Source organism: Piliocolobus tephrosceles, chromosome 20 (genome assembly GCF_002776525.5).
Source record: "Piliocolobus tephrosceles isolate RC106 chromosome 20, ASM277652v3, whole genome shotgun sequence".
NCBI lineage: Eukaryota > Metazoa > Chordata > Mammalia > Primates > Cercopithecidae > Piliocolobus > Piliocolobus tephrosceles.
Genome location: NC_045453.1, coordinates 10,139,978 through 10,211,401, shown reverse-complemented (window position 1 = coordinate 10,211,401; position 71,424 = coordinate 10,139,978). Strand labels below are relative to the sequence as shown.

The following is a 71,424-nucleotide window of genomic DNA, read 5'->3' as shown; positions in this document are numbered from 1 at the left end:
AAGTGGGGGCTGGGGCAGGAGGGACAGGGTGGGGAGGAGCGACATTTATTTTAATAGTTGTGGGTTCATTTTAAGTGCGTAAGGAAAAAACATCCCTGGCAGCCCATTGGAAGTACCCTAGTTCTAGTTATTACTGCTTAGGAGGGGTTGACCAGGGCATCGGAGTGGCACTCACACTTCCAAGTAAGTAAAGAGGCTAAGTACCTCTGAACCAGGGCAGGAAGTGTAGCAGAAAAACAGGACATTGAGGAAATGCTGCTTTAGGCCACAAAGACTCTCCTATCACCCCCTGGCGCAGGCTCCAGGGCTATCCTTTTGGGGCTGGGCACCCCACCCTCAGCTCCCCACCTGTCCTGGAATCCTAGCACAGGGAAAGGTGGACCTGGGTCCTGCTTTAAATATCACACCTGCCTCCATGTTCTTTCTTTGAAAGTTCTCCCATTTCACAGATGGGAAATTAAGGCCCAGCCAGGTCAAAGACAAATAGAAGCCTTTGCCAGGCTTCTATTCCCTGGGCAAAGGTCCCCGCGGAGAGGAGCCGGGAGGAGCACCCTAGAATGTGGAAGGCAAAGGCCTCTGGGTACAAAACACCTTCCAGGAGACCAGGAATGAGCAAAGCCTTACTCTACACTGATCTAGGTTCGTATCTAGGCTAGCTGCCCCTCTGTTGTGGGGTAGACAAGTCCATCAGCTTCCCAACCCAGCCCCCTCACCTGTAAAACCGGAGTGAACATGGCCAGAGAAGATTCCTGGGAAGGCTGAAACTGACCAGTGTGAGGATGGTCGGGTGTGCTAGATGAATAGTAGCTCTTCCGGTGATAAACTGAGGCCAAAGGGGAAAGGGGGCTGCTTGAGGTGCCACAGCCAGTCAACAGCAGAAGCCAGGCGAAATGGCTGCCCTTGTTTGCAAGGCTGGCTTAAAGATTAACCGCAGCTTCCCAGGGCTAGGCGGGCCCCCGGCTGGAGGAGCAGGTTTCTCAGCCCTCTTCCATTCCTTAGACATGTCTAAAGGCCTTTACTGGCCATACTGGGCTCGGGGGGGAGGCAGGGATATTCACCCAGTGACACGCTGGAGCTGGCCCTTACCTACTTGCGAGAACCGACTGTGCTCATCTCTTCCCAAGTCCATATTCAAGAATGTCACACTGGTTAGCTCCATGTCAGCCACAGTGGGAGTATTTACCCCTTGGACATCAGAATACGCCACCAATCAAGCCTCTTTTTTCTTCCACAGAGCTGGTTGTTCAATATGTACCAGCACATCACTAAATTCATCCCCAGGAGTTCAACAGAAAATTCTGGGCTTTTCGAGAACTGGGATGACAGAGAGCTTAAAAGTACAGATTTTGGACCAGACCCAGGTTCAAGTCTCAACTCTGCCACTTTGCAGATAATGTAAGAAGACTCAGTATGCCAACCTGCACAGTGGGCTAAAGATATCACAGCCCCCAGAAGACGCATCTGAGGATGAAATGAGGTGATGCCCGCTCAGCACATGTGAAATCTCATTCTCATTCATACCCTACAGGCTCTTATCAGAGAGGAGGCAACTCAGACAAGTAAGGGTTCTGCAAGCAGATGCAGCTTCGCACCTGAAGCTACCGCCGGCTTCAAGGGCCTGGCTCAGCGGCTGAGGTTCTCAGGAGGATGTGGCCAGCACAATGGTTTCATTATTGAGCGTTTGAAGCGCTCTTTATTTTTAACCACCCCTCTGGGCTTTTGCTCAGGCTGTAACCCCTGCCAGGAATGCTCAGCCCCTGTCCCTGGCTACCTCGCCTTGTTCTTCAAAGTCCAGAGTAAATGCCACCTTCTCCACAACATGCTTCCTGACACACCCTGATGGAGGCACGTGCCAAGTCCATTCTGAGTGTGTCTGTCCCCACCCTGAGGGCAGTGACCAAGGCCTGGCCCATGCCCAGCACAGAGCAGGCACTGCCCAGTTGGCCAGGCAGCACACACTGACTTGGGACCTACAGACAAGAGTTCAAGTTCCAGCTCTTCCCTTTGGTGACCATGTGAACCTGCCTTCCCTGGGCCTCAGTGTACTTACTCATCAGTAAAACGAGGGTAACAACCCTGGCAGGCTCCGGGATTATGCAGTTGGGAGTTGGGGGTCTGGCCTGGTGGATAAGTGACTCTTTGTGCAAATTATTTTGCTTAAAACATTCTTTGTTGGTAAAGCAGCAACCCACTGCTTAATTCCTGCAAATCATCATTAATGGACAGCAAGCATTTATTGACTACCAACTGTATACATGGCCCCAGACCAGTCTTAGAACACCAACAGGAACCACTTCCCAACCCAAAAGCACCCAGCAGATGATAGATGCTACTGACGTCAACATTGCTGAGATGGTGAGTGCTGGTCGTATAGTCCTCTGTCTCCAGAAACCTCCTCTTCCCTCCTTCCCTTAACCTGGGTGGGTCAAAGCCACAACTGAGGGGAGGGTGGACAGGGTAGGGTGAGGCAGTGAACCCACCGGTCAGAGTTGTCCCATCACATGGGATTAGAGGTGCCGCCCACACCGCACCTAGTGCCCTGGTGACTCTGGCTCAATGGTGGCTGATCTGCCATGCCCAGCCCCAGCCCAGCTCACCCTTGCTGCAGCAGCCAGGAAACTGGACCCATCACAGGCCTCAGTAGAAAATTCCACACCAGCTCCGCCATTCTTCACATGGTGTGCTGTGAGTGGTCTAGTGGGCTCAGGGCTACAGGATAGGGTTGGGTGAGGGATGGGCTCTAGCCTGAGGCTGTGGAATGGGCTTGGCACCTCCCCTGGCACTGCACTTCAGAGTTTCCACTGAGATGTCCTGATGTGCAGGCCCTGGTCCCCTCCCCTCCTCTACCTGCCTCCTGCTGTCCCTCCACAAGCAGTCCCCATCCTGAGGCCTTTGCACGTGCTGATCCCTCTGCCTGGAAGGTTCCCACCCCCTGGCCCTTGGCTGGGCTGCACTCATGCTTCCTCCTGCAGTGGTCATTTATTGAGCATCTACTATGTGCTGGGGTCTGCGCTACATGCTGGGATACAGCAGTGAAAAAACCAAGGCTGGTCTCTGGTCTCTAACTTAGAGGAGTCAGGGATGGGCAAGTACAGGGGCTGCAGGGCCCAGAGTGAGGCCCCTAACCCAGCATGTGTGTTGAGGAGAGAGTTGTCTATGGAGAGTTTAGAAGCCTGGGGAGATGGTTGCCAGCTGAAAATGGGACAGGGAGGCAGGGCATGGTGGGTCACGCCTATAATCCCAACACTTTGGGAGGCTGAAGCAGGAGGATCACTTGAGCCCAGGAGTTTGAGACCAGCCTGGGCAACATAGTGAGGCCCTGTCTCTACAAAAACACCTAAAAATTAGCCAGATGTGATGGTGTGCACCTGTGGTCCCAGGTACTGGGAAGGCTGAACTGGGAAGATAACTTGAACCCAGGAGATTGAGGCTGCAGTGAGCCATGATCGTACTACTGCACTCTAGCCTGGGTGACAGAGCAAGACCCTGTCTCAAAAAAAATAATTATAATAACAAACAGGACAGGGCCAGTGTGCAGGTAGAGGGACAGCATGAGCAAAGACAGAGACGGGGAATGCCACTGTGTCTGGAACTCCATGCAGAAGCACGTGGTGTTTGCAAAGCACAGCATGGTGGTTGGGCTGGAGTCAGGAAAGTAAGGTGGGAAGGGTGGCAGGGGAACCTGAGGATCCCTGAGTGCCAGTCGTGGCTTCCATCCTGGAGGTGGTGGGAGCCATGGAGGGTGGTGAGCAGAGCAGGGCCTGGGGAGATGTGGAGTGGCGGCCACATTAGGGGACAGGGAGGGGGCAGTCAGGAGGCCTCTGTGCTGAGGAGCAGCAGGGACCCAGTTAAGGCAGAAGGCCCGGCTCACACAGGAGTGTGTGCATGGGCATATATCTGTGTTCCAGGAAGTGAGGCCAAACTGGCCGAAGGTGGGAAACCCAAGACACTAGAGACTCCCAGGCACATGGGAGTCAGGAGCCAGGAGCAGATGAGCTTGTTCTCCCGCAGTGGCCAGCGCCGGGAGGGGCGTCCGTAACATGGATGTCAGAGGCAGAAAAGAAAAATCTGAAAAACTATCAGAACAAAGAGGAGACATGATCCTGGGGCAGAAAAAAGACATTAGGGAAAGACTTAGGAAGTCTGACTAAAGCATGGACTTCAGTTATAATAATGTATCAGGCCAGGGGCAGGGGCTCACACCTGTGATCCCAGCATCGAGGCTGAGGCAGGAGGATCACTTGAGTCTAGGAGCTCAAGATTAGCCTGGGCACACAGTGAGACCCCTGTCTCCACAAAAAACAACAACAAAAAATTAGCTAGGCATGGTGGTGTGTACCTGTATCCCAGCTACTTGGGAGGTCGAGGCAGGAGGATCGCTTGAGCCCAGGAGGTCACGGCTGCGGTGAGCTGTGATCATGCCACTGCACTCTAGCCTAGCAAACAGAGTGAGACTCTGCCTCTGAAATTTTTTAAAATAATAATAATGTATCAATATTGTATTGATTCATTAATCATAACAAATGTGTCCCCGTCAGGGAAGAGATGGAGAGAGCAGCACCTGAGCAGGTGGTGCCCGAGTGGTGACCTACAAACGGCGTTAACCACTGAGCACAGCCCCACACACTCAAACCCCACAGCCGGACCTTCTGGGCTGTGTGGCCGGTTCACAGACGGGGAACCTCAGGCTCAAAAGTGTCTCTACCCAGCCCAGCATCTGGAGACAAAACACTGACGTCAAAGGCAGAAAAGACCTGTTCATGTGAAAATGGGGGAGATGCCTGGCCCTACTGGGCTCACGTGACGGCCAAGTGCCAAGAAACTCAGCCACTCGTCACCTCACTCACCTCAGGCTGCAGAAGAGGCCCAGAGAGGGACAGGCATTCTCCCAAGGTCACACAGAGAGTCGCTGGCAGGCAGAGCCACCACCCTACCCCAGCCCAGGCCTCCTTCCGCCACATCCCAGAATGTTTGTGAGAAAAGATGAAAGGAGGCTGGGCCCTTGATCTGCCTGGCCTGACGGGAGGGCAGAGGGCAGCCGGAAATCTGCAGCTAGAGCTGTGACCCCACAGTCCACAGGGGGCGAGAAACCTGCCGCACAGAGAGGAGACGGTCACGACGGGAGGGCTGAAAGAATCATTGTAAAAATAATCACCACGGCTCACAGTCCTGGTGCAAGGAGTTTCCTGAGCAGGGAATTGCTTCCAGGGACCCTGGAAGTAGTATCTAGTTCATTCTTCACAACGCAACAAGGTAGGAGCTATTGTTATCCCACCATACAGATGAGGAAACTGAGACTCAGTGAGGTGACATGACGTGGTGAGGAAGGGCAGGAACTTGAATTCGAACCCAGGCAAAATTGAAGCCTTCCTGGCTGGGTGCGATGGCTCAAGCCTGTAATCCCAGCACTTTGGGAGGCCGAGGCAGGTGGTTCACAAAGGTCAGGAGATTGAGACCAGCCTGACCAACATGGTGAAACTCCGTCTCTACTAAAAATACAAAAATTAACTGGGCATGGTGGTGGGTGCCTGTAGTCCCAGCTACTCAGGAGCCTGAAGCAGGAGAATTGCCTGAATCCAAGAGGCGGAGCTGAGATTACACCACTGCACTCCAGCCTGGGCGACAGAGCGAGACTCCCTCTCAAAAAAAAAAAAAAAAATTTAAGGCTTCCTGAATCTGGAACTCAGGCACTGCGGTTCTGTGCTACCCGGGTCTGTGAACCTCGAAGCTCACGTATTTCATATCCAAGAGCGAAAGGCCGGATCCACAGGGGCCGGGCAGGGAACCACTGCTGCCCCTCTGAGCATTGGCCTCCACTCAGTGGAATGCCTCCATCCTCCACATTTCTTAGGCATTGGGAAGATACAATGTAGCAATGCTTTGTGGGAGTACTTTGAAAAGTAGATAGAAGAAAAAATGTTCACACTATACTCCACCCTCAAGGAGGGGGAGCATGACTCCCCAGTCCCTAGGTGTGGGCTGTGCTTGGTGGCTCCCTTCCAAAGAATTCAGGGTGGAAAGAGGGGTGGGGGTGGTGCCTTTGCAGTGCAGGAACCTTACAAACGCTATCTCAGCCAGGTGATCAGGGCCAACAGGCCTGCTGATAACATTTGCCCTTGATATGATGTGATGAGAACGGCATTTTACCTCTGTGGTCTTTCTCCTCAGAACCCAGAACCCCAGTCTAGCCATGAGAAAAGCTTCAGACAGATTCCAATAGCGGGGCATTCTACAGAACACCAGACTAGGCCAGGCACTGTGGCTCACATCTATAATCCCAGCACTTTTGGGAGGCCAAGGGAGGAGGATCGCTTGAGGCCAGGACTTCAAGACCAACCTGGGTGATATGGCGAGACCCTATCTCTACCAAAAAACAAATTTAAAAAAAAAATTAGCTGGGCATGGGGGCACATGCCTGTAGTCCCAGCTACTCAGGAGGCTGAGGTGGGAGAATCGCTTGAGCCTGGGAGGTGCAGGCTCCAGTGAGCTATGATTGTGCCACGGTACTCCAGCCTAGGTGACAGAGTAAGACACTATCTCAAAAAATAAAAAACAAAAAAGGTCGGGTGCGGTGGCTCATGCCTGTAATCCCAGCACTTTGGGAGGCTGAGGCAGGCGGATCACAAGGTCAAAAGATCGAGACCATCCTGGCCAATATGGTGAAACGCCATCTCTACTAAAAATACAAAAATTAGCTGGGCCTGGTGGCGGGCGCACGTAGTCCCAGCTACTGGGGAGGCTGAGGCAGGAGAATCGCTTGAACCCAGGAGGTGGATGTTGCAGTGAGCTGAGATCACATCACTGTACTCTGGCCTGGCAACAGAGCGAAACTCCATCTCAAAAAACAAACAAACAAACACAAAAAACAAAAAACAGAACACCTAACTAGTACTCCTCAAAACCGTCAGGGTCATCAAAAAAAGAAAAGTCTGAGAAACTATCAAAGCCGAGAGGAGACATGATCCTGGAAGAGAAAAAGGACATAGGGGCCGGGTGCGGTGGCTCACACCTGGATTCCCAGCACTTTGGGAGGTCAAAGCGGGTGGAACACCTGAGATCAGGAGTTCGAGACCAGCCTGGCCAACATGGTGAAACCCCATCTCTGCTAAAAGTACAAAAATTAGCCAGGCATGGTGGTGTGTGCCTATAATCCCAGCTACCTAGGAGGCTAAGGCAAGAGAATATCTGGAACCCAGGAGGTGGAGGCTGCAGTGAGCCGAGATCGTGCCACTGCACTCCAGCCGGGGCAACAGATAGAGACACCATCTAAAAAAACAAAAAAAAGACACTAGGGAAAAACTAAGAAACTCCATATCAAATATGGACTTTAGTTAATAATAATGTATCAATATTGGTTCATTAATTGTAACAAATATACTATACTATCATGGATATTAATAATAAGGGATTCCCTAGAAAGTCCACTTGAGAAAAAAAAATTAATATAACAATATAAGGGAAATATAAGGGAAATTTAGTGTGGGGTATGTGCCATGTTCTAGAGCAAAGGACTGAATTTTCGGACAGGGAGGAAGCTAAGACACTTGTCTGTAAACATTTCCTTCTAAACCCCGGGAAACTTAGGACCAGAGAATAGAAGTGACTTGCCCAAGCTCAAACTGCACATTTATGATAAGTTTAAGATCAAGCTTTCTCAATGTCACAAGAATTCAGTAACAGCCTACTGTATACAAGGCACCAGCCTAGGTCCTCATCATGGTGAAGGCTGGTGGGGAGGTTCAAAGATTTGTCCATGGGCCAACACCTTCCCACGGCCAGGTCTCCAGGGACACGGACTCTGCCCTTTGAAGGCTCCAAGCCAGAGGAGGAAACAGACCCTGAAACACTATGAGCAGGAGGGCCAGAGAGCAACACACTTTGGTATCCAGGAGACCCAGCCCCACTGCCTGCAACCCTGCAACCTCCCTGAGCCCCACTGAGCTGCTCAGTAAAATGGAACTAAGGACGGTGCCAATTGTCAGTGATGCCGAGAGGTACAAGGAGGTGAAATGTGAGACCCTGTACATTGTGGACTCCCAAGAAACAGTGATTCTTTTTATTTTTAAGTGTGTTCTGAGTGCTACAGGAGTTCAGGGGTGGGGAGCATTTGTCAGTTTGCCTTGAAAGGGGATTCTCGGAGAGTTTACCAAATGAGTGACATTTAGATTGAGTCTTGGCTGGGTGCAGAGGCTCACACCTGTAATCCCAACATTTTAGGAGGCTGAGGCAAGAGAATTGCTTGAGCCCAGGAGTTTGAAATCAGCCTGGGCAACATAGCGAGGCCCTGTATCTACAAAAATGATTAAAAATTAGCCAGGTGTGGTGGGTGTGCCGGTACTCCCAGCTACTCAGGAGGTTGAGGCAGGAGGATTACTTGAGCCCAAGAGTTTGAGGCTGCAGTAAGCCATGAATGTGCCACTACACTCCAGCCTGGGCAGCAAAGCAAGATCCCATCTCCAAAGCAAAAAAATAAAATAAAATAGATTGGGTCCTGAAGGATGGAAAGGAGTGTGCCACACCGGAAGGATATGAAAGCTGCGGCCCCAGCTTTCAGTTCTCAGTCTGGTCTGAGAGAGAAGGGGACACGTCAAGCCACCCTCCCAGGGGATTCCCACGCAGCAGGACTTCCCCATTTCCTGGCCTGGATGGCTCCTTCCTGGCCTCCCTGGCCTCTGAGATTCACCAGTGCCTGAGCCAAGGGCACAGGCAGCAGGGGAGGGGTAGGGGTGGCGGCAGGCACCGGGGCTGAACAAACCCAGGGCTCATCTGGAAAGGAAACCAAACCCTGCCTCCCACTCACCAGCTGAGTGTCACTTGTAGAACTTCCTCCTTCTGTTCCTGTTCAGGAATTACCCAGGCAGGGCTCTGTGGTGGGACTCGGGGACAGGGGCTGCCCCAGAGACAGGGCCTGCAGCCTCCTCAGTCTGCTCTGGCCACTCCCAGACTCACCCCCATCTGGCTGGTCGGCCTGCTCCCAGACCCATTTCTGCCCTCGGCAGGCCAGGGCTCCTCCCTCCTCCACACACCTGCCCACGAGGTACCACAATCTCCTCTCTGTTGGTCCAAACCCCACTCCCCCTTGGCCCACCCCCGGCCCCTCCTGGAAGTCTTCCACAGAAATCCCTCCCAATCTTGGCTTCCTTATCGTCTTTATCCATTCAGGCCTGCATGTCAGCTCCTGTGCTGGAGCTAGGGACAGATGAGTGAGCAATGAATGACCAAGACTGGCACCGTCCCTGCCCTTTGGAGCTTGGGTCTCTAATCCCTATGTCCCGTGTGTCCCGCATGCTTCATCCACACCCGGGTGGGGAATCGGAAGCCCGGACCGCAGTCCTGTGCAGCCTCTGAACAGTGTGGCCTTGGGCAAGTCCCTTCCCTTCTCTGGCCAGCGTGGTTTCCATAGCTGCTAAGGGAAGCAGTGTGATGTCCAGGGGGCAGGCAGGAGGGATGGTGATGACTGCTCCCCCAACCCTGCCTGCCCCAATGTAATGTCCTGCAAATAAAGTTTCCCTCCAAGTGGAACTGGTAAAATGCACACACGGGGCTCTGACTCATCAGAATTTTTTGCAGAAACAAATATATAGGGGTCAGTGGGAGGGACCTGCCAGGTGGCTGAACATCACGGTTAAAGGCAGACCTGGGTTTGAATCCTGCCTTGGTAGCTGTGTGGCCTTGGAAGTCATTAACCCCGACTCTCATTTCTCTCACTGGTAAAACGGGGATACTTGTACACACAAATATCCCCGTTGGCTGTGTAATGATACACATGCTAGATACCCAGTAAATGCATATCATTATTATTTCTGGTACAGCTGGAGAAGTCCCTTAATAAAGTGGATAATTATGACAGCCTTAAAATTAATAATGTAGATCCATATAACCTTTATTTTCTTTTTTTAGTTCTTTTGAGAAAAGGTCTTGCTCTGTCGCCTAGGCTGGAGTGCAATGGCACAATCACAATCACGGCTCACTGCAGCCTCAGCCTCCGGGGCTCAGGAGATCCTCCCACCTCAGCCTCCAGAGTAGCTGGGACTAGAGATGAGCGCCATCACACCTGGCTTGCCTGCTTTCTTTCTTTCTTTCTTTCTTTCTTTTTCTTTCTCTCTTTTTCTCTTCCTTTCTTCCTTCATTCCTCCTTTCTTTCATTTCTTTCCTTCCTTCCTTCTTTCTTTTCTTTTTCTTTCTTTCTTTTTTTTTTTTTTTTTTTTAGAGATAGGGTGTCACCATTTTGCCCAGGCTGATCCTGAACTCCTGGGCTCAAGTGATCCTGCCACTTCAGCCTCCCAAGTAGCTGGGACCACAGGCAACTGCCACCATGCCTTGCTAATTTTTTTTTTGTAAAAGACGAGGGTCTCCCTATGTTGCCCAGGCTGATCTTGAATTCCTAGGCTCAAGTGATCCTCCTTCTTTGGCCTCCCAAAGTGCTAGGATTACAGACATGAGCCACTGCACCCAGTCTATGAGTTATTTTTTAAGTGCCATCTAGCGCCCTCTACTCACACAGATCTTTGCTTCCCAACTAGTTGGGAAGCCCAAGTATGAGGCCTAGTCCACGGCCCAAGGTTCCTGGGGGCCAAAGTCCTCAAGGCAGCTGGTCATGCACTTGGCCTTTCTGCACCCCCTCTGGGCTGGTCCCTCTGGGGGCACCTGCTGGGGATGCTCTGTGACGTCTGTTGTGCATTTTGTACCTGTCCTGGCACCATTGATGAGACAGTGCTACCCCCAGGAGGAAGTGCCCAGTTCTTCTCCATGACGTTCTGGGATGTCCCCTTCCCCTTCCCCTTGACCATGACTCACCCTTTCTACATCCACACACATTCCCAAGGTAGGGCAGAAGTGGGTAATGAGGAAGGTGGGCTCCTTTGCACTGGGCCTGGGCTGAGCACACAGCCAGTGTTAGCCTAAGAGGAGTCAGCCAACTGTCTGGTGGCTTCAGCCTCACTCTATCTTAGTTCAGGTTCTCCTGAAGCAGAGCCTGAGACTACTCTTTTGGGAAGTGACCCCAGGAAGCTGGAGCAAAGGAGCAGGAAGAGCAAGACTCCGTCTCAAAAAAATAAAATAATTAAAAAAAAAAAAAAACCGTCCTTGTGTTACTCTTTCCAAATCACAGCTCTGGTCCTTCAGTGGCTCTCCAGGGGCCTTAGGCCAAAGCTCACACTTAAGAGGCCACCAGGGCCCCGCCAGCCTCTCCAGTCCTATCTCATCTGCCTGCAGGGCTGAACGGCTGAACCTCCACCACCCTGCTTCCCTGCCCCTGCCACTGTCTCTCCAGCGGGCCCTGCTCCTGCTTGCTGTCTGCTGGGATGTCCTTCCTGTCTCTAATCCCCCGCTAACTCCTCTTCCATTCTTTGGTCCCTCGCCCGACCCCCCAGCTTCGTGGATCCCATCTGCAGTCCTCACAGTGGATGTTTCTCCAGCAGGGAGAGGGTGGGCTGGGTCATCATCATGTTCCAGCATTGCTCAGACCAGCACTTGACGCTGAACAGGCCCCAACACTTGTTGGGACAGGAATCTCAGGCCTGGATTCCCCAGATTGGCTGGCGCCATGCCAGGCCCATCTCAGCCCCTGTCTGAGGTGAGCACATTAGCTCTGGCTTCCAGCGCAGGAACTGAGCCAGCCACCCCGCCCCACGTCACACCCTTTGTCTGGCCTCACCTTCTCCCAGGGCCCTGCCAGCTCAGGGAGGACTCCAGAGGCAGGGATCCCCAAGGAGCCCGGAAGGAGCCCAACCCCAGTGCTGGCTCAGGCCTCAGCTGCCTGGGGCCACAGGCTATGGCTGTGACCTCTCCTATCCAGATGGTTGGATCTGGGGGAGGCTCCTTCCCACACCCCAAATTTGAACCAAGCCTCGGGCCGCTTGTGGTCTGTGCTTAACTTTGTACCACAGCTGCATCCCCGTCATTAAACATCTTTAATCATCTAATGGTGCAATTAGCTCCCTGGGCCTTGAGCTGGCTCCCCTGCAGCCTTCTCATTCCTGGAGGTGTTGGCATCGAGGTTTCCAGGTCCTTCCGTTCAACTCAGCAAACACTCGGGGAGCTCTGTCTGTGGAAGCTTGCCCTGAGGAGTACCCAGCACGTGAAGGGCCAGCCTGGGCAGCCTCCCCTCCCTGCCACAACGTGGGCCAGGGATAAGAGGAGGCGTACGTCACCAGCCAGGCCCCTCTACCTGCCAGACAGGCCCAGAGAGGGTGAGTAACTTCCCCAAGGCCACAGAGCCCAGGTCTGGAGATCTGATTGAGGCCTTGGGAGCGGGTGAAGCATTTGCTGAGTGTCTGGTGGTGGGGGCACATTGGTTAATAAAATGCACACGGCCCCTGCCTTTGTGGATTTCACAGGTTGGTGTGAGAGGCAGTCGGTAAAAAAAAATTGACCCAATTGTTGCAGAAATGCAGAATGTGCTACCTGCTAGGATGGGAGTCAGTGAGGGACAGGGTGAGGAGGAGGTGAGGAGCTCTGAGGACAGCAGGTCAGAAAGGCTTCCCAGAGGAAACTAGCTAAAGCTTGGTTTTTATTGTTCTTATTGCTTTTTAGAGGGTCTTGCTCTGTTGTCCAGGCTGGAGTGCAGTGGTACAATCCTGACTCAACTGCAACCTCAAACTCCTGGGCTCAAGTGATCTTCCCGCCTCAGCCTCCCAAGCAGCTGGGACTATAGTTGTGCAGCTAAACCTCGAAGGATGAAAAAGAGTGACCATATAAAGATTTGGGAGAGCTGGGCACGGTGTAATTCCAGCACTTTCGGAGGCTGAGGTGGGAGGACCGCTTGAGCCCAGGAGGTTGAGGCTGCAGTGAGCTACGATTGTGCCACTGCACTCCAGCCTGGGTGGTAAAGCAAGATCCCATCTCAAATAAAATAAAAAAGTAAAAGAAAATGATTTGAGGAAAAGAACATTCAGGGAAAGGCCCTTAAGGTGGGAACTGGGTATACTGGATCTGGATGGAGAATGGGTGGAGGAAGATTAATGGGAGATGGAACCAGAGCTTTTCACAGGGACTGGAGCCTCTTCCGGTATGAGAAGGGGCTTGAGCTTTACTTCCAGGGTCTGGGGGACCACAGTGGATGTTAAGGGAGGAGACAGGTGTTGGTGACAAGATGTAATGTTTTTTTTTTTTTTTTTTTTTTTTCTGTAAAGACAGGGTCTCCCTTTGTTGCCCAGGCTGGTCTCGAACTCCTGAGCTCAAGGCATCCACCCGCCTTGGCCTCCCAAAGTGCTGGGATTACAGGCATGAGCCACCAATGCATGTTTTTGCAAGGCCCTGCCGGCAGCTGCATAAAGCAGGATTAAGGGAGGTGGGTGGAGGCAGGGAGGTCAGCAAGGAGGCTGGGATGTCCTCCAGGAGGGGGTGAAAGTGCTGCAAGCTTGGCAGGGGAGGTGGTGAGAGTGGATGACTTGAGCACATTAGGAGGAAGCTCCAACAGTCCCTGCTGATGGATGAGGGGTGTGGGCACAGAGAGGGCAGCCCAAGACGGATTCTCAGGCTTTGGGTGGGTGAGTGGAGGTGAACTTACTGAGATGGGGAAGTCCGGGTAGGAGCCCACTGAGGCCAAAAAGTCACGAGTTTGGTTTTGGCCAAATTATTTTGGGCAAACCTGTTAGATATCCATGGAGATGTTGGAAAAAAAACGAATAATTTAACTAACACTTTTGAACACACTGCATCAGTTGCCAAGTGCCTTATATGCATTAACTCATTGCAACCCGTTGGAAAAGGTGCTACAGGTTGAGTCTCCCTCATCTGAAATGCTTGGGACCAGAGGTGTTTCAATTTTGAATTTTTTTGGATTTTGAAATATTTGCATTATATATTATATATATATATATCCCTAATCCAAAAAATAAAAAATGAAATCTGAAATGCTCCAGTGAACATTCCCATTGAATGTCATCTCAGTGCTCAAAAAGTTTCATATTTTAAAGCATTTTGGATGCAAATTTTTGTGTGGGTTTTTTTTTTTTTTTTTGAGACGGAGTCTCGCTCTGTCGCCCAGGCTGGAGTGCAGTGGCCAGATCTCAGCTCACTGCAATCTCTGCCTCCCGGGTTTATGCCATTCTCCTGCCTCAGCCTCCTGAGTAGCTGGGACTACAGGCGCCCGCCACCACGCCCGGCTAGTTTTTTGTATTTTTAGTAGGGACGGTGTTTCACCGTGTTAGCCAGGATGGTCTTGATCTCCTGACCTCATGATCCGCCTGTCTCGGCATCCCAAAGCGCTGGGATTACAGGCTTGAGCCACCGCGCCCGGCCGGATAGCAAATTTTTGAATTTGAGGTGCTCAATTTGAGGTGCTCAACCTGTATCATTATTCCCATTTCACTGATGGTGAAACTGAGGCTCAGAATATCATGTTTTATCAAGGATGAGAAAGCCACACAGAGCCCTGGGGAGTCCTCATGTCTAATAGGCTGCAGGAAGAGGCCTCCAATGAGGGTTCTAAGCTTTCTGGAAGGATGTTGTTCTTGGATTAGATGTTGCTGGGAGACCACGTGAGGTAAGACAGGGTCAATAAAGTGTCCAGGGCATTGAGCCACCAATCACAAAGCAGCTCCAGCTGACCTCAGAGAGTGAGGTTTCAGGGGAGTAGAGGTAGGAGCTGGACTGCTAGATGTTCTGGAGGGAGTGGGAGGAGAGAAGGTGGAGGGAGCTATGCCTGGCTGGGGAGGGCTTGAGACACAGACGCTGCTTACAGGGACAGAGGGTCCCAGGATGCTCCCCTGCCCATCTAGGGCCAGAGACTCCAGGGATTTGTCAAAGAGATGGACACTTTAGAATAAGAATTTCCTTTTTGAGTCTGGGCGTGGTGGCTCACGCCTGTAATACCAGCACTTTGGGAGGTCGAGGCGAGCAGATCACCTGAGGTCAGGAGTTCGAGAACAGCATGGGCAACATGGTAAAACTCCGTCTCTACTAAGAATACAAAAATGAGCCGGGTGTGGTGGTGTGCACCTGTAGTCCCAGCTACTCAGGAGGCTGAGGCAGGAGAATCACTTGAACCCGGGAAGCAGAGGTTGCAGTGAGCCGAGATCGCACCATTGCACTCCAGCCTGGGCAACAGAGCCAGACTCAGACTCGAAAAAAAAAAAAAAAAATTAGCCAGGCATGGTGGCGCACGCTTGCAGTCCCAGGCTACTTTAAGGCTGAGGCACAAGAATTGTTTGAACCTGGGAGGTGGAGGTTGCAGTGAGCTAAGATCATGCCATTGCACTCCAGCCTGGGTAACAGAGGGAGACTGTCTCAAAAAAAAAAAAAAAAAAAAAAGAATTTCATTTTTGGTATTGATCAGCAGCTGTGCACTTCCGAGTTAACCTGTGTATTGTCGAGGGCTATTTCTTGCCTGTGGCAATTCTCCAATGGACTGAGGACAAGGCAGAGGTCAGGAGAGGGCAGGGTGCCTCACTCTCCCCTCTCCCAGCTCGGGGTGTTCCCACACATACTGGGACTCGGTCAGAGCTGAGAGGGCTGCTGGGCAGCGCCCTTATTCTCCCAGAGGACTCTGGACCTACAGGAGAAGAAGAAGACCACAGCCTTGGGTGCCAGGATAGGATAGTCTCTCCTGGCCATGGACAGGCTCCCTCCAAGCTCACAACGAACATTAACACTTTCCCCACCCCAGAAGTCCAGAGGTAGGGAGACCTCCGCCAGCCCCTGCAAGTGCATTCTGGGGAGACCCAGGCCTAGACGAGAAGGGCCTTGCCCAAAGTCTCATCCCATTTGTCCATCACCTCCTCAGTGCTGCCAGATGCGAACCCTCCAGCATGGCTACCTGCCCCCAGAGGCCTTCCTTGGCTCTTCCCTAGGCTTGGTTAGGCCCTCGCCTGTGTTCCCAAAGCCCCTTAGGCCAATACCCCCAGGCTTGCCACAGCCTATGGTCATAGTCTTTCTGTGTGTCTGCCTAGCCCCACTGATTGGAGGCAGGAGCCAGATCTGATCCACCTGGCATCCCGGTACCCAGCACAGGGGTTGAACAGGGCCAGGGTATGGGCGCATTTGTTGAACCCACCTGAGCTGAACTGAATCACTTGGGCTCTTGCTAAGGGCCATAAACCTGGATCCTTCTCTGGCTTGAGAAGCAAAGTGCCACATTTCAGGTTTGGCATTTCTATCAGGTGACTACATAGGAGCAAAGACTCAGGGTCCCCGAATGATAGGAAACCACAGGGAACATCAGGCATCCTGCCCCCATCTTCCAGAGAAGGAGGCTGAAGCTTAGAGGGACACGGGTACGAACCACAGGCCCACCAGCAGTGGGGATGGGTCATACTCAGATGGCCTTGGCCCTGCTCCTGGCTCCCTTTCCATGAATGTGAAAGCCCAGGTTTCCTCATCTGCAAAACTGAGTTGGACTCAGCAGTCTCTGAAAGCTCGGCCACTGTCCAGTTCCATGAACTCACAGGCTCCCAGCCCCGCAGCGGGGGGAGAAGAGGCACTTTCAAGAGGCTGTTTATCATCTTGTTGTACCCCCTTGAGCTCTGGGAGCAAAACATTCCTAAGAAACAGGGTGATTCATTCACAGCACCACTTGCCAGTTCCAGAGAAAAGGCAGCCCGTGAAACACACTCTGTGACTTTTAAGGAGGAGGAAAAGATTTTTTTTTTGGAGACAGGGTCTCTCTCTATCACCTAGGCTGGAGGGCAGTGACACTATCACAGCTCACTGCAGCCTCCACCTCCCTGGGCTCAAGCGATCCTCCCTTCTCAGTCTCCTGGGACTACAGGCGTGCACAACCATGCCTGACTAATTTTGGGTGGTTTTTTTTTAGAGATGGGGTCTTGCCATGTTGCCCAGGATGATTTTGAACTCCTGGGCTCAAACAGTCTTTCCGCCTTGGCCTCCCAAAGTGCTGAGATTTCAGGCATTAGCTACCATGCCGGGCCAGCATTTTTTAATGAAATTTCTCTTTAGCAGAAGATGGCCAAAGAAGCTGGGACACATATTTTTTTCCTCCCAAATAACCAAGCTTTTTTGGGAAGAATCTATCATCATTCAAGCCTAATTCTCTCAAAACACAAGATGGTACCTTCTAGCAACACAAGATATGACATTGCTTTTTGAACAATGTGATGGGCTGAACCTGACAACGGCTGCTCTTATTGTTGGTTGATTGGATGTGGGTTAAAACTAAATTCGATTGGCTGTTTTTGTTGTTCTTGACATGAATCCATGTCAGAACTCCAAGTGTCAAGGAGAAGACGAGAAACTCATACTGGCTCCTCTTAAATTAAGTAGAGGGAAGCTTGTGGAATGGGTTGGATTAGAAATCTTGCCACCCAAAAAGCCATGAAGGGAGGGAATAGGTGAGTCTGGTTAGGGATCCTCGGTGTAAAATGGGATAATTGCAGCGGGGCGGATGGCAAGCCTCTATGATTCACAGAAAACCAGCCTGGAATGACTCCAATAATACAAAGACAGATGGAAAGCACAGTCTCTCATTTTGAAGTCACAGGATATCTATGCCCTGAATTTGGGCCTCCCATAACATGAATGTTATACTCAAGTCTTTAAAAATTATACTTTGAGCTCCCAACCTCCAGCTGGGTGGAGGTGGGAGTGAGCTTGACCTCTTTGCCCAAGTGAGATGCAGTAAGAAAGCTCTGGAAACCTGGGTTCTAATTCCATTCTGATTCCAAAGAGCTAAGTGGCATTGGGCATGTCGCCACCCTTCTCTGGGACTCAGTTTCCCCTTCTGTAAAATCTTAGGGAAAAGAATGGGTTAGAGAGAAGAGGTAACCCTTGAGGTATGGGCTTTGGGGTCATAGTGCTGGGTTTTAATCCCACCTTTCTTAATGAGGCAAGTTGTTTAACCCTTCTGAGGAAACCCTTCAGTTTTCTAAGGCAGAGACAATAATATCTACCATAAGGAATTTGCTTACAAGTTAAATGACATAATGTGTCTCAAACACATAGCTTACGCCTTGACCCACAGGAAACATTTTTTTTAAGTTTTTGTTTCTGTTTTTGTTTTTGTTTTTTTGAGATGGAGTCTCGCTCTGTCGCCTGGGCGGGAGTGCAGTGGCCGGATCTCGGCTCACTGCAAGCTCCGCCTCCCGGGTTTACGCCATTCTCCTGCCTCAGCCTCCCGAGTAGCTGGGACTACAGGCGCCTGCCACCTCGCCCGGCTAGATTTTTGTATTTTTTAGTAGAGACGGGGTTTCACCGTGTTAGCCAGGATGGTCTCGATCTCCTGACCTCGTGATCCGCCCGTCTCGGCCTCCCAAAGTGCTGGGATTACAGGCTTGAGCCATGGCGCCTGGCCTTGTTTTGTTTTTTAAATAGAGACAGGGCCTAACTATGTTGCCCAGCCTAGTCTCCTGGGCTTAAGTGATCCGCCCACCTCAGCCTAGGAAAATATTTTAGGAAAAAGCAATTTACACATAGTGAAATGCTCAGATCTGAAGCATTCAGTCAACTCTGATGACTGCATATCAAGGTATAAAACATTTCCAGCAGGTGATCCCAGCACTTTGGGAGGCCAAGGGGGTGGATCACTTGAGCCCAAGAGTTAATGACCAGCTTGGGTAATATGGCAAGACCCTGTCTCTACAAAAAATACAAAACGTTAGTTGGGTGTGGTAGCACATGCCTGTGGTCCTGGCTACGCGGGAGGCTGAGGTGTGAGGATCACTTGAGCCTGGGAGGGAGAGGCTGCAGTCGGCTGAGATCCCACCACTGCACTCCAGCCTGGGTGACAAAGCAAGACCCTGCCTCAAAAAAGAAAAGAAATAAAAATTCATCATCCCAGATAGTTTTCTCACGCCTTTTCCTAGTCAACCTTCTTCCCAGAAGCAGCCACAGATCTGATTTCTATCACCACAGGTTAGTTGTGTCTATTTTAGAATTTCCCTGGAATAGAACCAGACAGTATACAGATGCTCCTCAACTTGCAATGGTGTCACATCCTGATAAACCCATCCTAAATAGAAAATATCATTAAGTCAAAAATGCATTTGGCAGGGGAAGGGACAATGGTTAGGTAGAATGGTTAGAGTTAGGTAGAATGAATAAGATCTAGTATTTGATAGCACAACAAGGTGACTATAGTCAACAATAATTTGTTGTACATTTTAAAATAACTACAAGAGTATAACTGGACTGTTTGTAACACAAAGAAATGATAGATGCTTACCTCAATGTGATTATGACACATTGTGTGCTTGTATTAAAATATCTCAAGTACCCCATAAATCTATACACCTACTATACCGACAAAATAAAAATTTTTAGTGCATTTAGGCCAGGCACAATGGCTCACACCTATAATCTCAGTGCTTTGAATGCCATGAGTTCAAGACCAACCTGGACAACATAGTAAGACCCCACCTCTACCAAAAAAATATATTTTAAAAAAATTAGCCACACATGGTGGTTTAAGCCTCTAGTCCCAGCTACTCGGGAAGCTGAGGTGAAAGCATGGCTTGAGCCCAGGAGTTAGAGGCTACAGTGAGCTATGATCATACCACAGCACTCCAGCCTGGATGACGGAGTGAGACCCTGTCTTTACAAAAAAAAAAGTTAAAAAAAAATGCATTTAATATGCCTAACCTACCAAACATCTAGCATAGCCTAGCCTACCTTGAATGTGCTCCGAACACTTATAATAGCTTACAGCTGGGCAAAATCATCGAACACAAAGCCTATTCTATAGTGATGTGTTGAATATCTTAGGTAATTTATTGAATACTATACTGAAAGTGAAAAACAGAATAGTTGTATGGGTACTCAAAATACGGTTTCTACTGAACGTGTATCTCTTTCACAGGATCATAAAGTTGAAAAATTAAAGTAGAAAATCATTCGTATTCATATTGCGCATATCTGTAATCATTTCTTTTTTTTTTTTTTTTTAGAGATGGGATTTCATTCTGACACCCAGACTGGAATGCAGTGGTGCAATCATAGTTCCCTGCAGCCTTGAACTCCAGGGCTCAAGGGATCCTTCCACCTCAGCTTCCTGAGTAGCTGGGATTACGAACTTGAGCCACCATGCCTGACAGTAAATCATTTCTTGATGGTGTGTAGTATTTCATTGTATAAATATGCTGCATTTCACTCACTCTATTGTTGATATTTGTTGATGAACATCAGGACTATTTTTAGTTTTTGACTACTATGAATAAAGCTGCTATGAACAATCTAGCTTGAATTTAGCACAAAATTTTTGTGGACAAATATTTTCGCCTCTCTTGGGTAATATCTAGGAGTGGAATGCTGGCTCATAGCTTAGATGTATGTTAAATTTTTAAAAGAAACTCCAGTTTTCTTTAATTTTTTTAACTTTTAGGTTTGGGGGTGCATGTGAAGGTTTGTTACATATGCAAACACGTATTACGGGAGTTTGTTGTACCTATCATTCCATCACCCAGTTTATTAAGCCCAGTACCCAATAGTGATCTTTTTTGCTCCTCTCCTCCTCCCATTCTCCCACCTCAAGTAGACCACAGTGTCTATTGTTTCCTTTTTTCCGTTCATAAGTTCTCATCATTTAGCTCCCAGAAACCCCAGTTTTCTAAAGTGGCTCTACTGGTGGGGCATGGTGGCTTATGCCTGTAATCCCAAGGCTTTGGGAGGCCAAGGTGGGAGGATGAATTGAGGCCAGTAGTTCAAAATCAGCCTGGGCAACATAGTGAGATCCTGTCTCTACAAACAATTTAAAAATTAGTTGGGGGTGGTGGTATGCACCTGTAGCCCCAGCTACTCAGAAAGCTGAGGCAGGAGGATTGCTTGGAACCAGGACATCGAGCCTGCAGTGAGCTATGATGGTGTAACTGCACTCCAGCCTGGGTGAAAAAGCAAGACCCTGTCTCTAAAAAATATATAAATTTGGAAGAAGATAGAGGTGGTGGCTCTACAACACTGTGAAAGCACTAAAATGCTGCTGAATTGTATGCTTATTTAAAATGGTCAATTTTATGTCATGTGAATTTTACTCCAATACATTAAAAAATAAAAGCAAAACTCTTCTCTGGAGTCTCTTCCTCATTGATGAGCACAATTTTACCATTAGTGATTTAGTCCTTTAGATAGTGAAGTGGGCAAGGAGGAGTGGTGGGAAATGAAGTCAGAGAGGCGAAGGAGGTGAAGTGGTTCTTGTAGGCTCTGTGGGTCCCAGTGAGGACTTTGGCCTTTACCTGAGTGAGATGGGGACAGGTGATGGAGGTGATCTCACAAGTTTTTAAAGGATCCCTCTGGCTGCTGTTTTGAGAACAGACTACCCGTGAGGAGGGTGCTGCAATATCCAGGTGAGATAAGGGTAGTGAAGTGGTGAGATAGTGTCATTCTGGATTTTTAAGGTTGAGTGGCAAGGAGATACTTAAGGGTCAGAAGTGGAGTGTGACAGAGAGAGGGAAGTTAAGAATAACTTTAAGGTTTTTGGCCCAAGCAACTGGAAGAATTAAGATGTTCTTTAAGACACAAATAAGTGAAAGATATCCAGTGTTCATGGATTGGAAGAATTAATATTGCTAAAATGTCCATATTACCCAAAGCAACCCACAGATGAAATGTAATCCCTATCAAAATTCCAATGGCATTTTTCACAGAAATAAAAAAGAAAATCCTAAAATTCATATAACCCACAAAAGACCTCACATAGCCAGAGCAATCTTGAGAAAGAACAAAGCTGGAGGTATCACACTTCTTGATTTCAAATTATATCACAAAGCTACAGTAATCAAAACAATATGGTGCTGACATAAAAACAAATACATAATCCAATTGAAAAGAGCAAAGAGCCTGGAAATAGACCCAAGCATATATGGTCAACGAATTTTTGACAAGGGCACTAAGAATACACAAAAGGGGAAAGATAACCTCTTCAATAAATGGTGTTGGGCTGGGCACAGTGGCTCAAGCCTGTAATCTTAGACCTTTGGGAAGCTGAGGCAGGAGGATCACTTAAACCCAGGAGTTCAAGACCACCCTAGGCAACATACTGGGACTCCATCTCTACAAAAAATAAAAAAAAAAAATAGCTGGATGTGGTGGTGTGCACCTGTAGTCCCAGCTACTTGGGAGGCTGAGGCAGGAAAATAGCTTGAGTCTTTGGCTGCAATGAGCCATGATTGTGCCATTGCACTCCAGCCTGGGCAATAAAGAGATTGTCTCTAAATAAATAAACAAATAAATAGTGCTTGGAAAACTAGATAGCCACCTACAAAATAATGAAATTGAACCCTTATACTATATATAAAAATCATCTCAAAATAGATTAAACACTTAAATATAAAATCTGAAATTGTAAAACTCCTAGAAGAAAACAGGGAAAAAGCTTTTTAAAATCATATATATGTAATTTATTTATTTATTTATTTTTTGCAGAGATGCTGTCTCACTAAGTTCTCACTATGTTGTCCAGGCTGGTCTCAAACTCCTGGCCCCAAATGTCTTCCCAGGTAGGATTCCCAAAGTGCTGAGATTATAAGTGTGAGCCACCACACACAGTTGGGAAAAAGCATTCTGACATTGGCCTTGGCAACAATTTTTTGGATATGGCAACTAAAGCACAGGCAACAAACACAAAAATAAAAAAAAGAGGACTGCATCAAACTAAAAAGTTTCCACACAGCAAAGGGAACAATCAACAAAATGAAAAGGCAATCTACAGAATGGAAGGAAACGTTTGCAAATCATATGTTTGATAGGGCATTAATGTCCAAAATATATAAGAAACTCATACAGGGCCGGGCGCGGTGGCTCAAACCTGTAATCCCAGCACTTTGGGAGGCTGAGACGGGCAGATCATGAGGTCAGGAGATCGAGACCATCCTGGCTAACACAGTGAAACCCCGTCTCTACTAAAAAATACAAAAAACTAGCCAGGTGAGGTGGCGGGCGCCTGTAGTCCCAGCTACTCGGGAGGCTGAGGCAGGAGAATGGCGTAAACCCGGGAGGCAGAGCTTGCAGTGAGCTGAGATCGGGCCACTGCACTCCAGGCGACAGAGCGAGACTCCGTCTCAAAAGAAAAAAAAAAAAGAAACTCATACAACTCCATAGCAAAATAACAACCCAATGAACCCAATTTTTTAAATGGTCAAAGGACCTAAATAGACAGTTTTCCAAAGAAGACATACTAATGGCCAACAGGTTCTATGGAAAGGTTATCAACATCACTAAATAATGCAAATCAAAACCAAGAGATATCACCTCACACCTGTTAGAGGGGCTATTATTTTAAAGACGAAAGGTAACTGTTGGCAAAGATGTGAAGAAATTGGAACCCTGGTACTCTACTGATGGGAATGTAAATTGGTATAGCCATTATAGAAAACAGTATGGAGGCTCCTCAAAAGATTAAGAAAAAAAAAAAAAAAAGAACTACCAAATGATCCAACAATCTCACTTCTGGGTATTTATCCAAAGGAAATTAAATCAGTATCTCAAAAAAATGCTATATTCCTATGTTTATTGCAGCATTATTCATAATAGATAAGATACAGAAACAACCTAAATGTTCATCAATTGATGAATGAATAAAGGAAATGTGGTGTATACATACAATGGAATATTATTAAGCCTTAAAAAAAAAGAAAAAGGAGGCCGGGTATGGTTGCTCACGCCTGTAATCCTAGCACTTTGGGAGGCCGAGGGGGACGGATCTCAATTTAGGAGATCAAGACCATCTTGGCTAACAGGGTAAAACCCTGTCTCTACTAAAAATACAAAAAATTAGCCAGGCGTGGTGGTGAACGCCTGTAGTCCCAGCTAATCGGGAGGCTGAGGCAGGAGAATGGTGTGAACCTGGGAAGCTGAGCTTACAGTGAATCGAGATTGGACCACTGCACTCCAGCCTGGGTGACAGAGCAAGGCTCTATCTCAAAAAAAAAAAAGAAAAAAAAGGAAATCCAGGCCAGGCACAGTGGCTTACACCTATAACCCCAGAGGCCGAGGTGGGCAGGTCACGAGGTCAGGAGTTCGAGACCAGCCTGGCCAACATAATGAAACCCCGTCTCTACTAAAAATACAAAAAAGATAGCCGGGCATGGTAGCACATGCCTGTAGTCCCAGCTACTCAGGAGGCTGAGGCAGGAGAATCACTTGAACCCAGGAGGTGAAGGTTGCAGTGAGCCAAGATCACACCACTGCATTCCAGCCTGCGTGACAGAGTGAGACTCCGTCTCAAAATAAAAAAAAAAACAAAAAGGGAAATTCTGCCATTTGCAACAACACAAATGGACCTGCGAAATAAGCCAGACACACAGAGAGAAATATTGCATGATCTCATTTATATGTAGAATCTAAAATAGTCAAACCTATAGAATCAGAGAGTAGAATGGAGGTTGCTAAGGGCTAGGAGTAGTGGGTGATGGGGAGCTGTTTGTTAAGGAGCACAAAGTTTCAGTTATGCCACATGAAAGAGTGCTGGAGATCTAATGTATAGCATGGTGACTATAGACAATGATACTGTACTATAGTCATCCCTGGGTATCTGCCTGGGATTTGTTTCAGGACCCCCGCAGACATCAAAACCCACACATATTCAAGTCTCGAGGTGGGCCCTGTGAAACCCGCCTCTAGAAGTTAGCCCTCCATATACGTGAATTTCACATCCCACAAACACTATTTTTGATCTGCTTTTGGTTGTAGATGTGGATGTGGCTATGAAGGAATTTTATTTCCTGAAAAAAAGCTGCGTATAAGTGGACTGCACAGTGCAAACCCATGTTGCTCAAGGGTCAACTGTATATACTTGAAATTTTCTAAGATCGTGTTCTCACCCCACCCCCCACCGCCTGACACACACACACACATGCACATACACACATAACTATGTGAGGTAATGGGTATTTTAATTAGCTTGATTGTGGTGATTATTTCACAACATATACATATATCTAATCAGCAAGTTGTACACTTTAAATACATACTTTGTTTCTCTTAAGATGCTCTTTAAGATAGGAAAGACCACAAAAAGAGCAGGCCTGGGGCTGCTGGTGAGATCAGGAATGTGCTTTGAGATGCCTGCTGCGTATTCAAATGGAGATAATGAGTAGGAAGTCAGATTCGTGAGTCTGGAGCTCAGGAGTGGGGCTGGAGAGATCCATCGGGGAGAATTCAGCATGTGAGCGATGTGATGGTTAACTTTACATGTCAGCTTGACTAGGCCACAGGACATGCAGGTATCTGATTAAATAGTATTTCTGGGTGTGTCTGTGTTCCGGAAGAGATTAGCATTTGAATCCGTGGAGTGAGTAAAGCGGGTGGGCCTCATCCATTTAAGGGCCTGAACAAAACAAAAAGATGGAGGAAGGTTGGACTCGCCCTCCCACTGTCTGACTGCATGAGCTGGGACGTCTGTCTTCTGCTCACAGCACTCCAGGTTCTCAGCCTTCAGACTCAGACAGAATCTACACCATCAGCCCTTTACTGGCTTTCTTGGGTTTCCAGCTTGCAGGCCGCAGCTTGTGGGACTTCTCAGCCTCCATAATCACTGGAGACAATATCTTATAAGAAGTCTCGCTGGGTACGGTGGCTCACATCTGTAATCCCAGCACTTTGGGAGGCCGAGGCAGGTGGATCACTTGTGGCCAGGAGTTCGAGACCAGCCTGGCCAACATGGCCAAACCCCACCTCTACTAGAAATACAAAAACGAGCTGGGCGTAGTGGCATGTGCCTGTAATCCCAGCTACTCGGGAGGCTGAGGCAGGAGAATCGCTTGAACCTGGGAGACAGAGACTGCAGTGAGCTGAGATCGTGCCACTGCACTCCAACCTGGGTGACAGAGCAAGACTCCACCTCGAAAAACCAAACTTTTAAAGTCTCCTTCTATGTTTCTCTGGAAAAATCCTAACATGGGTGGTATTTAAAGCCTCGAGCCTAGATGAGATCTTCAAAGGAGTACGTGCAGAGAGGAAGTCTAGGGACTGGAGCTTCTGTATAACAGACGATAGAGGACTAAAGACTGAAGCCTGGGCCCCTCTCATGAGCAGGAACTAGTAATGCAGGAGGGAAATCCGGAAAGGATGGTCCTGAAAACCAAGAGAACCAAATGCTGCAAACTCTGCCCACAGTACATGTGGAAGAAGGGTTTGGTGGAGCAGAGGATGACAGCCCTTGCTTTCTGAGGGCTATTCTCTGGCCCAGCCTTTAAGGGAGAGGATCTATTGAGGTGGCACTGCTCCCCAGAGCCAGAAGCTGTCTCTCCCCCACAAGCTGAAACAGGTCTGCACTACAGCTCTGGCCCCTGCTCTCCCAGCCTCATTTCCCTGTGGTCTCAAGTCCTGCTGAGCCTTTAAGACTCAGCTCCATCACTTCCACTCTGCCAGATGGCTGCACCTACCCCTCAAGATTGAGCTGGGTGCCCCCGGGAACACTGTTGGAGAAACAGCTCCTCTATTGGAGAAACTCCCCACATCAAACCTGCTTACATGTCTGAGTCTCCCACTTGGCCAGGTGCACTCTGGGTTTCTGGAAGGTTCCTTATTTCTGCATCCTCAGTTCCTAGCATGGGGCCTGGCATTCAAACTCTCATTAAAGTGTTGCAAAACAGAAACACTCCGCAGAAGCTCCTCCTCAAGCCAGTATCTAGCCAAGACTGGCCCTTCATTATGCACAAGCTCCAGCCCCTGGACTTCCTCTCCTGAAACCTCAAGTGCTGGGAGATCTTGCCAAACCCCTCTGCAGCAGAGCAGGACCCTCATAGCACTCGCTAAATACCTGTTAAATACCAAGGAATGTGCCGTGGGCTGGGTCCAAATCCCGGCTTGGACATTCTCAAGTAGTCCGGACTTCAGTTTCCCATCTCCAAAAGGGAGATGATAGTCGCTCATCCCTTAAGATCCTCATCAGTCCTGACATTTGGGAAAGTTGTCCAGCGGGCTGTAAACGAGCTGGGCAAATCTGAGTTACCAAGGGGCCAGGGCTTTTCCTCAGCAGCTGATTCAGGGCAAGTGACTACACCCAGCCAATGCCACATAAGGCCTTTTACTGTATTGCACTTGGTTTTTCTCAAGCCACTTTGACGACAAGCAGCATCTTCCTCAGAAGGAACATGGGGAATGAGCAGGGCCTGGACCCAGTGGAAACTCTAACACACCCATGGCCATTCACAAGTGTTTCCAGTGACTAAAGGCCACACGAAGCACTTAGCCAGACCCTTCCTGAAAACTTCTTCCAGAACGGCTCAGCCTGCAGAGCTGCTCTTGCCAAAGCCACCCCATTATGGCCAGCTTCGCCCCCACTGTCCCACTTCTCTGGGGGGTAAGCCTTTCCCTCATGCCCAGGGCAGGGCCCTAGGCTTCCGCTCTCCCTCAGCAAAAGACAACACAGGCAGGTTCTGAAGCTTACATGTCAGTTTATTCACACTTCCCCCAGGAACTCTCAATGGTCAGGGAATGAAAGAATTGAAGGGACGGGAGATGTACAAGTAGAAGTAAAAGGCACACCTTCAACATGCTATGATGGGTTGAGAAGAGGTTGGTCTGAAATTGATGAGCCTCCCATTTCAGAGGCTCAGGAAGTTTGTGCCCAGGAAATATGCACACCTTCGGCCAAATACCCTGCACCTGATGGGGCAGAAGCAGGCACTGCCTACCCTGGCCTGGCCGTCTGCTGGCTCTCACGCCAGGCATTTTCTGGGCCTGGTTGTCGCAGCTAGTGGGATCACTAACGTTGCATGGCCATGGCGTCTTGGCCTAAACAAACAGGTGAGGCCTGGCTCTGTCTACACAGCACCAACAAAAGTGACTGATTAGCAGGAGGTTTGCAGTGCACAAATAATGGGAGAGGGTGTGCTTGTCAGCATTAGATAATGACTCCAAAATGTAGTGTAAACCCACAAGAAGGGGGCGACTCAAGGATGGACACATGACTAAATATGAAAATGTGACTCTGTGAGCTGAACTGGTTTCTGAACAAACCTAATACAGTCTATGCTCATAGCTTCAGTCCCCTTGACTCTAAACCGTCACAGAAGCAGAAAGAAGAGGAAGTGATGGATTGCCGAGCTGGAGCCTGGGGACTGTCATGACTGTCTAGATCTCTGTGGTCAGAGGGCGTCACAGCCTCCTCAGACCCTGAGCCTGGGATGGGGGGGAACAGGATGTAGATTCCCAGGAGGGCTGTCCCCAAGACCCTCTCCCTGCCTGCCTGGCTCCTCGGGCCTCCTCTTCTACCGCTTCTTCTTAGTCTCTTTCTTGGGCCTCTTGTTCACAGAAGGAACAGCAGCCTTGGGCTTCCTCGTCACCTCAGCACTTCTGGGCTCAGACGGTTCGGCCTCCTGTGAGGTGATAAAAAGGAGAGTCCTGCTTAGATGGATCAAGCCTGATGCCAGCAAAAGGAGATCACATCTGAAAGCAAAGAAGCATGCCACAGAAACACAAGAGATGGAAATCGTCATTCCCGGGACCTAGCACCCACATATATGTGGGACTGCTCCGGGAGTATCGTGGCTCTCAGTGAAGAATAAAGGAGGCCCCACGGGGAGGGGGCAGCTTGTGGGGTCTCAGATGCCCAGGCAGAACCTGGGATCCTTCCCTTTCCAGCCAACTGACCTTGTGGGAAACTCACTTCCCCTTTCTGTGTCTTAGTTTACTCACCTGTGAAATGGAAATAGCCATGCCCGCCTTACAGGACTGACGTGAGGAGGCAAAACTACGTGGAAAGCACCCAGGAAATGCCAGCTCCATCCAGTGGCTGGCCGATCATCTCGTGTCAGGGACTGGACAAAATGTGGGTGAGGAGCTGGCTGTGGGGCAGACTCGCTGTGGCTTGCCCTCCTCTGGCTGCCATTCTTGTCCTCCCATTCAACCCGCAGAATGCCAGGGCTGGGAGGGGTACAGAGAGCCTGCCAGCAGGTGCGCAGTCCCACACTGTGTTCTGCGGAGCCTGGCAGAGGTGCCTCTGTGGGGGAGGGCAGAGGCAGCCTTGGGGCAGAATTCCAGACTCCCCTGGCGACAGGAGCAGCTCTGATATTCAATCTATTTCATCCACTGTGATTTGTCCCTTATAAGATTTAAATGAAACAAAGTTCTGCTGCTAAGGAATAAAAGGTTCAAACCCACAGATCCAGCCCTGGCCTTTACTGTGCTGATAAGGAAGGTAAACTCCAGGGAAGGGACACAGCTTGGCCCAGGCCACTCAGGCTCATGTCAGAGAAGAATCTGGAACAGGCTCCATGTGCTCCTGTCTAGTGTCCTCGCCTCCTCTGAGTGATAACTCGCAGTGTGCCGTGGCCAGAAAGGATAGACGTCAGAGAGGCCGGGCTAGCCCAGAGAACGCCAACCATAGCCCACAGGCCTTGTCCAGGCCACAGACTTCATTTGGCCTGCAGTGTTTATTTAAAAACTTAAGCCAACTGGGAGATTTCCCATTAAATCTGGATTCCTAGATTCTCTTGAAACTAACTGTCTGGTGACACTGGCCCTGCATTCCCTCGTGGCAGCGATGGGCTGAGGAGGCGCTGCCCCTTTTCAGGTGCCGACCATGCCCCCACACCCCGCCGCCCCCAGCACTGATTGGGAAATGTTTCTCAGTGCCCGTGTTCTTGATGAGAAATGGGAAAATATGAAGCAGACTAAGATTCCTGGGAGGGGGATACTTCCAGATGAGGAAAAACCCCTCTGTGTTTCATTTCCCAACCGGGCTTCCAGCTCACTATACTCCCTGACCTTCCTTGCTTGCCCCATTGGCCCATGGCCCAAGCCTCAGCCCACCCTACAGAAGAGGAGGGCCCAGGCAGGGGAGGGCAGTCCCTGCCTCAGATCCGATCCAGAGGCCTGTCAGCTCCCTCCTATCAGCCAACACTGTCTCCCGCCTGGGCGAGATAACCAGATATGAAGAGCCAGCCAGGTCTCAGGCCCCCAAGGAGTGATTGTCCCAAGATAACCGAAGGGCTTCCCCTCCCCAGCCTCTCACTGCAGTGCTGGATTCCCTTGGCCTGCTGAGCCTCCTCCCGCCAAAAGTCAAAATGATCTGAAGGTCCCCTACTCTGTTTATGTAACTTGGCCAAAACAAAACAAAACAAAATTTGCAAGGCCTGCCGGGATCTCTAGGAAGGAGTCTGCCTTCTGAGTTCAAGGCTGGGGGCTCCTCCAGTTTCAATGGGGCTCAGTTCAGAGACCACAGGGACAGTAAGACCCAGCTGCCACCCTAGTGCCTCCCTCACTCCACAGGCCCTCTCTCTGGAGCCTCAACCCTTCTGGCACCTCCCAGACCTCTCCCTTGATCCAGCTGTCTGCCAGACGATCGGGACAAGGCACCCCCAACTGAACTGTCCCTGACCCCAGAAGGCCCAGCCCTCCTCCCACTGGTGGAGCAACCAGAGACCCGGTGACCTCACCCCCTCTCTGCTCCCCACTGTCCAGTGGGTCACCATGTCCTGCTGACATGACCCCCTCTACTTCTTGATTCTGCTGCTCTCTCCATCATCCAATTCCCCCTTCAGTTCCGCCCACTGCTAAGCAAAGTGCCTGCTGTCTCTGTCCATTCCTCATGCACCCACCAAAGGAACTATTCTAAAGTGCAGTTCTGGCCACTGCATCTTCCACCTGAAAGCTTCCAGTGGCTCTCTGTGGAACGGCATCTAAGGAGACCGCTTCTCCAGCCTCACCTGGGCTCCTCTTTATCCCCCACACTGAGTCAGGCCCCAGAGCTTCCGCTGGTCACCTTCATCAACAGGAATACCTGTTTCCTTGGCCACCTGGCAAACTGCTCCCATTGTTTGGCTCTGTCCATGAATACACTCCTACTCACTGTCTGGCCTCCCTCCCTGCTCCTCCCTCCAGCGGGGGGCAGTCCCTCCTCCTTCCCCGAGCCCCTGGGTACCCAGGAACCTTATAATGCCACTATTTTCTTTAAGACAGGGTCTCACTCTTTTGCCCAGGCTGGAGTGCGGTGGCTCGATCTTAGTTCATTGCAACCTCCACCTCCCAGGTTCAAGCGATTCTCCTGCCTCAGTCTCCTGAGTAGCTAGAATTACAGGCACCCGCCACCACACACAGCTAATTTTTTATATTTTAAGTAGAAATGGGGTTTTGTCACGTTGGCCAAGCTGGTCTCGAACTCCTGACCTCAAATGATCCAACCGCCTCAGCCTCCCACAGTGCTGGGATTACAGGTGCGAGCCACTGCGCCCAGCCCATAATGCCACTATTATTTTCCCATAGTTACATGTTTTCATGTTAGCCCCTATTAGCCCATGAGCACTTTGGGATAGCTTCAACTGTTGCTGAATGAATAAATGAGTGAATGAATGAATGAATGAATGAATGAATGAATGAATGAAATGAAAGAACAGCCAAGTCTCCCAGTAACCATGAGAACTTCATTCTTGTTTATTCCCATGAAAATATAGCACTTAAAACTAGGCCTCACTTTTCCATGATCACAGAGGATATGAACAGACTTAAAACCCAATATACATACCCTGGCCTAAAGTATGCCTAAGCATAGCTGCCAATAATAACAACAATAGCTGGGCATGGTGGCACATACCTGTCCTCCCGGCTACTTGAGAGGTTGAGACAGGAGGATCACTGAAGCCCAAGAGTTTGAGGCTATAGTGTGCTATGACTGTGTCTATAAATAGCTACTACACTCCAGCCTGGGCAATAGAGTGAGACTCCCTCTCTAAAAAATAACAAGAGCCACAACAGCTGCTAATTATTTATTGTTTATAATATGCCAGGCCCTGTGTTATGTGTCTGGACATGACGGCCTCACAAAGTGCCATAATGAGGCCCAATTTATAAACAAAGGAACAGACACTCAGGTCATATGACTTGCCTAAGGTCTTAGCTGGTGAGTAGCAGACCCAAGATTTGAACCTAATCTCTTCATGGATACACAGTCCAGCCTCTCTCAGGTTTCCTGGGGTCCTCAGGGGTAGGAATACGTTGAATCTGAGTTAACTGTGAGATCTACTCTCTGTTTAGCAGCCCCCGGAACCACAAGGTGCCTCTGGAACGATAAGTACAGCTCCTCTGAGAACCTATCTGTCGATGGGTCACTTAAAACCCCTTGTTTGTGACTAAAGTCCCTACAGGAGTCAGAAAAGTGGGTTTGTGCTCCAGATCACACTTGATTTTTTACAGCTAAAGGCAGTCTTCTGTGGGTGTGTGTACATATCACAGTTATCGAGTCATTTGAATGCTTGACCTGTCTCCTCCTCACCGAAGACCTCCTCCTCTCTTCCCCACCTCAGCTTTTAGAGCTGTCATGCACCCAGTTACCCAAGCTAGACACCTCCAAGTCATTAATGAGTTCTCAGCAGCCAACCTATCCCCAAGGTCTGTCCATTCCACTTTCCAGCGGGCTCTAGACCCAGCCAGTCCCCTCTAGACACACTCCACTGCCCAGCTCAGATCCAGGTCCCCTGCCAGCCCCGCTGGTTGCATCCGACTCCCACAGATTCTCCTGCCCATGCCTCTACCTCCCCATGTTCGTCAGAGTTTACTTTATGTTACTTTCAGAGTCAATTTTCCTAAAACAATGACAACAGGCCAGGAGCAGTGGCTCATGCCTGTAATCCTAGCACTTTGGGAGGCCAAGGCGGGTGGATCACCTGAGGTCGGGAGTCTGAGACCAGCCTGACCAACATGGAGAAACGCCATCACTATTAAAAATACAAAATTAGCCAGGCGTGGTGGTGCATGCCTGTAATCCCAGCTACTCGGGAAGCTGAGGCAGGAGAATAGTTTGAACCCGGGAGGTGGAGGTTGCCGTGAGCCGAGATTGTGCCATTGCACTCCAGCCTGGGCAACAAGAGCAAAACTCAAAAAAAGTTTCATTCAAAACAAAAACAAATAAATAAAAAAACAATGACAACAACAATCCCAATTGTGTCTGTTCCTCCTTTAAAAACCTTGCTGGTTCCCCTTTGTGTGAGATAAATTCCAAGACACTCGGCAGGGGCTCCGGGCCTCTCGCTCAGTCTTGGCCCCTGTCTCCAGGCAGGCCCCCTTGCACAGCCCACTCTTGTCACCCTGGGCTACTGGCCAGCCAGTGTCTCCCAGTACTCTGCTCCCTTTCCTCCTCTGTATCTCTACCTGCATCCAGTGCATGTGGGCACTGTGCCCATGGGGAATGAAGAGGAGAACGCACACTTAGTGGATGTGTGTGTGGATGCTCCCCGAGCCTCTCCATTGCCCTGGTGAGCCAGCCACCACAAGCCACACTCCACTGGCAAGGCCACTCAGGCTCCCTGAGGCCAGGTGACAGCCCCATGCAAGCTGCAGGGAAGCAAAGGCGGCCGTGATCCACATGACCTGGGCCCTGGAGTCCTGGCGGCCACACAGGGCCTGTAGCTCCAAGTTCTTCACTGACAAGAATGACTCTGAATGAAGGGCTACCTTTTCATTTCTCCTCAAATGTACGCTGCCAACACCAGCCACAAAGACGGCAGACTACAAAGCCGACAGCTCCTCCTTTAAATCTGGGAGCACTGCGCTTCCTCTGAAGCAAGCCTCAAGTTTCCTCAACAATCGCATTGTCACATATAAAAAACTCCTGCGGCCAGGAGGCTCCCGGGTCCGCGGAGGCGTCCTCTGTGGACAAAGGCCCCATCAATAATGAAGCAGCTCTGCAGCGCTTACCAGGACAGAAAATTGCTGCTATTCATCAGATTCAAATAATCGAATCTGTGCCACAATACATCACATCCCTTCCAGCAAGAAAAGTGCATTGAATTTTATGATTTCCACTCTACAGTTCAATGTGGATTTAGTACTGTAAATTAGGACAAAATGTCATTCTACACAGGCCACTCTTTCCTTGAAAATGGCCCAGGGAAAGAAAACCATTCTGCTACACTCAGGCACCCTCCTGCACCTTATCTTGCATGACCCTCTAAGAACAATGGAGTTGGGCAGGCAGGTCCTCTTCTGATGATGGAGGCAGACTAAGAGCAGGTCAGCACTCAGACCAGTCTGCCTAACGCTGAAGGTGCTGCCCATCCCAGCGGGCCATGAGGGCCTGAGACAGGGTGGGAGCTGAGAAGTCCTCGCAGAGATGAAACTAGCAGTGGCCTTAAGCAAAGATAGGACTGGCTGAAACAGAGAGCAGGGGAGGCTATCCATGTGGACTCAACAAGGCAAACAGAGACACGGAGTCCAGGACGCACTTGGCAGGCAGGGAGAACTGTGATTAGAAAGAACAGCCTTTGGGAGCTCATTCCAGACACAATTCAGCACGACTCTGCCGGCCCTCCCCACTGACTGCTCTGTGGCTCCTTGTGTGTCCAGCCGTCTCTCCCAAGAACTGGTCGGTACACATCTCCAGACCACAGGCTGGTGGGAGCATGTTTATACCCTCATCCTGCCCACCACATGGCAATATCCCCAGAACAGGTCATTAAGCAAAAAACAGCCTGCCTCCCAATTCAACTGCAACCTCCTCCCAAGCTTTAAAACCATACAGAGCAGAAACGCAAAGTTGCTTCTGTGAGCCTGTGTCCTGAGGTGTTGAGAATGGGTGGATGCTTGCCTGGGGTTCGTTATTTATTTACAGCAGGCCTCACTGGCAACCAGGGGCCTCGTTTAAAATCAAGACCCTTGTGCAAAATTTTCCAGAAGAGTCCTGACCTTCTAGGCCACTGTCCTACTGCACCACAGGAATGAGCCACCTGTGGTGCAGTAGGTGCAGGTGGCTCACCACCCTGATGAGACAAAACATCATCAGGTCTAAACACTGCAGGGCTTTCTGGTTGGTTGTGAAGTCGCCACGGGCATCACATTGGGAGCCACCACTCTCACCATCACCTGTGGTGAGTCCTCCACTAGATCACAATGCTGGCCATCAGCTATCTGTCTTCCCAGTACCTCTTTTCCATGGGGGCCCTGCCCTTTCCCTATCCCATGGGGTTCAGGGGGACTCTCAGTCACTGGGGTCGCAAGAGTAGGCAGCTATATGTGGCCTGGCCAAAGACAGTACTCATTCCCGTTTCCCACCTGTGGGGCAAGGTGTATGTGGCCAAGGAGAGGCCTTCCATGAGACTCAGAAGGTGAGGAGAGGCAGAAGAATGGCTTTTCTCACCTGTCAGTCCTGACTGATAAGGGCACTGACTGTTGCTGCTGCAGCCATCTTTCCCAACACAGAGCAAGGGCCCAGGAAGGAAGCCAGCACTCCCAGGGAAGCCAGGAGAGAGACAGATGGAGCCCTGGAGACCCTTTGAACCCCTAAATGCAGCTGTGCCTTGAAATTCCCAGTTCCAAGAGCCAATACTATTTTCATTCAGAGAAGCTGCTGGAGCTAAGTTTCTGAATTTGCAACAGGAAGAGTCCCCACTAATATAAGACGGTGGCAATCAACAAACATAGCAGTATGGAAGTGAAAGGACCTGCCTTCTAGAAGCAGACAGCTGGCTGTGAGCTGACGAGATGTGCCATAAGCACATGAACAGATGAGAATTGTCAACGCTGAAGCTAGGAGAGTTTCTGATTCACTACCGTGTATGACTGACCATCCGCCACACAAGTTGCTGAACTCAGAGTCAACACCCACATGCTTTGTTAGGGTTGGCTGAATCAACACTCGATGTAGAAATCGATCCGAAAGAGGCTTGGAGGAGGGTTATGGGGAGGAGGGAGACAGGCTCCCTACCTTGAGAAGAAACCTGCCCCCCACTTCCCACTGCACTCCATGTAGAGAGGCTATGGACCATCTCCCCCAGAAAATGTGCCTGGGCATATAAACCTCACATTCTTGTACACAATTTGACAGGGATCACAGACCCTCAAACCTATCCCGAGACTTCCCCAGAAAGCCAGGAACTCCCTACTGAGAACTTTCTTCTACTGAAACCCAACTCTGAAGGAGAGAAGCTGGAACACAGTGGTGGCGTCAGATTGGGCCGGCTTTCCTCAATCATCTCCAGGGCACTGGTCTCACATGTGATCTCCATGGACCACTCGGTGGACTTCAGGCAGGCCACACTGTCCTGGTCCCCTGCCCACTGCTCTGTCACTTGAGAGAGGGAGAGAAATGGAGATCCCAGCTTTGTCTGCCCAGCACTCCCGCTGTGGGAATGGACCTTCCCATCCCCACTCAGAGGTCACGCCACAGAACCCTCCCCTCCCCCACACTGGCCACAGCTGTCCCAAGCTGGGTCAGCCACAGTTCCTTCCCTGGGGATTCTGCAACTGAGACCGGCAGGAAGGCATGGTTATGTTTAGTGGCTATGCTGCATCTCATCACAGAGCCAGCAAGCAGAGAAGCAGGGTCCTAGTCAGAAAAGTAAAAGGCAGGAGAGGAACAGGAAGGGAGGCAGAGGGCATGCCGGTGATGAGCAGTAAGTTCCAGTTCCCGCCACTTCCGGAGGCCCTGCTGCACTCCTGCTCTTGGGTTCTAGGACAGCACCTGCACCTTCTCAGTCTACCTACATTGCAAGGAAACTACTTCAACAGGTTGGGTATGCTCCAAGTTCACGTCTTTCTTGGATCTTCATTTCCCTTGAAAAACTTAGCAACTCATTCTTGGGTTTCAAGTAACAATGCTGTATTTGTTTGGTTTGGTTTCTTTTGTTTGTTTTTGAGATGGAGTCTCGCTCTGTCATCCAGGCTGGAGTGCAGTGGCACGATCTCAGCTCACTGCAACCTCCACCTCCCAGATTCAAGTGATTCTCCTGCCTCAGCCTCTCTAGCAACTGGGATTACAAGCACGCACCACCACGCCTGCCTAATTTTTGTGTTGTTAGTAGAGATAAGGTTTCACCATATTGGCCACACTGATCTTGAACTCCTGACCTCAAGTGATCCGCCCACTTCAGCCTCCCAAGTGCTGGGATTACAGACATCATAATGCTCTGTTAATAAAATAATTATCAGGTCTCTATTTCCCAACTTCTTGCTCACTTTTCCTTTCCCACATGGAACATTTTGCTGTTATTTCAAACAACACATCTAAGAACTGAACATATCCTGTCCTCCTAAAATTGGTTTCTGTTTGAGGGAAATCATCTAAAGACTTGAGCAGTGGCTGCATATTACAATCACCTGGACACTTTAAAAAAAATACTGATCCAAGCTGGGCACACTGGCTCATGCCTGTAATCCCATCACTTTGGGAGGCCAAGGTGAGAGGATCACCTGAGCCCAGGAGTTCAAGACCAGCCTGGGCAACATAGTAAAACCACGTCTCTACAAAAAATTATTTAAAAATTAGCCAGGTGTGGTGAAGCACACCTGTAGTCCCAGCTACCGAGGAGGCAGAGGAAGGGAGGATCACTTGAGTCTAGGAGGTCGAGGCTGCAGTGAGCTGCACTTCAGCCTGGGCAACAGAGCAAGACCCTATCTCTACATAAATAAAAAGAAAATACTGATCCAAGGCTTCAGAGAACAACTGAATCAGAATCTCAGGGTGAGGTCTAGGCCTTTGAAAGTTCCCCAGATGGTTCTAATGTGCAGCCTCGTGGAGAATCATTGGCCAGTCCAAAGACCAGCACTCTCATTCTCTAATCCCAGCTCACAGTGAACAGATAGCATCGATCAATTTCTTTCCTCCAGAGCAAAGCAACAGCCCCCAGAATCCTTTTCACCATGGCCACCATGCAATCGACCTGACTTGGCATGAGAGATGAAACTTACCTGCTAACCTGTACTAGATGGAAATGGTACTAGGACCTATTATCTTCTAGTTTAGAATCCAGCCTACAAGAAAATGCTTGGATTAAGTGTGGCCCACACCTCCATCAGGCTCAAACAAATGTTTGTTTTTTCAGGTCTGAGTTTAATGAGGTGCCAATAAGAAAACCTTTTCATTTGGCTTACGATTCTAGGGACACGGGTTTTCATTTTACGAACTGATTTTTGCTCCTACTATGAAAAGGAAGGGGGTGGGGTGGGAAGCATTTGTATGTGTTCCCTTTTTTCCTCCATGATTAACCCCAAAAGAGCTTTCAAATAATCTGCTAAGTATTGAAGTACTGAAGTCATAAGCGAGTTGCAAAAAATCGGCTTACTGGAACAACAGGAAAGGCATTCTTTTGCTTTTCAAAGGCTTTCCCATCATCTGGAGCCAAAAATATTATCTTCTGACCCAAAAAGCCACTAATAAACCTTGTTTCTATAGGCTAAGCAAGAGGGAAGATTTTGCCCTGAGCAAAACGGCAAAGACAGCAAGACTGTTCTCTGGGTCCTCCCACCCTCACTTCTGCTCCCTCTCCTACCTCCTGCCACCCTCCACTTCCAGGTATCTCCCAACTGCCTTCAGGCTGCCTAGAGTCTTACAAGCTGCCCGCACTCCCATGGGCTCCCTTTCTCCCTAAAAGTACCCCATCCCCATATTAAAACCCCTTTCTTTCCCCTCCAAACTCCTTCCAAATCTCAACTATCAGGGACAACCTCTAAGCAGCACAGTCTCAGCACTCACCCTCTCTTTGTAATCCTGTTTATGCACAGAATGCTGTGTTCCCTTTCTATCTAGTTAGGAGTTTGGGGAGTGAGAAAGGCTGCCTTATGGAGACACACAGAGAGCTAGCAATAGAACCCCGTGTAACCTGGGGCCATTTGCTCCCCTGATGTGCCAGTAAAAAGTTAGATTAACAGTACTGTATTTTTTTTTTGCTACTGATCCATTGAAAAGCTAAAAAAAAAAAAAAGTTAAAACTGTAAGCTTCAGTTGTGAAGACAATTCACTTGTGTGAGCCTTGTTTCCCTAAATGCAAGATTAATAAAAATGAGAGATGTCATGTACTATATTTAAATTTAAAAAGATGAGGCTGTTGTCCAAAATTAACCTCTAAATGGCAGTGGGTGGGGGGGTATGGTGGCATATTTTTGAACCCTTTGTCAACTCCCTGCGTCAAAAGACTTTAACACACTATCCCACTGAAAACCTTAAAGAGAACAATAAAGGGGCTCCTTTTCTGAAGTTTGCTGAACTAACCCAGGCTTCCGTGGCTTACCTCTAAGGGCTTCAAGCACAACAGGAGGTGAGCAGCCTCCCTGCTCTCCAAACAGCCACACAACTCTGCCTATAAAACAAGAAGGCTCATCACCTCCCTCCCTCAGGACTCTCTGCAGGCCTCATCAGCCACCACCAGCAACCACGTTTGTTATTTATAATACCGAATAGCACACCACATCTGTGGGGGCACAGCCCAAGACACAGGGGTGATTTTTTAAAAATGTGATACAATTGTGGGTGGAAGAACTCCAATCATGATCTCTTTCTCAAGATACCAGAATAACAGATGGACAAGACAACCTAGAGGCCACAAACTTGTCCCTGTTCACCAAGGTTTTCCTGCCCTTGCTGGCTGCTCCTCCCCTGCCTGTCCCCTTTATGCTGGAGCCCCTCCAGGCTCTGGCCTAGGCCCTCTTCTCATCTCCCTCCATATTCTCTCCTTAGGAGACCCTGTCCCTTCTCGTGGCTTCAGATGACATCTTATCAACTCCCACATGCTGGTCAACACTCAGTCTCTGCACTCCTCCTGCTAGAGACCTGTAAATCCACCGACTTTCTTGACAGAACCACCTGGATGTGTTAAAGCATGTGTTTAAAACTGAACTTGGTATGTTCCTTCCCTGCACCCACCCTAAGCCTGTTCCTTCACCATAGTTCCCCACTGCATCAACAGGTTCCACACTGTATCAGTAATTCCCCATCATCCTCCCAGCTACAGAAGCAGGATCTCCAGGAACAGTGATCTCCAAGATATATGGATCTCCAGAACATATTGGGTATGTTAAGTGAGAAAAGAAAGTTGCAAAACTGTGTTTAAGAGCATGCTATCTTTTATTTTACGAATGGGGGAATATAAATATATATGTACACACCACACACATATATATGCATTTGTTACTGTTTTCAAAAAGAAACAAAAGATACACTAATAACAACTGTTAACTATGTGGGAAGGAAGAGAACAGGGTGGAGGAGAATGAGATTAAAGGAAACTTCTGTGAATATACCTTGTTATATAGTTTTGACTTTGAGAAATATTGTATATCAATGTTTTATGTAATTAAAACAAATTAAATAAAAATGTTAAAAATACCTAAAAATTAAAAACAGATTGAAGCAAATTAACCGAACTATATCTCATGATGGGAGGGAGACCTACACAGAGAAAAATAGTTACTAAACACAGCACTTTGACCTTACATCTCCACAGAGACATATTTTAAGGCCAAAAAAGAACCACAAAGAAGTCTTAAATTTCATTCTGAATCTTAGCAGTAAATATACAGTTATTTTAAAAATGTAACTGGTATATTGTAGATGTGCAGAATAAAGTTAATATACATCACTAATCTTAGAGAAGCATGCTTGCAAGGTTGGCCCTTGACTGGCATCTGGGAACTTGGATTCCAGGTGGTTCTCACAATTCCCAGAAATGATAAAGAGTGGCTCACCACGCCTAAACTGTGTAAACAATACGGTTCATGCTGAACACCTGCTTGCTTTCTGGAAATACGCAATTTTGGTACATGCTAGGCCAAGGGTGCTTCTGTGACCAGTCCTCAATAAGAGCTGTGGGCACTAAGTCTCTAACGAGCTTCCCTGCTAGATAACACTTCACACACATTGCCACAACTCCTTCCTCTGGGTGTCCAATGGGAGAGCACGCAGACGCCTGTGCCTGTTTCCTCCAGTCTCTGCCCCATGTACCTTTTCCCTGTGCTGCCATACCTGGTACCATTTCACTGCCACAGCTGAGAGTCCCCCTAGTGCATCACTGAACCTGGGGTGGTCCGGAGGACCTCAGATACAGTAGGCTCTAGCAGACACATCATTTTGTTAATGTTATTGAGAACAAGATTTCCAGCATAAGATAAAGAAATACGAGACTCTAGTATAAAATCAAATAAATAGAAACACTATCACCTTACATTTGAATTGGAAATACTAGTATGAACTCACAACTTTTTCATTTCTTAAAAAATGTTTATTTTCTATTTCCGTTTATTGAAAGGCATTGATGCAATCACAGCTCAGTAGCACGGAGAATTTCTAATGTCCCAACTGTAGCCTCTAACTACTATTTTCTAGGTAAAAAGAACTAGAGCATTTTAGAGAAATGACTGATTCCAAGACTGGGGCAGGAAATGAGCCTGGGGCCAGGCGCAGTGGCTCATGCCTATAATTTCAGCACTTTGGGAGGTCAAGGCAAGTGGATGGCTTGAGCCCAAGAGTTTGTGACCAGCCTGGGCAACATGGCAAAACCTCGTCTCTACTAAAAATACAAAAACTAGCCAGCCATGGTGGCACACCTGTAGTCCCAGCTACTTGGGAGGCTGAGGCAGGAGAATTGCTTGAACTTGGGAGGCAGAGGTTGCAGTGAGCTGTGACTGTGCCACTGCACTCCAGCCTGGGCAACAGACAAGAACCTGTCTCACACATACACACAAAAAGAGCCTGTGACATCTTATTGAACCATGAAGCAAGGAAGCTATCAAAGACTAATGAAGTATGACAAAGAACAAAGATACCAACTTAAAGGGGCTCCCACTGAACATAAAAAACAAATTAATGGCAGACAAGTGCCCTAAAAACAAACAAACAAACAAACAAAAAAAAACAACTAAAACATATCAAACATATAAAAAGTATGTTCAAAATGCTATGAAAACCAAAGCTTCACTGGTCAACACTGGAGGTTGCTAGAGCCTGAACTCACAACTTTGAAAATTGATAAAGGGAAAGAACCAAGCATTTTTCCTGCTCTTCATTATGAAGAGCAATTCAGAGTAATCACACAGGTGATAAGGAAAAGGTCTTTGTTAAAGAATTCCAGCTAACAGATGCAGAAGGAAATAATGGATCTAAGCAACGACCATCAATGGATGCTAAAATCACTTAGGTGAAAGACTGACAGGGGATTTTCATCAGCTGGTACCACCTAAACCCACTGATCAATCCTAGAATCTCTAAATGTACAGCAGCCAGACATCACATGCCTGTTAATGCCACACAGTAGGGAGTACACAGCACCAGCTCTGAGGTATTCACACCCAATAACCTGATTTGAATGGAATCAGGCCTCTACATAGAACGCCTGTTGATAGGAAACACAGGGAACAGAGAAACGCGTTAAATGACACCACAGAGAAGCAACAGCCAATTCCTGGGATGTAGGTATCCCACATGACAGATAACCTGCTTTCTCCAACAAATCAATGCCATGAGCAAATGGGAGTGGGCAAGAAAATGGGTAGAAGGAGGGCGTATAGTTATGAAGATACTTACAGAGGAAGAGTCAACAACAACAAAAAAGCCAATTTGACCACATCATTCTCATACTTAAAACCCTCTGGCCCCTGCCCACATCTCTGGCTGCACCTCCCATCATGCCCCTCTGTGCTCTGGCCACAGTCACCTTCATTCGGTTCCTTGAACTAGCCCCTTCCTTTATTCTGAGTCCCTTGCACGTGCAATGCCCTCTCCCTGGAATGTTGCCCTCGTCCCTTGCCCACTTCGCCTGGCACAAGCCTGCTCATTCCTTCAGTCTCAGCTCAAACACTGTCTCCTTGGCAGGGACCACAGCCCAGGGTAAGATCAGGTCTCTCCCCCTTGTTATATACCCTCGATGTACTCTGTACTTCTCACAAGAGCACATGGGGGTATATTTTTGTTATCTGCTTTCCTCCCAAGGACCAGATGCTCCTCAGGTGCAGACACTACATCTTTCAGCAGAGTCTGAAATGTAGTAGGCACTAAATAAAAATCTCCTTAATGGGTACATGAACAAATAAAGCATTAACTATGTGGTTCAACCCACCAGGTGGGAATTCAGGGGCGCGCTAAATCAAAAAGGCCCACTGTAGACCCCGCTGATCTTAGTTGCGGTGGCATCTACTGTTAGTACTCAGAACCCAGCCTGGCACTCAGAGAAGCTCAGGCTCCCAAGGAAACACTCACCGCCTCGTGGGACTTGGGAATGGGTACGATGATGGCCAGCACACAGATGAGCTGGAAGATGGCTCCCAGGAAGAGTCCGTACCGTAGCAAGTTCTCCAGGAAAGTGGGTTCGGGCACCTCCGGAGGTGAGAAGTCTAGGTCAGAGGCCATGGCCCAAGTTGCTGGCTGCCTGACGTCTCTTCTGACTCGCCACTCTTCAGAGCCAACTTGTAAATGCAAAGAGTCAGTGTCATATTTCTGTAACTGACTTTTATTTATTTATTTTTGAGATGAAGTCTCACTCTGTCACCCAGGTTGGAGTGCAATGGCACGATCTTGACTCACTGCAACTTTGGCCTCCTGGGTTCAAGCCATTCTCTTGCCTCGGCCTCCCGAGTAGCTGAGATTACAGGTATGGGCCACCACACCCGGATGATTTCTGTATTTTCAGTAGAAACAGGGTTTTACCATGTTGGCCACGCTGGTCTCAAACTCCTGACCCCAGGTGATCTGCCCGCCTCAGCCTGCCAAAGTGCTAGGATTACAGGCGTGAGCCACCGCACCCAGCCTGTAACTGACTTTTAGCTTGAACAAACACACACACACACCCAAGAACATATACAGGAATTGTGAAATGTTAACAATTCTTGAATCTAAGCTGGGGACATATGGTTAGTCACTGAACCATTCTTTCAACTTTTCTGTACGTCTGATGTTTTCCAAATATAAAGTTGAGAAAAATAAATAAATGCAAAGGGAAGCACTTCAATAAAAATCTCAAATCAACATACATTTACTAAAGGCTTGCCACATTTCAGGTTTTGTTGTTTATTTATTCATCTAGTCATCCATTCAACAAATATTTCTTGAATACCAAGCACTGAAGAATGGGCAAAACAGACAAACCCCTGCTTTCTTGGGGCCTACATGCTCAGGATGGAAGGAGACAATGTACACATTGAGACATGATATGCCAGGTAGTGATAAGCATTTTAGAAAAAACTTAAGGGCATCACTTTATTTTGTGACAAGAAGGCTCTCTCTGAAGAACAGAGATGGGAATAGAGTGGAAGAGATAAGAAGTGAGAGAGTGAGCCACTTGAGTATCTGAGGGAAACATGTTCCAGGCAGGGAAAAAAGCAAGTGTGGAGGCCCCAGGGTGGGGAAATGAGGCCAATACAGGGAGAGAAGTGATCAGGAGGGAGGGTGGAAGGAGGTAAGATCAGAGATGAATGGGGTTGGACCCTGATACCTCCAATTTGATTGAGTAAAATGTAAAGCCACTGAAGGGTTTTGAGCAGAAAAGTGACATGATCTGACTTCCATTTTTAAATAGAGGAGGGACAACAAGGGGAGGGGCAAAGTGGACACAGGGAGGGCCAGGAGGAGGCCCCTGCCAATTAGCCAGACAAGAGGCTGCTGATGGCGTGAATGACAGGGGCAGTGGTGGCCAGTGGTGCAAGGTCCCACCTCAGCCCAGCTCTCCAGCCTCTCCTCTCGGCAGGGCCCCCGCTCCTAATATCCTGGTCGAACTGAAAGAACTGCTGTGGTTCTCCAAGAGCACTGGGCTCTTTCAAAATCCTGGGCCTCTGCCCAAGCTGCATACTCTGCAAAGAATGTCCTTTCCCACTTTGCTTGACAAAGCCCCAACTCTGCCTCTAAGGCTGAGCTCAAGTGTCATCTCTCCAACATGCCTTTCTTGTCACCCTCCTCTTCCACTGGCATGACTGAACTGCTCCCCCTCTACCACAGCACCCATCAGTGGCTTTCTTCTGCCCATCCCAATGATAAAGGGGAAAATTTACTTTGGAATCAGGCCTATCTGAATCTAAAACCCTTTGTTTCCCCAGAGATCTGTGCCACAATGCAATGTTTTGCTAAGTCTGAGCTATCCAATATGGTGGCCATGAGCCACACATGACTATTACGACTTGAAACGCAGCAAGTTTGAATTGAGATGCTAATTAGACACTCATTTTCAAAGACTTAGTATGAAAATAAGAATGTAATCTAGCTCATTCATAATGTTTTCATATTGATTACATGTTGAAATGACTGCAGTGGCTCACACCTGTAATCCCAGCACTTTGGGAGGCCACAGTGAGCAGATCACTTGAGCTCAGGAGTTCAAGACCAGCCTGGACAACATAGTGAGACCCCATCTCTACAAAAAAATAATAAATTAGCCAGGAGTGGTGGCTCACTCCTGTATTCCCAGCTACTCCAGAGGCTGAGGTGGGAGGATCACTTGAGCCCAGGAGCTCAAGGCAGTGAGCCGTGATCATGCCACTGCACTCTAGCCTGAGTGGCAGAGCAAGACCCTGCCCCCATCCCACCATGACACCAAAAAATACACGTAAAAGACAACTGGCTGGGCATGGTGGGTTACGTCTGTAAGCCCAACACTTTGACAGGCCAAGGCAAATGCATCACTTGAGCCCAGGAGTTCAAAACCAGCCTGGGCAACAGAGTGTGAACCTGTCGCTATAAAAAATTTAAAAATCAGCCAGACATGGTGGTGCACACCTGTAGTCCCAGCTACTCGGAAGGCTGAGGCAGGAGAACTGCTTCAGCTGGGAGGTCGAGGCTGCAGTGAGCCAGTGAGTCGTGATTGTGTCACTACACTCCACCCTGAGTGACAGGGTGAGAGACCCTGTTTTAAAAAAAAAAATCGAATTGAAAGCAAGGACTCAAGATACTAATGTTCATAGCACCATTATTCACAATAGCCAAAAGATGGAAACAACTAAGAGTCCATAAACAGACAAATGGATAAACAAAACGTAGTACATACATACAATGGAATATTACTCAGCCATAAAGGAAATGGAATTCTGATACATGCTACACCATGAATGAACCTCAAAAACATTATGAACTTTGAATAAATATATATGAAATAAGCTAGACACAAAAGAACACATATTATATGAATCCTCTTATATGAGGTATCCGGAACAGGCAAATTCAGAGACAGAAAGTAGAATTGAGGTTACCAAGGGCTGGAGGGAAGGGAAACGGGGAGTTACTGTTTAGTGGGTACAGAGTTTCAGTTTGCAAAGATGAAAAAGTTATAGAAATAGACAGTGATGACGGTTATACAATACTGCAAATACCACTGAATCTTAAACTTAAGAATGGTTAAAATGGTAAATTTGTTACATATATTTTGTCACAATTTTTTAAAAATCTGTTTCTTTTTACCCATTTATTTATTTATTTATTTATTTATTTAGAGACAGGGTCTCACTCTGTCACCCAGGCTGGAGTACAATGGCACAAACATAGCTCACTGTAGCCTCAAACTCTTAGGCTCAAGCAATCCTCCTGCCTGAGCCTCCCAAAGTGTTGGGATTACAGGCATTGTCCCTTTTTGCTTTTTAAATGTGGCTACTGGAAAATGTAAAATTATACATAGCTTATATATTTCCATGGGGAAGCCCTGGGGTAGAGACAATCCTAAAGACCTGCCTCGCACGGCGAGGTGGCTCATGCCTATAATCCCAGCACTTTGGAAGGCTGAGGCGGGCGGATCACCTGAGATCAGGAGTTTGAGACCAGCCTGATCAACATGGAGAAATCCCATCTCTACTAAAAATACAAAAAAATTAGCCGGGCATGGTGGCAGATGCCTGTAATCCCAGCTACTTGGGAGGCTGAGGCAGGAGAATCTCTTGAACCCGGGAGACGGAGGTTGCAGTGAGCTGAGATCACCATTGCACTCCAGCCTGGGCAACAAGAGTGAAACTCCATCTGAAAAAAAAAAGGCCTGTCTCCACCTTGGCTCTGTTGCTTCACTGCTTTGCACCATGTTTCCAACATGAAGTAACCGAAGATAATAAAAACGACCTTCGTAAGTAAACAGAGCCGGACTCACACACGAGTATTGCTTCCCTTTCAACCTGGTCACTTTGGAAGGTCATGTGCCTGGGGCAACAGGATGGCCACTTTTCACATCAGTCTGTCTACCATGGAAATGGCCTTCAAAGCTTGAGGCTCTTTTTTTTTTTTTTCCAGAATCCTCAGAGCTGGCAGATCTTCATCCTCCCAGGAAGGATTTGACTTCTGGAAAGAGCCCAACATCATCTGGTTCCAAGTGCAGTGAATCAGGTGGCACTGAGCTCAGGAATACCATTTTTGGTCAAATACAAGGTATGATGCTCAGACTCCAAGCAGATTACTTGGGGTGGCTCATAAACTGGCCCTGAAGTAAATTCCAAGGCGGCTGCAAGAACAGCTTCACTGGAAGAAATGTAACAGCCTCTACCAGCACCACCATGTGAATACCAACGCTTAAGAATGTGTTCTCACATCTCCGCAGTTGCACCTCATAAAGTGTGCATTTTTTAAAATGCCCTTGGCCCCAAGCTTTTTGCTTAAAGCTGTAACAAGCTTTATGAGCTTATAAATACCCGGATTCACTAGTGTTACTACTAACAGCAACATTGTGATAATAAATATTTGGAGTGGTACAATAGAAAGATAAGGCAAGAGTCGGGAAGCAGAGGACAAAAGCCGCGGCTCTATCTGCAAGTAGCTACACTTTGGGCTAATAATCTCTTGACCTCTGCAGACTGGATGTTCTCATGAGCCAAGCAACAATAATACCTATAATACATTTAGGTCTTTAAAAAAAAATGGCAATTAGACAAAATATAACAAGAGCCATAATAGTGATTATATCCTTTGACTGAATAACTTACTTCCTAGAATTTATAGTAAGGAAACAATTCAAAAGAAGAAAAAGCCTTCAGGTAGAAAAAAGTTCATGGCAGCACTATTCATAATACCGAAAAACAGGAAGCAACCCAGCGTCCAGCAATCAGGAAGCAGTTAACCCAGTGAGGGTGCATCACCGTATAATCCCTCTTCACTAACATGGCAAACATAAACATTGTGGATCAGCTCAGTGGAAAGTCTTTGCAAAGTAACATTAATTGAAAAAAAAAAAAAAAAAGCAATTGTATAAACACTATGATTGGAACCATCTATAAGCTGATTTCATGGGCCAAAGATCAAAAGAGGCCACAGAAATATAAATAGTTGCTGTTAAGGTGAATAAGTCATGAGTTTTAATTTTTTGGACTGTTATGAAACAATAAAGTATCTAAGAAAAATCTATGCCCTACCTACTTCCTTCACAAGACTTTTGTTAGGGTATAATGACACATTGTCCAATAAAACTTTCTGCAGTGATGGAAATGTTCTGTATTTGTGTTCTTCAAATGGTAGCCACCAGCCACATGGGGCTCTTGAAAACTTAAATGCGGTTACAGAGAAACTAAATTTTTAATTTTATTTAACTAATTAACAATAAAAAAGCCACATGTGGCCAAAGGTTCCCTACGGGACAGCACAGGTATAATAGGAGGCTGGTTGTGAAAAGGTTCTGGAAAACAAACTGCTCTACACATACTGTGTGTGCTGTACAGCTCTCATCTAGTTCTCTCTGCACCTCTGTGCTTTACTTCCCAGCCCTCCTGCCAGTATTTCTGAGTTTTCTTTCCTGATGACCGAAGTCAAACAAGTCCTATTCATCCTGCAGATCTCAACTAGGAGACACTTACCCCTTCAACTCGCTGTGACAGGCTTTGTTCCCCGGCCATTGTTCCAGCAGCAGCAGCAGTCGGCAAATGAATGGCCAGGTGTTACAAACAGCACTTTACAGGCAGCAACTCATGCACTTCGCCACCACGCTGGGAGGTGGTATTACTAATGAGGATGAGGAAACCAAGGCTTGGAGAGGTTATGTGACCTACCCAGGGATAACCTGGCTGGTAAGTGGCAAAGGCAAGATTCAAAGGGGCTGGTTTCTCCAGAGCCAGGGCTCTTACCCACTATGTCAATTGTTTTCAAACTGCAGGCTGTGGCCCATTAGTGAGCCACGAAAACCATTTAGGGGGCTGCAACCAGCATTTTTTCTTTTATTAGGCAGCACTTTATTTAAGTAGGTAAATAACAATAGAAAATATCAGAGAGTATCACATTAAGGGCTGGTATTATATGCTGAAGCTTTTTAAATACCCATCTACATCTGAGCATGTATGTGCCGGACCAAATTTTAGAATGTTATTTCTTATTGTTTGAGAAATATTACACTGGAATCTACTGTTTTCTACTTGATCCATTGTCATCTCTTGAACAGCAGGGATCTTGGGTATATCTTGAGTTTATGCCGGGTCCTGACTCGTAAATATGTGGTAAATGACTCAGCCTACGCCTCTGTTTCCCACCTTGAAAGCAAGAGCAGATGCCTCAACCAACAGCAGCATCATTTAACAACAAGGAGGAAGGTTTCCCTAGATCTACTGGTGAGTCCGGGCAGAGCTGCTATCCTGGCCTCCAGCCTTGTCCTGCTCCAGACTTGCTTACGGGTAGAGGTTTTCATACACCAGGAGACTTTCATACCCCTATCAGAATTTAACAAAAGGTGCCCAATCATTTATTACTGAACGAGGCAAATAATTTCTTGAGGTTACTGGACGCTGCAAAGTTCACCCCTGAGTGCCAGACACTGGTGACAGAAGACATTAATTCATTGGACAAATATTTACTGTGAATCTACTATGTGCCAGGCACTGGTCTAGTCCTTGCCACGGAGTTTCCATTCAACTGGAAGTACTCAAACACACACATACACATGCAGTGTCGGGGTGAGTATTACAATACATACAGGAAGGAGGAAGAGGGTACTATTTAATATGAAGTGGTCGGGGAAGGGCCTCTCTGTGAAGGTGACATTTCAACAGAGGAAAGAGGACAGCAAAGGAGTAAGTCATTTAAACATCTGCCAGAGTATCCCAGGATGGAGGGACAGCAAGGGCCAAGTTTCTGAGGCAGGAATAAGCGTCATGATCAAGAACAGTCAAGTAAGCACGCTGCAGGCCGTTATGAGGACTCTGGCCATTCTCTGAGTGAAAAGGGAGCTACTGGAAGGTTCTTAGCAAAGAAATCACATGGTCTGACTCATTTCAAAATGATGCCTCTGGCTGTTTTGTTGACAATAGACTGTAGGGGACAAGACTGAAAGCAAGGAGACCAGTGAAGAGGCTACTTTAACAGTCAAAAGACACACTTGTACCAGGGTGGTAGCTATGGAGGTGGTAAATTCTCAGCTTATAGATATATTGTGGAGAAAACCAACAGGAATCCTGAGGTGAAATCAGAAAGAAGTTAAAAATAATCCCTGAAGGAGGGGAAACTATCCTGTATGACACCATAATTAGGAATACAAAATATTAAGCATTTGTCAAAACCCAAAAAACTTGACAGCACAAAGAGTAAACTTTTTAATGTATGCAAATATTTTTACAAACACATAGGAAGGCCGTGGCAGTGGCTCACACCCATAATCCCAGAACTGTGAGAGGCCAAGGCAGAAGGACTGCTTGAGCCCAGGAGTTTGAGACCAGCTTGTGCAACATAGTGAGACCCGGTTTTTAAAACACACCAACACACACACGCATGAAGTCAGGGTGTTCCAGGATGGAATGCAGAATGTGACATTTTGAATCTAAATGTATTAAACAACTTCACTGAAAGGGTGGCAGGGAATAGGGTGCTGACCTAAGTAACTCTGAAAATGAGTGGAGCCTGTAAGACTGAAGACAAAAGGAACTGCACATACACACTGTACTCTAGCTGATAAGTTGTTTCCCACAGGGGATACAGGGGGAGCAATTCTAAAACCATGATATATGTATGCTAAGATGAACAATTAAGTAAATGTATGGTGAATGGTGGGAGTCGGGTTCATCACAGGTGGGGTGGGAGGTTACAGATAAGCAAGAAAAGGAAGCTAGAACAGGGGTCCCCAACCCCCAGGCCACAGACCAGTACCAGTCCATGGCCTGTCAGGAACCAGGCCGCACAGCAGGAGGTGAGCGGCAGGTAAGCAGGCAAAGCTTCATCTGTATTTACAGCTGCTCCCCATCACTCACATTACTGTCTGAGCTCCACCTCCTATCAGATCAGCGGCTGCATCAGATTCTCATAGAAACACGAACCCTACTGTGAACTGCACATGTGAGGGATCTAGGCTGAGTGCTCCTTATGAGAATCTAATGCCTGATGATCTGTCACTGTCTCCCATCACCCCCAGACGGGACTGTCTAATTGTAAGAAAACAAGCTCAGGGCTCCCGCTGATTCTACATTATGGTGAGTTGTATGGTCATTCCATTATATATTACAATGTAATAGTAACAGAAATAAAGTACACAATAAATGTAATGCACTTGAATCATCCCAAAACCATCCCCACCCCCAAGTCTGTGGAAAAATTGTCTTCCACAAAACTGGTCCCTGGTGCCAAAAAGACTGGGGACTATTGAGCTAGAACAATCCACGTGGTCATGATAAGAGCTGGACATCAGTTATGTTTAGCTGAACATAGATACAGGTGGTTACATATGGAAATACTTCTACATCTGGGCATCTATACATATGTCTCTTGCTCTGTCCACTGCGAAGGCCTAGAAGCAAGGACACGGAGAAGCACTGAGCGTACCTAGAGCCCAGATCTTGTTTTCTGGGCCATTCTCCAATAAAAGAAGCCAGGGCCCCTTGGGAAATGGCTCATTCTAGGACTGGGGCAGAAACATACTAGATGAGTCTGGAATAGAAAGAAGGTGCTCAACAAAACAAAACAAAGCAAAACACATAGAGGGGGATATGTCAAAGGGATACAGGAGCCAAATGGAAGAGCTCCCAATGGCCAATGGAGGAACAATTTGAGCAACAAAATAAAGTAGCACTGGATTCTGGTCCAAAGTATAAAATAAACATCCATGAGTTCAGGCCAGGTGTGGTGGCTCACGCCTGTAATCCCAGCAGTTCGGGAGGCCAAGGCAGGTGGATCACCTGAGGTCAGGAGTTCAAGACCAGCCTAGCCAACATAGTGAAACTCTACTAAAAATACAAAAATTAGCCAGCCATGGTGGTGGGTGCCTGTAATCCCAGCTACTCAGGAGGCTGAGGCAGGAGAATTGCTTGAACCCGGGAGGTGGAGGTTGCAGTGTGCCAAGATTGCACTACTGCACTCCAGCCTGGGCAACAGGCTGTCTCAAAACAAAACAAAACAAAACAAATCCATGAGTTCACACCAATACAAATAAATGGCTCTGTAAGCAAAAAATAAATAGGGGAACAGACAAATTTCCCACAGAGAAGAACTCCAAATAATTTGCATAATATTCTGCCTTTAAGCATAGGGCATAATTTCATACTCCTTAAATGTGTGCTGTACATAATGACTTTCTCGAAAAGTACAGTGTGGAAAGTGCGGGAGGAAAAGTAACTCTACACTGGAAAAGCCTGACTACTACCTCAAGCCAGGTGGCCCAAGTTAACAGATGTCAACAATGATAACTCATAACGATAGTATGTACCCTTGATATGATGTGATGAGAACAGCACTTTACCTCTGTGGTTGGATTAGTCCATTTTCATACCACTTTGAAGAAATACCTGAGACTGGGTAATTAATAAAGAAAAAGAGGTTTAATGGACTCACAGTTCCACATGGCTGGGGAGGTCTCACAATCAAGGCGAAAGGCAAAGGGGAGGCAAAGGCACGTCTTACATGACGGCAGGCAAGAGAGCGTGTGCAGGGGAATTGCCCTTTATAAAACCATCAGATCTCCTGAGACTTACTATCAGGAGAATAGCATGGGAAAAACCCACCCCCATGATTCAATGACCTCCCAGCAGGTCCCTCTCAAATGTGGGGATTACGGGAGTTACAATTCAAGATGAGATTTGGGTGGGGACACAGCCAAACCCTATCAGTGGTCCTCCTCCCCCAAAACCTACTACCCTGATCTTACTCATGTCAAAAACAGGCAAATCCTAATTAAAGGTCCTTCTGCAAAATATCTGACCAGTCAGTACTATCTTCAAAACCCTCAAGTTCATCTAAAACAAGGAAAGTCTGAGAAACGATCACAGAGGAAGAGGAGCCTAAGGAGATACGATGACTAAATGTAATAGGATGCCCTGGATAATACTGGGACAGAAAAATGACATTAGGGAAAAACTAAGGAAATATGAATAAAGTACGGATTAGAGTTAATAATAATGTATCAATATTGGTTCAGTAATTGTGACAACATGTAAGATGTTAGTAATAGGGGAAATGTAGGCTATATGGGCACTCACTGAAGTATCTTTGCGATAACTTTGTAAATCTAAAATTATTCTAAAACAAAAATGTTACTGGGGAAAAAAAGAATGGGTCAACATTTCAAAACAAATAAATAACCACTGAGACAAGTATAGCTCTCAAGACTTAGCAAATACTAAATCTTCTCTTAAGACTGAAAAACTCAAGATTTCACAACTGCCACAGGCCTTACCATCTCCCAACGTTGTGTACTGTGCTAGTAGGCCATTCTTGGCTTCTAATGAAGTAACTTTAAATTCTGTTGTGAAAATTCAACTGAAATTCAACTGAAAACAGACTGGGGAGTAGAAACCAGTGTCAGAAGCTACTGTTTTATGCCGGGCACAGTGGCTCACGTTGGTAATTCCAAACACTTTGGGAGATCCAGGAGGGAGGATATCTTGCCTCCAGAAGTTCAAGACCAGCCTGGGCAACATAGTGAGACTCCATCTCTATTTGAACTTTTTTTTTTTTTTAATTAAAAAGAAAAAAAAGCTGTGTGTGGTGGCTCCCACCTGTAATCCCAACACTTTGGGAGGCCGAGGCAGGTGGATCACCTGAGGTCGGGAGTTTGAGACCAGTCTGGCCAATATGGTGAAACCCTTTCTCTACTAAAGATACAAAAATTAGCCACACGTGGTGGCACACGTCTGTAATCCCAGCTACTCAGGAAGCTGAGGCAGGAGAATCGCTTGAATCCAAGAAGCGGAGGTTGTAGTGAGCCGAGATCCCGCCACTGCCCTTCAGCGTGGGCGACAGAGGGATTCCGTCTCTAAATAAATACATAGAATGGCTTTTTTAAAAACGAAAATAAGTTACCGCTTTATGGCAATGGGCTGTATAGCCTGGCCCGTCCCATTATAACAAATTCCTAAGAACTGCGCAAAACTAGATTAGAATGCAAAGCTAAGCCACTTCTCTGGGCAAAGTCACACTGGTAGCCAGTGGGCTGAAACTGGTGTGCAGATGCCCTGCAAAATATAATTATTAATCTAAATGTGTTGTCACCATTTTAAAAGTGTTTCTCATATTCATTTCTCGCTTCTCTTAAAAAGAATTCGTCCAACAAACATGCACTGTGCACCTACTAAGGGCTTTACATTCACCACCTCGCTTTACCAGCAGTACAAGAGCGTATGTCCATTTTAGAGGACGAAACTGAGGGCCAGAGAGGAACTGTGACTTGCCCACGGTAACACAGCCATATGGATTCCAACCCTGACCAGACTCACTCTGGAGCTCAGGGTTCTCCTACTGCTCCATCCGTGGAAGGAAAGGCCCGGACCAGGCCATGAGGAGCCCTGGGTTCTGGTCCAGCCTCCGCACGACAGCGCAGGGCTGCACCAGGCTAGGCCCTCCGCCTCCCGGGGAGCTCAAACTCCCCTCCGGAAGTAACTTTTGAACGACCGCCGCGGGAACTTATTCAGGCCCTGAGCGGAGCGACAGCCTGGCCCGCCGAGCGGCGCCGCTGGGAACACGCCGGCCGGAAAAGCCAGACCGCTGCGCCAAGCACAGCTCTCTCTCGGTTCCCGCCCCGCCGCGAGGCCGCTGTACTCACCTCCCGCGCCGCCGCGCTGCTCCCCCGGAAGTAGTTCTCCGCGACCCTGAGTCCCGGAAGTGACGCGCACTGAGCAACCAACGGGCTCTGTTCCGCCCGCGTTGCCTGCTTTCTGGGTGAGCCACCGCTGGGTTTTGTCGACTCTTGTCCCTGTTCTGTGGGTTTGAGCTGGACAAAGAGGTTTGGGGAAACGAAATCCAGAACTTGTCAATTCTTTAAGTTCCTATATCACTCAACTCGTTTCAGCACATTTTTTTAAATTGAAACAAAAGAAATTATTTCTAGGGGCTGGGCACGGTGGCTCACGCCTGTAATCCCAGCACTTTGGGGGCCGAGGCGGACGGATCACTTGAGGTCAGGAGTTCGAGACCAGCCTGGTCAACATGGTGAAACCCCGTCTCTACCAAAAATACAAAAATTAGCCAGGCGTCGTGGTGGGCGCCTGTAATTCCAGCTGCTTGGGAGGCTGAGGCAAGAGACTCTCTTGATCCCGGGAGGCAGAGGTTGCAGTGAGCCGAGATTACGCCACTGCACTCCAGACGGGGCAACAGAATGAGACTCTGCCTCAAAAAAAAAAAAAGTTACTTATTCATAGCAATGGGCTGTATAGCCTGGCCCGTCTCACTGTAACAAATTCCTAAGAACTGCATGAAAGTAGATTAGAATTTTGTCCTATGCAAAGCTAAGCCATCTCCCAGAGCAGAGCACAGTCACAACTGGTAGCTGGTGAGCTAAAACGGGTGTGCAGATGTCCTGCAAAATGTTAATATGAATGTGTTGTCACCATTTCAAAAGTGTTTCTCACACTCATTTCCTTAATTTTATGCCAGGTCCTGAGCTAGGAGCCTACAATGCAGAGAGGAGACAAACAGAAACACCTCTTGTAATTCAGACAGAAGCAAATCATTATAATTCATTCAAAAGGCATTCACGGATCGCCTACTCTATGCTTTGTGCTGGTAACTGAGGACACAGTGCTAAACCAGACACATACAGTCTCTGCCCTTGTGGTGCTTACAGTCTGTTGGAAGGAGACAGACTAATTAAATGAATGTGTAATCATATAACAGGATAAGTTTTTTGAAGGCCAAGAACAGTGTTCCATGATTAAGAAGGGGTGGGGGCCAAGTAGTAGGAGGAAAAGAAACCTAGATGAGAGTGTGATAACCAGCCTCCTCCATCAACCCCAGTGATTCTTGGCTGCTAGTATCCATACCCCTCCATAGTCACCTCCCACCATGAAAAGGACTGACCACTATAACCCACAGGATATTGCAGAAATCTTGGAGCACGAGTTCCAAGATAAAGTCATAAGACATTGAAACTTTCTCTTTGCTCTGTCTTGATCACTCATGGGGAATCCGTGTTGTGAGGACACTCAAGCAGTCCTATGGAGAGGCTCACATGGGGAGTAACTGAGCTGCCTGCCAACAACCAGCTCTAACTTGCCAGCCGTGTGTATGAGCCAAGTGGCTCCAGCAGTCCTAGTCAAGCTTTCGAATGACTGTGGCCTGGCCAAAATCTTCAATATAAACTCAAGAGCAACCTTGAGCCAGAAACACCTGGCAACACCACTTGAATGCCTGCCTCACAGAAATTGTGAAATACTAAATGTTATTGTTTTAAACTCCTAGGATAATTGGTTATGCAGCCTAGATAACATGCATAGAGGATTAAGGAACAGAGGGTAGATACCGGAGACTCAAAAAAAACAAAAAGAGACCTATATCTTGCCCTAAACAAATTCACTCTCTAGGAAGACAAATAATTCACTCAACATTCACTAATCCCATACTATGTGAGGTGGCACAGGGGACCCCAAATGCATAATTTATTCATTTAACAAATATTTATGGAGTTTCTACTCTGGATCATGCACTATGAAACTGGGAAGACAATGGTGAGTAGGTGGGTCCCTACCCTGATTGTGCTTATAGACTAGGGGTCAATGTGTCACCCCCACTAATCATTCACACAGATAAATGTACACTTAAAAACCAAGAGACGTGTTGGGAAGGAAGAAGGGGGAACCATGAGAGACGTAATAACATGGGAGATACAATCAAGAGAGGTGATCAGGGAAGACGTCCCTGAGGAGATGGCATTTCTGGTAAGAAATGAAGAATGAGGCCAGGAGTGGTGGCTCACGTCTATAATCCTAGCGTTTTGGGAAGCTAGGTGGGCAGATTGCTTGAGCCCAGGAGTTTGAGATCAGCCTGGTCTACATGACGAAACCCCGTCTCTACAAAAAATACCCGAAAAATTAGCCAGTCATGGTGGTGTGCACCTGCAGTCTCACCTACTTGGGAGGTTGAGGCAGGAGAATTGCTTGAACCTGGGAGGCAGAGGTTGCAGTGAGCCGAGGTCGCACCACTGCACTCCAGCCTGGGCAACAAAGTGATACTCCATCTCAAGAAAAGAAATAAAGAATGAGGAGGACTTTGCCAGGCAAAGAGAATCTGGAGGAAAAAGCACAATGGGTAGTGGAAAGGCTGGGTAGTGAGAAATGGCTTGGGGCGTAAGAATAGATGAGGGGGTTACACTGAGGCCTGCAGGGTGCACATGTTTAGGACGGGACTTGGTACTTGCCCTGGACTCACTGCGGGGTGTGAGTGAGGAGAGTGTTTTTTGGGTTGAATTGTGTCCCTCCAAAAAGCTGTGTTTGAGCCCTAACCCCCAGTATCTCGCAATGGGATCTTATTTGGAGATAGGAGCTTTACAAAGGTAATCAAGTTAAAATGAGAGTGTTAGGGTAGTCCCTAATCCAGTATGACTGCGATACTTATAAAAAGGGGAAATTTTGACAGGGCACAATGGCTCTTGTCCGTAATCTCAGCACTTTGGGAGGCTGAGATGAGAGGATCGCTTGAGCTCAGGAGTTGGAGGCTGAAGTGAGTTACGATCTCACCTCTGCACTCCAGCCTGGGTGACAGAGCAAGACCCTGTCTCTAAGAAAGAAAAGAATTTATTTTAAAAGAGGGGGAACGTGGACACAGATGCACACATAGAACGTCATGTGAACATGAAGTTAGATATCAGGACGATGCCTCTACAGCTAAGGAACACCACAGATGGCCAGCAGGCCACCAGAAGCTAGGCAAGAGGCATAGGACAGGCTCCTCACAGTCCTCAGATGGTGCCACCGACACTTTGATTTCAGATACCTAGCCCCCAGAACTGGGAAAAAGTAAATATCTGTTGTTTAAACCACTCTGTTTGTGGGGCTTTGTTAGAGCAGCCCCTGCATGCTAATCCGAGTGTGCAGGTGCTTTGAAACCTGTTACTCTCTGTATCCAAATGTAAAAGATTGCCCGAGTGACTGCTGCAGGCCCAGTGACAGGCACGGCTACTTGCTCACTCTCTAGAAGCTCCTAGAGGCCTGCAACTGAGTTTTGCTGTCTCTGTGCCCTGCATGGCTCCATGAGCACCACAGCACAGTGGAGAGCTTTGTGGCAGGCTTATTTCTAACCTAATATCTATGCAAGGCACAGTGATTGCACAATGAAGGAAAAATCCAAAAAAGCCATAACCTCTGCTCTGAAAAATATTTTCTTAGAGTCACACTTGACCGAGTGAGCCAGTTTTGTATTAACTGTAGCTGCTGTTTATTGCATATTCATATGTGTAAAGGTGCCAAGCACTTTACACATATCAATATTCTCCCCCAGCACCCCTATAAAGTAGGCATTACAGGTGAAGAAACCTAAGGCTGGAAAAGTTAAGCAACTTTCCTAAGGCCTCGCAGAGACTGCATGCATAACCTTTGCACTACCCAGCCTTCCTGTGCAAGTCAGATGAGTGTACACACTTGAAGGCTCTAGGAAGAGAGGAAGAGAGGAAGGATCAGCAGGGACTGAAGTATCGAGGAAGGCTTCGTGGGGGAGGCAGCTCCATGTGGGTCCCGAATGATGGGCTGGATATGGATGTGGAAAAGGGAAAGTAGAGGTACAAGATTCGCTTTTCCACTTGAAGTCATTGCTTTTGTTGGTCTCTCTGTCTAGAATGCTGTCTTCTGGCTCTCCACAAGACAGGTTCATTCTCTTTCCTTAGGACTTAGCCCCCGTCCCCCCCCCCCCCCCCCCCCCTTCCCTCCCCTCCCCTCTCCTCCCCTCCCCTTCTTCCCTCTTTCTCTCTTTTTCATTTTTTCTTTTTTTTTTTTTTTTTGAGACAGGGTCTCACTCTGTCTCCCAGGCTGGAGTACAGTGGCATGATCTCAGCTCACTGCAACCTCCATCTCCCCAGCTCAAGCAATCCTTCCACCTCAGCCTCCTGAGTAGCTGGCACCACAGATATGTGCCACCACACCCGGCTAATTCTTGTATTTTTGATAGAGATGGGGTTTTGTCATGTTAACTAGGCTGGTCTCTAACTCGTGAGCTCAAGCGATCCACCTGCCTCGGCATCCCAAAGGTCTGGAATTACAGGCGTAAGCCACCACACCAAGCCCCAATACCTCCTTTTCAAGGCTCCACTGACCACCCTTTGCAGCTGACTATTTATCCTAAGGATGGCTGGTATTCCCCATCCCACATGCTCTTCTACCCAGTGACTGCTTTGAGCAGTAGACAACTATGGAAGAGATGATGTGTCAGCTTAAAGCATGGTGTTGAACTGGCCTGGAAATCAGCCACTATGTAAAAAGAATGACTACCCAGAGAGCACCGAGCTGTGAGAAGCCCAGGCCACATAGGGAGAAAGAGTGCAAGGAGCATCAGGCATCAGACCCAAGAGAGAAGCAGCCACCTCGGGGCAGTGGAGAGATGGATGCATGTGTGATAAATGTGGCAGAATGAAAGTGAAGCGTAGAATCTGTTAGGTTAAGGAACGGCAAAAACCACAGTTACTTTTGTTCCAACCTAATAGATGGTGGGTATAGTGTTTTTTGAACAATTCTTTTGGCTTTTTTGTATATGTTTTAATTTTTCATTTTAAAATGTTGGGCCAGGCACAGTGGCTCATGCCTGTAATCCCAGCACTTTGGGAAGCCAAGGCACGCAGATCACGAGGTCAGGAGTTCGAGACCAGCCTGGCCAACATGGTGAAACCCCGTCTCTACTAAAATACAAAAATTAGCTGGTTGTGTGTGCCTGTAATCCCAGCTACTCAGGAGGCTAAGACAGGAGAATCGTTTGAACCAGGGAGTCGGAGGTTGCAGTGAGCTGAGATCGCACCACTGCACTCCAGCCTGGGTGGCAGAATGAGACTCCGTCTCAAATAAAAATTAAGAAATAAAACACTCTTTGAACAAAGAAACTATCTTGAAAGTGGATTCTCCAGACCCAGGCACCTCAGCAGACACCGCATGGGGCAGAGATGGGCCTGGGAGATGGAGCCCTCCAGAAGAGAATATCAAGTTCATAGAAGGGGAACCCTGCTAGTGTTTGTCACTTGGGCTGCCCAGCATCTGAGCCCCCATTGTGGGAATCACAAGAAGCAGGGAGATAAATGCAGACAAAGGGGGTGGACACGCTCCCCTCAATTCCTGCTGGAGCATGGACACTGGACCTAACCAGGACCAGCCAGAAGCCCGACTCCAGACTCTGAATCCAGAGGCAGAAAGACCAGCTGGAAGGGTTGGTCAGAGATGGTGATAAGTCCAGAGTCCAGGGCCTTGTTCAGAGCAGGTGGCTCTCAGTCCAAGATCTTATCACACCTGACTTGGGTGGTTCCTGCCTGAGCCAGGTATCACGGTGTTCCCAGCAACTCCTCCTCGCCTTATGCTCAGCTCCAGCATGAGCCAAGAATGCTGAGTGTGGTGGATCCCACTGAATCCAGAATGCAGGACCACAAGGAGGGGCCTCTCCGGGCAGTGGGGACATTCTCCATGTGCCAGAAAGGCCAGCAACAGGTTCATCTTTGAGCCAACAGGGCCCAGGCAGCAGTGGAGACTCGCCACGTTCTGGATTCTTTCTCTGGGCATCCAGGAGGTTCATAGCAGATAAGCAACTTCAGTTGTTCAAGGCCTGCTCTCCTCCTGCTTTCTACAAGGTAGGGACTCAGGGCTGGATTCCACACTCAGATATCTGTAAATCTGCAGGACTCAGGTCTGCTGCAAAGGAGGATAGGCTCACGTTTCCACCCTGGGCTTATTAGAGAGGGCATCAAACAGAATTTCCATCAGAAGAGGGATCACATGCCGAAACCACACAGGGGCTACCCTTCCCAGGAAAAGCAAACGCCTTGATCTGTTCTTGAGGCTCAACATTTCCCACGGTTGTGAAAACTGAAAAGCTTCATTCCGCAGACACTTGTTGAGCACCAACTGTATGTCAGAAAAATCCCAGGGCCAATATCTTGGGCTCTGGTTGGGGAAGATGGGCAGAGAAACAAACTAAGACAATAGGATATTGTGAGAAGTGTGTGTGGTGACAGAAAAACCCAGAACATCAGACTCTGTCTTGGTGATCAGGGAAGGCTTCCCAGAATAGGTGTCTTTTAGTCTCCAGCAGAAGGGTACAGCAGCAGCAAAGGCCCCAGCTGGGTCTTACACTCCCAGTGCCCATCAAGAAGAGACTCCAGAACTTCATCTCTCTAAAGCACTTCAGTCCCAGAGGCAGCACAAAGCTCACCCACATCCAGCATCTAGACGGCTTTATTTACCTCCACATGTACTAAGTGCCCCATTACACTTAGCTCTAAGTGACAGCACAGTTGACACCCTGGGTTAAATCCACACCAAATATCCAAACATACACAGCACAAGCAGAATCACTTGTCCCAGGAGGGCACTTTTCCAGTTGAGTAATGATGGTGCCTTTTAATTGTATGATGTTTTTCCTCTTGAGAGACTTTAAGCCAGACCAGCGCTCCCAGAGGGAGACAGAAACTGGGTGTCATCATCTCCATTTTGTAGTTGGATGAACTCAGTAAAGAAATCTGGCCCTGGCCACATAAGCTGGAATCTTACTCCTCCTTCAGGGCCCAGCTCAAATTACCTCCGCCTTGAAGATTCTTCGGTTCCTTCATCAGAATTTCCAGGCAGCATATGATGTTGGAAGAAGCTCTGGCTTAGGAGAAATGGCTGAAGCCTCACTGCACACAGGCCCTGTGATGGATACCTGGCCAGCATTCGCTCACCTGATCCGGCAATCCCAAGGGAGCGTTTCCATGTCACACCTAAGGAAATGGAGGTATTGAGAAGTTGAATGATAGATCTAGGATTACATAATAATAACTGTGAAACCCAGGATCTCTAAAGCAAGATCTCTAAGTCCACTGTCTTAACCTTACACAATCCTGATCCATTCGTTCATTCATTTAACAGGTATTTATTGAGCACCTACTATATGCTCAGTACTTGCTAGGAGTGTAGTCCTTCCTAGGGATGAAGGAGTGAGGAAAACATAGTCCCTGGCCTGACAAAGGTTACTGTCTAGCAAGGAAGACAGATTTAAAATACTTCCATAAATGATTATTTAATTACTTATCAGGCAATGTTAGAAGAATTTAACTGAACTAGTTAAGACACTAGTGTGGCAGAAGAGGAAATTGGGTCCCTGGATGGCTCTGTCTTTTCTCTAAGTCAGGGGTCAGTCATCTCTTGCTTTTTTCTTACATTCTGTAGCTAAGCAATGCCTGAAGATGCCAACGTTTGCTTTGGGAACTTTCACAGGTCATGTCCCTCTCTGAATCACAGCTTTTCTAGCTGTTAAATGAGGATGAAAATAGCAAAAGACTAGGAGCAACCCAAATATTTATCAACAGGGGACTGCTTAAATGGTAATACATCTACGCTATGGAATAGACTATTAAAAAGCACAAGGCAGCTGGGTGCGATGGCTCATGCCTGAAATCCTAGCACTTTGGGAGGCCAAGGTGGGCAGATCATTTGATGTTGGGAGTTCAAGACTAGTCTGGTCAACGTGGTGAAATCCCATCTCTACTAAAAATACAAAATTAGTGCTCACCTGTGATCCCAGCTACTTGGAGGCTGAGGCATGAGAATCACTTGAACCAGGGAGGCAGAGGTTGCTGTGAGCCAAGATCGCACCACTGTACTCCAACCTGGACAACAGAGCGAGACTGTCTCACATTTTTAAAAAAATAATTAAATTAATAAATAAAACGCATAAGGCAACTCACTGGAGAAGGATCCCTAAGACAGACTGCATGAAGGAAGCAAGGTACTGAGCAGTGGGGATGGAACCTGCCATTTGTGTAAATAACAAAAGTCAAAGAAAGTTTTTTTAAAAAAACCTTTTATGTGTGTAGGCTGTCTCAGCAAGCCAGTAAGGAAGCACAAGAAACAGATCATGGGACCCCCACCCCAGGGAGGAGACCTGGACACAGAATCATGCAGAGACTTACTCTGAACATGCACCATTTCGTACCTTTTGAATTTTGCCTTCTGTGCATATTCCTTCTTGAAATATAAATCAATCAATTCAAGAAAATTTTAATACAACATTTTGATGAGGTTAAAAACACAGTCAAGGCCTGGCGAGGTGGCTCACACCTGTAATCCTAGCACTTTGGGAGGCCAAGGAGGGTGGATCACCTGAGGTCAGGAGTTCAAGACTAGCCTGACCAACATGGTGAAACCCATCTCTTCTAAAAACACAAAATTAGCTGGACATGGTGGCGCATGCCTGTCATCCCAGCTACTCAAGAGGCTAAGGCAGGAGAATCGCTTGAACCCAGGAAGCAGAGGTTGCAGTGAGCCAAGACTGTGCCATTACAGTCCAGCCTGGGCAACAAGAACGAAACTCCATCTAAAAAAATAAACAAAAAACACAGTCAAACAGCCCTGCTCATATCAGCTACCTCCTGGGGTTATTGTTAGTTTCAAAGGAGAGGTCAGATGTGGCAGCCTCTTGGAAAATCTAAAACAATGAGAACACTTGTTGCTCCTGATGAGATGAGAGAGGAATAAGGGTCCAAACAGAAAAGAGGAGAAAAAAGGGGGGAAAAGACAAGAGAAACGAAGCTGTGCATAGGCAGAACAGCCCACAGAGCAAAAATCCACAATTACTTTAGTGCCACTGAGACCCCAAGGCAGTTGTGCTACCTGCTTCTGTCTAGTCAGCTGCCAGGTTGCCATGGTAATGTAATAACTCTGTGATAAGCTTATTTTTTATTCTGAAAACATTGTTTTAAAAAGCCGGTAGCTGCAGATGGGCAACAACGAGCAGAGAATGTGCTATGTGAGAGGAGGGAGCAGAGTGAACCCCCCACCCCCACCCTGAAAACTGCAGGGTAGGCCTAAAGCAAAGGGTTGCAGACCTGAGCATGCATCTGAACCTCCTGAAGGGCTGATTAAAACACAGACAGTTGTGCCCTGCCCTAATCAGCTCCTGATTCAATAGAGCTGGGGTGGGGCACATCTACCGAGTGCCCAGGAGGCATGGATGGTGCTGACTGGGGGCCACATTTGGAAAACCACTGTCCTACCTGATATCTAAAAGCCTCTCCAACTCAGGATTCTGTGGGCTGTGGGCCCCAGCTCCTACTTTCCCTGAGTACATCATGCCCTCCATTGGCCTCGTCTGTACTAAGAGCTACGACATCCTAACAGGAGAGCATAACACGGGCGGTAAGGTAGACCGAAGCACCTGGTGGACCAAGGACACAGAGGGCAGTTTCCAAGGCTGAGGCCAGTACCTCACAGAGGCAACTGCCTGGGAAGATTGGCCAGCATTTCAGCTGCCTTTGCCAGAACTCTCTCATGGGGTCAATTAACTGGGTGTGATGGCTAATAGGTGCCACTGAGCCAGAGGAGAGGCAGCTGCCAGTCAAGGATATAGCTCAGGGCCAGGCACGGTGGCTCATGCCTATAATCCTAGCATTTTGGGAGGCCAGGGCAGGCAGATCACTTGAGGTCAGGAGTTCTAGACCAGCCTGGCCAACATGATGGAACCCTATCACTACTAAAAATGCAAAAATTAGCTAGGGGTGGTGGCGCATGCCTGCAATTCCAGCTACTCGGGAGGCTGAGGCAGGAGAATCACTTAAACCCAGGAGGCAGAGGTTGCAGTGAGCCATAATCACGCCACTGTACTCCAGCCTGGGGGACAAGAGCAAAACTCCATCTCAGGAAAAAAAAAAAAAAAGGAATGTAGCTCGGCAAGGGTCAGAGCTGGCTGGAGAGGATTTGACAGAAATGACAGAAGCCAAATCTTCAGGCACTGATTTACCTTGATGGGATCCTGATTCCCCACTGAGAGAGAGATGGACAGGACAAGTCTGAACACCCAACCCCATCCAACACGCACAGTGGGCTGAGTGAGAAAGCTGGCCGCTGGGCAAGAATACCATATTAATAGCAAGCCCTTGGAATTCAGGAATTCTCCTACATTCAACAAGTATTTTGAGTCCCAGCTATGCACCAGGCACTATGCTAGGAGACACACACATGGGTGAAAAGCAAGATACTGCTGCACCCTCATGGAACCTACATTTAAGTCAAAACAGATGGTATTCCAAAAATTAGATCATTTATACAACTGTGGCTGTGTAAGTGAATGATCTTGTTCTTGGGAAATAATGCTTAAATATTTAGGGGTAAAGGAGCAAGATATCTGCAAATTACGCTTAAGAGGTTCAGAAAAAAATAACAGTCATATATTATGTGTATGTAAGTGTGATTACATACAATCTATACATATACATATATATGAAGAGATGGGGTGAGAGAATCACAAAGGAAATGTGACAAAATGTTAACAATTGTTGAATCTGGGAGTTTTAAAAAAATTTTTGTTTTTTTTTTTTTTTGCGACAGAGTTTCGCTCTGTCGTCCAGGCTGGAGTGTAGTGGCACAATCTCAGCTCACTGCAGCCTCCACCTCGTGGGCTCAAGAGACCCTCCCACCTCAGCCTCTCAAGTCTCTGGGACTACAGGTGTGCACCACCATGCCTAGTTAATTTTTTGTACTTTTTTGTAGAGACGGGGTTTTACCATGTTGACCAGGTTGGTCTTGAACTCCTGGGCTCAAGTGATCTACCCACCTTGGCCTCCAAAAGTGCTGGGCTTAGACGAGTGAGCCACCCCACCCAGCCAGGAGTTCTTTTTATGTTTATTTTTATTTTTATTTAATTTAAAAAATTGAATAAAATTTAATTTATTTAATTAAGTTAAAGTTAATTTAAGCCAGGCACGATTGCTCACACTTGTAAACTAAAAATACAAAAAATTAGCTGGGCGTGGTGGCAAGTGCCTGTAGTCCCAGCTACTTGGGAGGCTGAGGCAGGAGAATGGCGTGAACCCGGGAGGCAGAGCTGAAATTGCACCACTGCACTCCAGCCTGGGTGACAGAGCGAGACTCCGTCTCAAAAAAAAATAAAAAATATATATATATATATATACACAAAAAATTAACTGGATATAGTGGTGCACGCCTGGAGTTCCAGCTATTCAGGAGACTGAGGTGGGAGAAGTACCTGAACCCTGAAAGCTGAGGCTGCAGTGAGCCGAGATTGTGCCACTGCACCCCAGCCTGGGTGTTGGAGTGAGACCCTATCTCCATAAATACATAAATAAAATTAATTTAATTTAAATTATTTAATTTTTGAATTTTTTTTAGATACAGGGTCTTGCTGGAGTGCTGCAGCACAGTCATAGCTCACTGCAGCCTTGAACTCCTGGGTCAAGCAGTCTTCCCACCGTCACCTCCCAAGTAGCTGGGACTGCAGGCTCATGCCATCACACCCAGCTAATTTGCTTATTTTGGTTTTTGTAAAGATGAGGTCTCACTATGTTGCCCAGGCTGGTCTTGAACCCCTGGGCTCAAGAGATCCACCCGCCTGGGCTTCCCAAGGTGCTGGGATTACAGGCGTGAGCCACCACCCCCAGCCCATGGAGTTTTTTGTATATTCTTGCAACTTTTCTAAAAGCTTGATATTATTTCAAAATTAGACATTTTTTTAGAATCATATAAATCACATAATACACATAAATTCATTAAATACATTAAAGAATGATAAAATCACATAAATACTTTAAGAATGATAACAGTGAGGAGCACTATAATAATGATGTAAGGACTTAAAATGAAGTGGTTTGTCTTATCAGAAGGCCAAGGAGGGCTTCCTGGAGGCAATAGATTTAAGCTAAGGTCTGAGTGGAAGGTGATCGGGAGAAAGAGCTGCCTTCCAGGGAGAGGACACAGCAGAGGCCGTGCGGGGAGAAAGAACAGAGCAGCGAGGAGGAACTGAAGAAAGAAATCAGAGCAGCTGGAGCCATGAGCCACACAGCCCCTCCTTCCTCACGTGATGATGAGCCGGACAGAGGGCAAGGTGTCAGAAAAGGGCTTCTCTTCTGGCCCAGGATGGGATCTGTTTTGTTTCTCCCCTGCCCTTTCTGGTTCAAGTTCTTCTGCATCTTCCTCTGGCTCCTCTCCAATCTCAAGTTCTTAAGACTCTGCTCAAATGCAGTTCCCCAGGTCAAAGTCCCAGAATCCCAGCAACATATGGCAACTCCTTTCACAGCCCCCTTCCCTTTAGCTCCATCTGAGTCCCACATCCCTGGTCACCGTCCATCAACCCCATTACCTGCCATTAAAATGAAACAAAACAACAAAAATACCACATCGGGCTGTCGTTTCAACTTATTTCTTCAATTTGCTTCCTGGGCCTCAGGCAGCCAGCTCCATCTGTGGATGGCTCTGTGCAGTTTCCACATGCTCTGCATCCACTGTCCATTTCCAGAGACCTCACGTAGTGCTGCCTTTCGGATTTCCTCTGGGGGATCAGCCAAGAGCAATGCTGGGTGATTTTGTAGCATGAACCTGCATAATCAACACATGGCATCTCCATGGCATCCGTCATTGAGGTTAGCCAAGTATTCTTTTTTTTTTAAGACAGAGTCTCACTCTGTCGCCCAGGAGTATAGTGGCATGATCTTGGCTCACTGCAACCTCTGCCTCCTAGGTTCAAGCGATTCTCCTGCCTCAGCCTCCCAAGTAGCTGGGATTACAGGCACCCGCCACCACACCAGGCTAATTTTTGTATTTTTAGTGGAGACGGGGTTTCACCATGTTGGCCAGGCTGCTTTTGAACTCCTGATCTCAGGTGATCCACCCGCCTCGGCCTCCCAAAGTGCTGGGATTACAGGGTATGAGCCACCGCACCCGGCCAATCCAAGCATTTTGCAGATGCAGTGTAACACTGAGCCAAATCCTAGTAAGGCTTTCTAAACCCTAGGAAGTAAGCACTGTTTTACTAGGTATTCAGTGAATCAGAGAACTCAGATCTTAAAGGAAACGATGAGGTCTTATAGTCTAATACCCTTACTTTACAGACAGCTTGAGTAAGTCCAGGAAGTTGTCCAAGGTCACAGAGCAATTTCATGGAGGAGTTGGACATATCTATCTATCTATCTATCTATCTATCTATCTATCTATCTATATATTTTTTTTGAGACAAAGTCACTCTGTTGTGCAGGCTGGAGTACAGTGGCACGATCTCAGCTCACTGCTCAAGCGATTCTTGTGCCTTGGTCTCCTGAGTAGCTGGGATTACAGGTGCTTGCCACCATGCCTGGCTAATTTTTGTATCTTTAATAGAGACCACACCTGGCTATTTTTTTTTTTCTTTTGAGATGGAGTCTCGCTCTTGTCGCATAGGCTGGAGTGCAGTGGCACAATCTCGGCTCACTGCAACCTCCACCTCTCAGGTTCAAGCGATTCTCCTGCCTCAGCCTCCTAAGTAGCTGGGATTACAGGCACCCGCCACCACGCCCTGCTAATTTTTGTACTTGTGGTAGATACGGGGTTTCGCCATGTTAGACAGGCTGGTCTCAAACTCCTGACCTCAGGTGATCTGCCCGCCTCGGCCTCCCAAAGTCCTGGGATTAAAGGCATGAGCCTCTGTGCCTGGCCCGCCTGGCTAATTTTTGTATTTTTAGTAGAGACGGAGTTTTGCCATGTTGGCTAGTCTGAGTCTCGACCTCCTGACCTCAAGGGATCCACCTGCATCGGCCCCACAAAGTGCTGGGATTACAGGTGTGAGCCACTGCACCTGGTCTAGAAATCTGATTTCTTGATGCCTAGTAGAAGGTCAGCGTCCATAATAGCCAGTTAATAAACAATGGACGTGACCTCTCAGGAAGCTGAGATTCTGAATAGCAGCAACTGAACAGCCTTTATCTAAGAAGTGAGCAGTTTGCACGGCCTTGGTGGGAAATAAACCCCATGCCTCTATCTCATTGCATTTAGCAATACTGTATTTGCTGTGTTATTTTTATCCATTTGGTTTCACTCTAGCCCGGGTTCCTATTTCTCATTTATGACTAAAGACCCTCGCATGAGGAAAGGGGAAGTCAGAAAGAAAGGAGAGTCTTGTCTTTTGTACTCTGTAAACCTTTCCAGTCTTTTTTTTTCTTCTTCTTCCTTTATAACATTTTCTTTCCAGAGCCAGACAAGTTTCTCAAATCTCCTGCATTTCCAATCCCCTGTTCGCCTTGGCTGTAATTATCTTGGGAAAATTTAAATTCCTTATCATGGCTTTGTGACAGTGCCGGCTCAAGATACACAAGCCCACTTCCATTCTGAGGTCTTGTCAGATTGTCCTCAATAGGTTCCCTTAATAGGAATTATTGTTAGATTTTTTTTTAAGTGTGATAATGGGGTTGTGACTGTGTCTAAAAAAGAGCCTTATCTTTTTAAGATACATACTGAAATATTTATGGATGAAATAATGTGAAGTCTGGGATTTGCTTCAATACATTCTAGTGGGAGAAGGAATGAAAAATAGGCTCACTTAATGTGCTGGTCTCCCCTGCCTCTGTCCTGCAAGTTATTCTTTTTTTCTTTTCTTTTTTTTTTTCAGATGGAGTCTCGCTCTGTCCCCCAGGCTGGAGTGCAATGGCATGATCTTGGCTCACTGCAAACTGCCTCCCGGGTTCAAGTGATTCTCCTGCCTCAGCCTCCTGAGTTCCTGGGATTACAGGTGCCTGCCCCCACACCCGGGTAATTTTTGTATTTTTAGTAGAGACGGGGTTTCACTGCGTTGTCCAGGCTGGTCTCAAACTCCTGACCTCAGGAGATCCATCTGTCTCGGCCTCCCAAAGTGCTGGGATTACAGGCATGAGCCACTGCACTCGGCCTCCTGCAAGTTCTTTTTGCTGCATCTTTCTCACCTCCACCCATTCACCCCCAGTCTTTGAATTTGTTTATTTTGTGTCTGGGGACAGGATTTGCTTCCCGGAGACTCAGCCAAGAGAGTATGGGCACTGGAGCCAAAGAGAATTAGGTTCAAAACTCCAGCCTTACCCTGATGAGCATAGTGGCCATGGACAAGTTATTTAATTGTCTGAGTCCCAGTTTCCCCATCTGCAAAGTAGAGATAATAAATTGACGAACAGCCAAACAGCCTACTTTTCTAGTGGGTTCTTCTTGCCTCTTTTCTTTCTTCCTTCTTTTCTTTTCTTTCTTTCGACATGGGGAGGGGGGGGGTCTTGCTTTGTTGCCCAGGTTGGTCTCAAACTCCTAGCCTCAAGCAATCCTCCCACCTTGGCCACCCAAAATGCTGGGCTTACAGGTGTGGCCCACCACACGTGGCCTCTTTTTCTAATTCTGCCTCCACGTGCCCTGAAGATTCGTAAGCAGTTTACAGTCCTCCAATACCTCTTTGTTCTTCAAAGGCTCAGCTGGGCTTGGTGGCTCACACCTGTAATCCCAGCGCTCTGGGAGACCTAGGTGGGTGGATCAACTGAGGTCGGGAGTTCAAGACCAGCCTGACTAACATGGAGAAACCCCATCTCTATTAAAAAATACAAAATTAACCAGGTGTGGTGGCGCATGCCTGTAGTCCCAGCTACTCGGGAGGCTGAGGCAGGAGAATCGCTTGAACCAGGGAGGCGGAGGTTGTGGTGAGTCGAGATTGCACCATTGCATTCCAGCCTGGGCAACAAGAGCAGAACTTTGTCTCCGGGGGTGGGGTGGGGGGGGGAACTTTCCCCTCAACTCCAACCACCTTCTCCAAGCTTCAGACAAGATCCAATGCCTGTTACCCACATCCTCCTGGAGGTCCCATGAGTGAAAAACTCAACACGTGCAAATTGGCTCTATTGCTCCTCCCCTTGATCCACTGCCCCCTGGTGCATCCTGATCAGCCCTTGAGGCCCCCAGCCCATTCTCAACAACCTCTCCTTCACCTTCCTCATCCATCTACTGCAGGCCTGGGCCCCATTTTTCAGAGCCCTCTCAAATCCAGTGCCCCCACTCCCATGCCCCTTGCCCACTGCCCCCTCACCGCCCCGGCTCAGGCCTCCAGGATGGCTTGCCTGGACAGCTGTGAAAGCTTCCTCACTGGGCCTCTTCCCTCCAGCCTCTCAGGTCTCTTCCTCCCACCAGGCTGCTGGCAATGTTTGCCTTCCAAACCACCACTCCAGGACTTGAAAGCCTCCAGTGGACTGTCTCCACTGAGAACAGGACAGGTCCAAATTCCTTAGCGTGGCATTTGACACCCTGCATAGCTTGGCCCTAATGCCTTGTTCCAGATTAATCCACATTTCTTGCCACTGAAACCATAGGCCTAGGTTTCCTAGTCTGTGGACCCTCACACCTGTACCAGAACCACGTGAGGCCCTGACTAAAAATTCAGAACCCTGGGCCCTACCCTGGACAACTGAATCTGGGGTCCAGGTCTGAAGCCCAAAAAGATGTGAGGACCCTCACTCCAGCCACACCAAATAATTTGCTATTCACTAACCAGGCCTCCAGGCCTTTGCTCAGGCTGGATTAATTTTTCCTCTTTCTTCAAGATCCAGCTTAAAAGTCACATCCTGGCCAGGCAGAGTGACTCACGTCTATAATGCCAGCACTTTGGGTGGCTGAGGCAGGTGGACTGCTTGACCCCACAGGTTCTAGACCAGCCTGGGCAACATGGAGGAACTCCGTTTCTACAAAAAATACAAAAGTAGCCTGGCATGGTGGCACGTGCCTGTAGTCCCAGCTAATCAGGAGGCTGAGGTGGGGGAATCACCCAAGCCCAGGAGGCAG

At 47.8% G+C, this 71,424-nt stretch overlaps 1 protein-coding gene across 3 annotated transcripts; it reads right to left on the bottom strand.

Moving 5' to 3' along the window:
* Positions 1-24,777: 24,777 nt before the first annotated feature.
* On the bottom strand, positions 24,778-54,520 carry MANBAL (mannosidase beta like). Of its 3 annotated transcripts, XM_023227970.1 has the most exons (4): positions 54,486-54,520; positions 42,788-42,993; positions 28,079-28,208; positions 24,778-25,213 (listed from the first exon to the last, which is right to left on the bottom strand). In XM_023227970.1, the coding sequence occupies exons 2-3, from the start codon at positions 42,935-42,937 to the stop codon at positions 28,101-28,103; spliced, it is 258 nt and encodes an 85-aa protein (XP_023083738.1). In that variant the 5' UTR covers positions 42,938-42,993; positions 54,486-54,520; the 3' UTR covers positions 24,778-25,213; positions 28,079-28,100. The 3 variants fall into 3 exon arrangements, with proteins under 3 accessions (XP_023083738.1, XP_023083736.1, XP_023083737.1); XM_023227968.1 differs by lacking the exon at positions 24,778-25,213 and having other exon boundaries at positions 27,265-28,208; XM_023227969.1 differs by lacking the exons at positions 24,778-25,213; positions 54,486-54,520 and adding an exon at positions 54,160-54,423 and having other exon boundaries at positions 27,265-28,208.
* Between the last annotated feature and the right edge of the window lie 16,904 nt (positions 54,521-71,424).

Coding starts and splice junctions, on each gene's coding strand:
- MANBAL (XM_023227970.1), bottom strand. CDS start 42,937: ATGGCCTCTGACCTAGACTTCTCACCTCCGGAGGTGCCCGAACCCACT. Junction 28,209..42,787: donor TTCCCAAGTCCCACGAGGCG/GTGAGTGTTTCC, acceptor ATCACCTCACAG/GAGGCCGAACCGTCTGAGCC.